The sequence below is a fragment of the Helianthus annuus genome, chromosome 9 (genome assembly GCF_002127325.2).
Source record: "Helianthus annuus cultivar XRQ/B chromosome 9, HanXRQr2.0-SUNRISE, whole genome shotgun sequence".
Lineage (NCBI taxonomy): Eukaryota > Viridiplantae > Streptophyta > Magnoliopsida > Asterales > Asteraceae > Helianthus > Helianthus annuus.
Window position 1 is genome coordinate 97,692,625 of NC_035441.2, and position 72,089 is coordinate 97,764,713.

Below are 72,089 nucleotides of genomic sequence, written 5' to 3' on the forward strand. Positions count from 1 at the left end.
AGCAACGAACAATTCTGGACAAAGCAGGGCGTCGCGCCACGCGACGGTAAAAGCAGGAGCCGTCGCGCGACGCGACGGGTTCCAAAAATTTGAAAAATGTTTATTTTATTATTATATGCATTGCGAACCCGTTTAAATACGTTTTAAGCTACGTATGACTAATCTAACTCATGTTTTATGAGTTGTAGGTAAATTTCTAGTACCGGAGGACGATCAAGCTCAATGAAGAACCGAACACGATCAAGAAACAAGCTTCCGCACGACGTCTCGTTGTTACTTTAAAATGACGAACTTATTTACATTATGTTGTAAACTTTTAAATTGTAAAAGGTTTTAATAAACCCGTATTTCCGATGTATATGTAAACTTAATTACATGATCCTTTTCGCAAACTATACGTTAAACCTTGATTTAATTTAAAGGGTGTTACAATAAAGCCCCAGAGCTGGCCCCTCCTCGTTGATGATGTCTAAGGCCTTAACAACCTCAGACGCGTTGCCGATAATCGTCCCATCATCCAAGTACCGAGCATGAAATGGGAGGTTACAGCGGTCCAGAACCCGGAAAATAAGGGGGTGTAAGGAAAGGGCAAAGAGAAGGGGCTCCAAGGGATCTCGTTGTTGCACTCCGGTAGTAGCCCAAATACATTCGTGTAAGACCCTAATACGTGTTTGACAAAAAGTCGCAGCGGAAATTCGTGCCACAAAATTTCTTTCATTACAAACATCTTGACATACTTTAAAAGTTCATTTTAATATGTATCTTTTACAAAAATAAAGTATAACCCTACTTACTAAAATACATACTCAACTATTCCCGTACAATCTATCTTGTGACTCGATCTTCGATCTCTACTCCTCGCGATAACCGCCCGTGATTCGTACAACCTGCACTCACCACATACATTCATCACATTAGTACACAATACATAAACAAGATTCAATCTCGTACACTTCCCATTGCGTTATTTTTCTAACTTTAAGCATTTCATCCGCGTATCCATGTTCTGGTGAGGCTTCAATAATGTACCTGCATTACTTTTTCATTCTCAAGGCACACTATTAATAACGTATTACTCGACGTATCTAAATCATGCACACGAACATTCTTACATGTATACATACACGTCTACATACGTACATACCTTCCTATATCTCTACATACCTACATATACTTATACGTACATTCATATATGCCAAATACATATCTACATACGCACATACATTACTACGTCTCTACATACGTTCATATACACATACGTATCTTCACACATACATAAATACACATCTACGTACATACATGCATTACTATGTCTCTACTTACTTGCATACACTCATACGTGCCTTCATATATACTTAAATACACTTCCAAGATCTTACATACCTCTTATATATCCATACATTAATTAAATGGTACTTAGACTTGGGTTTACAACTCATAAGCGTCAAGGGAACACCCGAAATCATGTTTAGAAGGCTCGCCATAAACCACAGATAATATACCGAAGCCTACAATGCATAAATAACATAAATAACCAAATTTCAGCTTTTTGGACATAGGGAGGGCGTCGGCGACAGCCCTAGGGGGCGTCGGCGATGGCCCTTGCATTTGCCCGTAGCCCAAAACCTCCGTAGGCAGCAAGATAACCCGTTAGCAAAAACTAGCTTTCCAGAGGGCGTCGGCGACAGCCTCTCAAATGTTGGTTTCTCCTGCTGTGTTGTTTCGTCGTTCGCGCGCACTAAAACTCGCATAACTTTCAACCCGTTTACCCGTTTAACCTCCCGTTTCTTCCTACATGCTTGTAAATTGGTCCTCTACTCTATGGACTCAAAATTCCACATCCGGATTAAGGAAATTCTTAACTTATACTCTATCGGCTTATTATTCATTTACGGTTATTCGACCCGTTCATGAATTCATCAAACAACACTTTCGTTTTAGCCCAAAACTTACATGGTTATTATAGCATAATACTTTCTACACTATCCGGAGTTTCGTACCCGGGTTTACGCGCCCAATACCCGTTGTGGGTTAATTCATTCATTTTAAACGATTATACTAAATTAATCTTCGCTAGCCCAAGTTCTATTCATGAAATCGTTTACCCATTAGTCATAAATCATAATCAAGTCCTTCGACTACTTATCCATACTCCCGCTTATCGTTAGCGTACTTATGCGCAATTCTACCCGTTACCCGGTTATCATACCGTAGCCCTTTCTTACTCTCCCTTCCGTTATAGCATCAAGACTACATTTGACCCGTTACATTTACTTAACGAAAATCATTAGTTTCATACAACACATCCTTATTGGTCCTCAATTATCATACTTAACTAACTAGCACATAACTTTACATAAACAACTAAGAAGCGATTAAGGAAATCACTTACCTTGTGCGTCCAAGTTTGTGCATGGCTTCCTCATTTCCTTTTGATCCGTTAGCCTTCCATACTTGAGTCCATGTCGATTTGGGGTTCCTATCCTTTCAAGTCATTATACCCATTTCATAGTTAGCATGCATGATCATTCATATCGCATCCATTTCCAACTCTTAGCTACATAGACTTTTAATAGTCAAACTTTATCATGCATAAAACATGAACTGACAATCACATTGTTCAACATTTACTTAGTCAAATTTATTATCATAGATACGTACACAGCATAACTTCGACATTATTACTTATCGATAAGCTATTCGTTTTACATTCGTACACGTTCACTTTTAATTACCATAAATCAAGCGCATCAAATACATGGTGAGCATCACACCATTTAAGCACAAGGTACAAGTCCCTAATGCATAATTTTACCAAACCATTCATTCAATCCGAATTTTCGTATGGACTCCACCTAAAGCATACTTCACATATTATTTTGCTAACGACTATACCACTAAAACTTTCTATACATACTTATCCATAACTTTCATACAATTTCACAATTTGTTCTCTTAGGCATTTCATCGAACGCTTGGCGGGTTTCGTATTCGTAAAACATTATGTACAAGCTTTTAAAGCGTGATTCCTACTAATTCTTCACATAACTTATTAACAATCATTCAAGTTCATAACAATATTTCATCCTAACTATGAACATATGGTTGTAACATCAATTATTCACAACAAGTTCACTAATCAACAACCAAATTAACTTGTAGAACTTCACAATTTCTAGCCATTCCTTGACATGCAAGTGGGTTTTGCCTAATCCATGCTTATATTAAAAAGATTAACATCTATTGATGTTTTAACAACCATAGTAACCATTATTCATACCAATTTTTGCATTACATACACGAATTATACTAAACCCACAAAATCAAACATCACCAAATCAAGAAATTTAACTTACTTGATGTTAGAACTGCTTTAGGGATATCATCCTTGGTTCATGCATTCGATTTCGTGTTCGATTTCATCATCAATTCTTTGAATTTCTTGTGAAGAGTTGAAGGAGTAGGGTTTCCCCTTCCTGCCCTCTAGTTCGCGACCCACACCCACAAAAGACTGGGTTTTTAATTTTAATCATACTTAGTAACATATTTTACATGTTCTACCCCTTAAAGTTGCTTATGTTGTCATTCTTGCATATTTTCTAACCCTTTTTAAACTTCCTTTATTTATTTACAACTTAACTAATTATTTGAAGCATTTAAGCATTAAGATAAACATTTATGAAATTTTGGGGTGTTACAAGTCTACCCTCCTTAAAGGAGGTTTCGTCCCCGAAACCTTTCTCATTCAAACTAGACCAATTCTACTCTTACCCCTTTCAAGTTGTTCATCCACAATACTTACTACAACCTAAACGCATTTGGGATCTTGGCAATGTTTTATTCATGCATGAACGTAATTGTACACATCATTCCTATGCCCTTATATTAAGTAAATTACTTTCATAATTATGCTTATGTTAGATTCTGCTCCAGAGCTCTTATTAGTGTCTTTTACTTTATAATACTAGCTCTTAACACATATTATCACTAACTTTTCATTCATCGAATTTATTCCAATTGTATACAATTACTATTCGTACAAACCTAAGTCTGCGGTTTGTTTCTAACATCCTATTTAAGCATATTACATTCATGTATGTACTAATCGAAATAAATCGATTTATTTCATACTACTCATACATCATATGCTATCTTTCATTTTGTTCACTATGAGTCATCCTAAACATCCAATTACTATCATTACTTCCGATTACCTTTAAGCTCATAGGAGGGGTCGATATGTTACCATACGCATACTATAATCATTCAAGGACTTATTATTCAGCTAAAATCACCCTTCCTAAACTTAATTATCCGTACTTAAATCACGAAGACTAAGCATTATTTCCATGGTTACTATTGTTATTTATGCCATGCGTATCTTTTCTACAATGTCTTGTTCAAATGAACATGGCCAACAAGCCGGGCATCAAAGTTAGCATTTCTTAACGATACTTTCCGTCTCTTACGTTCTATCAGAATTTCCACAGTTACGAGCATTCAAGTTCTATACCACTCGACAATCATTACGAACATTTTGAAATTCATTCTACATTTTTGCATTACGGTCTGTATATATATACATTCTATTCTGACACATCCATCTCTAGTCGAGTCGTACCCTCCTATTTAAGTTATAACTCTTTTTATACATACCTGACGGAAGTAAATTCCATTGATTCGTTATCCATACCTTACGATGATCATTCCTTTCCGATTAGTGACATTGCGCGTCCATTCTTCAAGCTCACCTACGAGTATAAAACTTAACAAATCAAATCATTAACTACCGAGTTCAAATGGCAATCACCATCTGACCCATATGCCCCATTTATCCTTTCTACCATTCTTGCATACAACGCATTCGCATAAATATATTCATATATATATATATATATATATATATATATATATATATATATATCAAAGCTTGAGCATAATTTGAATCACATCATTTAGGGAATACTTACTTATTTGGTCTGTAATTACTTACACATTCGAATACTTTCATTCTTATCATTCCTTTATTCATTTGCTTTACATTTACTTATATGACTTGTTTGACGCAAACATGGTCAAGCTATCGACTTCTTCTTATGTAGACTAGTTTCGTCTTTTATATCTTAAATTTGTTTCGCGGATTTGAACACATTATTCATACCTTCAGTACCTTCTATGTTTTGAATCCGTCTCGTGTATTCAAACATTGCATTCACATCTTTCATTCCTTGAACCCGTCCCGCGGATTCAAACATTTCATGCATGTCTTTCATTCCTTGAATCCGTCTCGCGGATTCAAGCATTGCATTCGTATCCTTCATCCTTTGAATCCGTCTCGCGGATTCAAACTTTGAATTCATACCTTTCATTCCTTGAATCCGTCTCGCGGATTCAAGCATTGCATTCATATCTTTCATTCTTTGAATCCGTCTCGCGGATTCAAACTTTGCATTCATCTCTTGTTGATCCGTACTTTCTTACGGATTCAACATTCTTCATCCTTATCACTTATACTTTTTACTCGTACGTAGTACTCTCAGTCTCCCGAGAGTCTTACTACCCATTTCACCCACACGCCTAGCTGCTACCAAACTCTATCGGACATACCTGCAACAATTATCACGGTCTCACGAACGTCATACGTTTCTTGTGTACTGGCCAGGTACACATTCCACGTACTAGTTTCGTGTCTTCGCGTAATCACCACCTTATGCCCGAAGAATTTAGTTTCGGCATGTATAACATTTCTAAAACTTCCTTACCATACCATTATTACCTTTCGTTTAAAATTTTCTTTCACTTGCTTAATTATATACCATTTCATGCACCCATAAGCTAAATCTACGTACCTTGGTCAATATGTCATATTACATACCTTGGTGCCGGCGCTAGACCGCATTTACAGATCATCCCTTCCAAGCAATCATGCTGACCTTACACATATCATACTGTTAGTTTTCTTCAAACATACATACTTAAGCACATACTTACCTTTATTTCTACCTTTAGATCATGATCGAGCCTCAGATTGTACGGGCTTTCTGGTCATAAGAGCACACGGGTTCGAGCTCAAGTACCTATCCTCTTGTACTTGATTCTCTCGAACCAAGGCTCTGATACCAACTTGTAAGACCCTAATACGTGTTTGACAAAAAGTCGCAGCGGAAATTCGTGCCACAAAATTTCTTTCATTACAAACATCTTGATATACTTTAAAAGTTCATTTTAATATGTATCTTTTACAAAAATAAAGTATAAATCCTACTTACTAAAATACATACTCAACTATTCCCATACAATCTATCTTGTGACTCGATCTTCGATCTCTACTCCTCGCGATAACCGCCCGTGATTCGTACAACCTGCACTCACCACATACATTCATCACATTAGTACACAATACATAAACAAGATTCAATCTCGTGCACTTCCCATTGCGTTATTTTTCTAACTTTAAGCATTTCATCCGCGTATCCATGTTCTGGTGAGGCTTCAATAATGTACCTGCATTACTTTTTCATTCTCAAGGCACACTATTAATAACGTATTACTCGACGTATCTAAATCATGCACACGAACATTCTTACATGTATACATACACGTCTACGTACGTACATACCTTCCTATATCTCTACGTACCTACATATACTTATACGTACATTCATATATGCCAAATACATATCTACATACGCACATACATTACTACGTCTCTACATACGTTCATATACACATACGTATCTTCACACATACATAAATACACATCTACGTACATACATGCATTACTATGTCTCTACTTACTTGCATACACTCATACGTGCCTTCATATATACTTAAATACACTTCCAAGATCTTACATACCTCTTATATATCCATACATTAATTACATGGTACTTAGACTTGGGTTTACAACTCATAAGCGTCAAGGGAACACCCGAAATCATGTTTAGAAGGCTCGCCATAGACCACAGATAATATACCGAAGCCTACAATGCATAAATAACATAAATAACCAAATTTCAGCTTTTTGGACATAGGGAGGGCGTCGGCGACGGCCCTTGCATTTGCCCGTAGCCCAAAACCTCCGTAGGCAGCAAGATAACCCGTCAGCAAAAACTAGCTTTCCAGAGGGCGTCGGCGACGGCCTCTCAAATGTTGGTTTTTCCTGCTGTGTTGTTTCGTCGTTTGCGCGCACTAAAACTCGCATAACTTTCAACCCGTTTACCCGTTTAACCTCCCGTTTCTTCCTACATGCTTGTAAATTGGTCCTTTACTCTATGGACTCAAAATTCCACATCCGGATAAAGGAAATTCTTAACTTATACTCTATCGGCTTATTATTCATTTACGGTTATTCGACCCGTTCATGAATTCATCAAACAACACTTTCGTTTTAGCCCAAAACTTACATGGTCATTATAGCATAATACTTTCTACACTATCCGGAGTTTCGTACCCGGGTTTACGCGCCCAATACCCGTTGTGTGTTAATTCATTCATTTTAAACGATTATACTAAATTAATCTTCGCTAGCCCAAGTTCTATTCATGAAATCGTTTACCCATTAGTCATAAATCATAATCAAGTCCTTCGACTACTTATCCATACTCCCGCTTATCGTTAGCGTACTTATGCGCAATTCTACCCGTTACCCGGTTATCATACCGTAGCCCTTTCTTACTCTCCCTTCCGTTATAGCATCAAGACTACATTTGACCCGTTACATTTACTTAACGAAAGTCATTAGTTTCATACAACACATCCTTATTGGTCCTCAATTATCATACTTAACCAACTAGCACATAACTTTACATAAACAACTAAGAAGCGATTAAGGAAATCACTTACCTTGTGCGTCCAAGTTTGTGCATGGCTTCCTCATTTCCTTTTGATCCGTTAGCCTTCCATACTTGAGTCCATGTCGATTTGGGGTTCCTATCCTTTCAAGTCATTATACCCATTTCATAGTTAGCATGCATGATCATTCATATCGCATCCATTTCCAACTCTTAGCTACATAGACTTTTAATAGTCAAACTTTATCACGCATAAAACATGAACTGACAATCACATTGTTCAACATTTACTTAGTCAAATTTATTATCATAGATACGTACACAGCATAACTTCGACATTATTACTTATCGATAAGCTATTCGTTTTACATTCGTACACGTTCACTTTTAATTACCATAAATCAAGCGCATCAAATACATGGTGAGCATCACACCATTTAAGCACAAGGTACAAGTCCCTAATGCATAATTTTACCAAACCATTCATTCAATCCGAATTTTCGTATGGACTCCACCTAAAGCATACTTCACATATTATTTTGCTAACGACTATACCACTAACACTTTCTATACATACTTATCCATAACTTTCATACAATTTCACAATTTGTTCTCTTAGGCATTTCATCGAACGCTTGGCGGGTTTCGTATTCGTAAAACATTATGTACAAGCTTTTAAAGCATGATTCCTACTAATTCTTCACATAACTTATTAACAATCATTCAAGTTCATAACAATATTTCATTCTAACTATGAACATATGGTTGTAACATCAATTATTCACAACAAGTTCACTAATCAACAACCAAATTAACTTGTAGAACTTCACAATTTCTAGCCATTCCTTGACATGCAAGTGGGTTTTGCCTAATCCATGCTTATATTAAAAAGATTAACATCTCTTGATGTTTTAACAACCATAGTAACCATTATTCATACCAATTTTTGCATTACATACACGAATTATACTAAACCCACAAAATCAAACATCACCAAATCAAGAAATTTAACTTACTTGATGTTAGAACTGCTTAAGGGATATCATCCTTGGTTCATGCATTCGATTTCGTGTTCGATTTCATCATCAATTCTTTGAATTTCTTGTGAAGAGTTGAAGGAGTAGGGTTTCCCCTTCCTGCCCTCTGGTTCGCGACCCACACCCACAAAGACTGGGTTTTTAATTTTAATCATACTTAGTAACATATTTTACATGTTCTACCCCTTAAAGTTGCTTATGTTGTCATTCTTGCATAGTTTCTAACCCTTTTTAAACTTCCTTTATTTATTTACAACTTAACTAATTATTTGAAGCATTTAAGCATTTAGATAAACATTTATGAAATTTTGGGGTGTTACAATTCGTTACCAACATACAACCTAGCAGGATGCGCATAAAGAAATTGGACCTACCGGTAGATTGACAGGCAACGCTGATGAACCTCTTGTAGGAAGGTTGTGCGGTCGACCGTGTTGAAAGCATTGGAGAAGTCCATAGTAAGCAAGGCCAAGGAACCATCTACATGAAAGAAGTTGAGAAAGTTGTCCGTACGATGAAGCACCGCCTCTGACCTATTTGGCATCCCCACCCCAAATTGAAAGTCCCCCAAGTACTGGGCCATGTCTTTCCCGACGTTCATCGCTACCTTGGAAACCAACCTTCGCCATATACCCCCACAGCAATAGGCCGAATTCCTTTATTGGGCTTCAATAAGGGGGTGAGGGGGTCTAGGCAACAAACTCAGCAAGCACCTTAGGGTAGGATCCCCCAAGCCATAAGTTAACAGCTTTAGTAATGCTCGTAAGCAAACCTGAGGAAGTCACCGAGCCCTCGCCACCAATAGCATCTAACGAGTGTTGGACCCGCATCCCGTCCTTACCACAAGATGTCTTTTTAGGAAAGGATCAGATACATTTAAGCACACACTCCCCATCAACAACAAGAGTGGGTTGTGCCATAGGGTTGGAAGGCAAGGACGGGGGCGACACCACTGAATGTTTATCAATAAGAGCTCTCAAGGTCGAATCACCTAGAGGGGCAACTCCACTAGAGAACAAGACCTTAACCGTAGCCATGAAATGTCCATCCCTGACTTTACGAAGATATTGCTTAATATTAGGGTTTGTTTCTTTGTCTTCCTGTCTCCTGCATTCTCCCCTAGGAGCCCCCGACTCCCCCACACTATTCAATATGGAAGAGACCAAATTATCAAACTCAGACCCATCTTTCCAAACAACAAGTGTGTGCAAGATGTTACTACACTGTAGAGATTTCCTGTTCCCTGATCTCCGCTCTTGTCTGGAGGATGGTCTGACTACCCGCATGGTGCAACGCGGTAGCAAAAGCAATTGGACGTAATTATCGACCGATCCTGGTGACGCCACCACTTTGCGCGAAGCACCTGTTAAAACTTGAGCAACCACAAGCCGACAACTGGGGGAAATGCTTTTAACAATCTTAATAGGGAGGGAAAAAACACGCTTGAGGAGGTTAACATCACCCCCGAGCCCTGCTGGGTGACGTGGGTTTGTGTCAACCACTACTTGACATGGTTTCCGGATCCCAACAATGAAATCTTCAACAATGAAATCTTCAACAATGAATGGCTTTTAGCTTTTATGTATATAAGCGTATTTAAAAAAAAAGCTTTCGGGTGACGTAGGAAAGTGAGATATATATGAATTCCAAGCGAAATATGTAGTTAAAATTGTTATGTTCCGTAATATTTTACACTAGTAAATTTTTCGCGCGTTCTGACGGGTCCAAATGTAAAGTAACTCAAATTTGTACCATGAAGACCCAAATCGTTTCTGAGCAAAAGTTACGTCAAAATGTAGATAAACTGAAGATATGCATAAAAATAAGCACAAAAACGTATTATACTTGACCCGATCTATTTGCGAAAGAAATTTCCGTCGAACATCAACTTGAACTTATACCGACACATACATATAAAAATAAGCAATAAAATATGTTTTTAAAGTTAAAAATGGTGCCACGCGTTGCAGTGGCATCGAAACGTAAACTAAGTCGAATTTATGCAATCTAACAAAAACGTATTATATTTGACCCGATTTATTTTAAAACAAAATTTATGTCAAAACATAAAACAACTGAAAAGGTACAAAAAACACAGACATATTATATTTGACCCTACCCATTTTCAAAGACGACACGTACATAAAAATAAGCATGTAAAAATGATTATGAAGTTTTAGAAAGTTGAAGGATTGTAAGTGCCTATACTAAATGTTGAAGGGTAAAGGTCAGAAAAAAATATATACAAAAACGAAGTTTTAGAAAGTTAAAGAGTTGTAAGTGTCTATACTAAATGTTGCGGCGGAGTCTAAATGTAAAGTAACTCGAACTTATACCGTTTAATGAAAATGTAGTATATTTGACCCGTCTTATCTCCAAACAAAGTTTACGTTAAAATGTAGACCAACTGAAAACGTATATAAAAATATGCATAAAACGTATTATACTTAACCTGAATTATATTTTGGAAGAAACTGACGTTGAAACATAAACCAACTTGAATTTATACTGACATGTACATAAAAATAAGCACATAAGAATATAATGTTTTATTAAATTAAAGAATGGTATGGCGCGTTGCGGCGGGGTTGGAACGTAAAATAACTTGAATTTGTATTAAATTTGACTTTCGTTTTAATTTATAATGTTTTATCAAGTTAAATAATGGTACGACACGAAAACGTATTATATTTGACCCGACAAATTTCCAAAAAAAAACTTACATCCAAACGTAAATCAGCTTAATTTATATCGATACACATATAAACATATGCACATAAAACTCGATTACAAAGTGTTTAAAAAGTTAAGGGATTATAAGCATTGATACTGAAAATTAAAAGGTAAATATAAAAAAGGATAAAGTCACAAAAAGAAAAAAAAAAGAAAAAAGATGTAGCTGCTTTCTACTGTAGTTGAATCTTACTATTGTAACTTGTAAGTATACAAGTAGATGCCTCGCCTGCGTTACGGGGTAATGGCAGAATAATTCTCAATAAATTAATAAAGACTATAATAATTTTGCTATGAAAAAAAACGATGATAAGACCGTAATTTTGGGCTCAGGGCAAAACTGTAATTTTTCAGGACTAATGAGACAGTGTTAGGCAGCTAGAGCTATGCGCCGCCCGCGTTGCGGGGCGCTAAACCGAGTATTTCTTAGGTTAATAATATGTACACCTTTATGTCGGTTAGTTATACATGCTACCTATAACACGATATCAAAAAAGATACATCAAGTTAACCAATTAAAGAAAAACAGTACCATAGTTATGATAAAAAAAATTAACTAAAACGATGACAAGCGTGTAATTTAGAGTTAAGGGCAAAACAATAATTTGTCAGGACCAATTAACGAGTGCTAGGCAGCTGTTTGGCATGAATAAAAACAAAATTAAGTCAACAAAGTAAAATAAAACACTACCATGGTTTTGCCAAAGAAAAAAAACGATGACAAGATTGCAATTTTTAGCGGAGGTAAAATCGTAATTTTAAAATGGAGGTAAAATAATATTTTGAACTGAGGGCAAAACCATTTTTTTATTTTGAAATAGGGGCAAAATCGTAATATTTTAGCTGCGGGCAAAATCGTAATTTTTAGCTGGGGGCAAAATCGTAATTTTAAACTGGGAACCACATCGTAATTTGGCAGGACTCTAGCTGAGGGCAAAACCATAATTTTATTTTGAACTGAGGGCAAAATTGTATTTTATAACTAAGGGCAAAATCGTAAATTTAAGCAAGGGGCAAAAGCAAAATTTTATTTTGAATCGAGAGCGAAATCGTAAATTTACACCTGGAATAAAATTGTAATTTGACATCACCTATAAATAACTATTATATGAAAAAGAAAAAAAAACAAAAGTCAAAAGTGGCCAACCACTTAACAAAACTATTCCTTGATGACGTCAGCAACTTGTAAATGTATATGTTGAAAATATAAATATGTGTAGGTGAATATATGACTTTACAAAGAACATTTTCACATGTATAAAGTTTTAGGATGCATGGTTATTGTGTATGAACAAAAAAAGTGTGGTTTAAACTCTTGATTTTGATGTGAGGTACTATAGCTATGAATTCAAATTGTTTAAAAAATTAAATGTAGCTTGGGTGAGTACGTTGCTTGCTGCAAGTGAAAGCATTATATATTGTTTATGAGGATCATGAGTGATTTAAAATTTAAAATAATATATGCCTTTTTAATATTTTAATATTTGTAATTATATTTTTTTTAGCTTTAACGTTATTTTTTTTTCTTTTCTAAAACCATATTTATTTATTTTTTTTATATTTTTTTTCAAAACATATTTTCTTTCTCAATTAATTTGACGTTTCTTAAATAACATATGTTGGTTATTTTTTTTTTCTTAAAATCTATGTACGTAACTAAATTGATTCTGACGGTTTGGCTTTCTAAACAAAAATGCTACATTTTCAAATAATGTGTGTTTTACAGTATCATTTGATGTTGGTTATTTTTTTTTCTAAAAAATTTAAGTACATAACTAAATCGATTCTAACGGTTTGGCTTTTTAAACAAAAATGCTACATTTTCAAATAACGTCTGTTTTACAGTATCATTTGCTCTATTTCGCTGCAAAGCGCGATATGAACAAAACTAGTTTGATTTAAAGATAAAGTCAAATTTACTTTTATGTGAGAAGTGTGAGCATATGAGCTAAAGAATGAATTGCACGCTTAATTTTACACTTAAACCTGTTTCTTATATTTGGATGAGATTGTTTTTGAGCCATTTAGCTTTATTACACTTGTTGCTTATATTTTCTTGGATTGAGCATGTCCGATGTTTCATGCAATTTATAACTTGTTTGGGTATTCATTTTTAGACCATAAAGTGAAATAGTGTACAAAAATAGTGAGACATTAGGATACCCACTTTTGTTAATATCTTCGTTTATTTCTTTACCCGGAACATATCCATTAGTTAGCCTCATTGAGTCTTTTTCTCGTGTTTTCCCATTTTACACCCATTTAGTCAAATTTAGCCTTTTTATTATCATGTCATATGTTAAAAATCCGATTTGGCTAATGTTTAACTTTCATTTCCATTTTTTAATTTCATGATTAAGAGTTTACAGCTAAGAGGAAATAAAATATTTACATGAGGGATGAACATTTTAAGATACCCAAAAAATAAGAATTTTTCTCTCTTAATTTATAAATACACCCATAAAATGAGGGTAAATTAGTCTTTTAAACAATAATTTGTTTTAGCCCATCATCTTATTACACTTAAATCCATAAGTTTTAACATAATTATGGGTAATTAGTTATAGTTTTCCCCTCCACAACAAATTTATAATTCTTTTACGTATTCTTGCCATATCTTATAAACTATAATGTTTAAAAAAACCAAAAGTACCGTAACAACTTACTCATTTTTTGTCGACATTCGATATTTGTCTTGGTCAGTATTGACGTATGGATTAAAATGTACAAGTAGATGATGTGACGACTCGCATTTTCAGTTTACTGCCGTCAACCTTCTTAGTTAAATCTTTATGATTTTTGCGGCACTTTCGTACTTACATTCACATTACACATGTAGGTTATAACACACGGAAATAGTGGGACTAGTTTCATATAAAAACTTAAAGTAAAATTGCTAACTTCTTACTCATGTTTTAAGGTTTTAAAACTTGAGAAGCTTAATGTGAGTATAACAAAATAAAGGTCTTTAAACTCAGAACATGAAAACACACATAGTGTATGTGCTGAGTTCGGCCAAAGAAAGGAAGAAGGAAGGTGAAACCATTCTTCACACCTAAATCAACAAATTGAAAGCTAATTGGGGTATAAATTTCCTGCATGAGTTGAGATTATCAGTCATCCATACGTAACTAACCTAAGTTAAGTTGAAATTTTCGTTTTGGATGGAAATTGATATGTGAAGGAATTTGGATTAATGGGTTTTTGAGAAATTACCACTAGTCAGTCCTAAGAAGGGTGTTATGTATACCTAGGGCTTGAATCCTAACTGAAATTTTACATAATTTAGCAAGAATCAAGTGTTATGGGTGTTATGCACATATATGTATAAGTGGGTTTTGATGAATAGATTGAATCCATGAAATCTAGGAGGTTAATGTTGGGTGTGTGAACTCATAATAAACTAAATTTTGATGCTAAGGCGTTTATAGTGAACATGTCTACTTGTTAAGTAGGGATTTCATGGTTAGAGATTTTCATAATTTGAGTGACATAGCTAGTTAAAAGTTATGCACACAAGGTGTTCGATAAAACGCTTAAATGAGATATCAATTTGAGTATTAATTGAGTAACGTGGATAAGAACTTATGGTTGAAAGTTGGCAAGTGTACATGCCACGAATATGGACAATGAGGTTTTAATAATATTTGGGTTGCACTTTATAGGCAACTCGGGTGAAGCTTTGGGAAGTCAAGCCGGGGCAAACGCACGACTAAAGGAAAAACTTTAAGGTACGTGGCTTAATTGCTTCGTAGTATTTCGTTAGATAATTTTGGTCATTGATACATGTTGGATGAGGAAATAACGAATTACGATAAGTGTGGTTTGTTTATAAGTGATGGATTTCACACAAACAACCAAACGTGTCAAAATAAAGAAATATGATAAGTTGGTTCATTCATAAGTGATGGATTTCACACGAACAAACTGATCGAGTTGAAAGCGTAAATCAAGTAATGGGAATGCGGATTTGTAATTGATGAAACCAAGAATTAAGTTAAAACTTAGAGGATGTGAATTCCTTAAAGTATACAAAAGAAAAGTTTATGTTTGGTTAAAATTAACAAAGCGTGTCAAATAGTGCGTTTGCAAACCATGTAATCGGGAGCTTAAAATGCAAGCTTAGCAAGCCCGAGGAAGGGGTAAAATTCTAAGGAATAAATCCTTACTTTAAGATGTGATAATGTAACTTAAATGTAAAATGGGTCGAATAATTGAACGTATAAATTTGTGAACCGATAGTGTAAGCATAAGAATTATGAATCCGGGTCAAGGATTTATGAGTTAGAAATGTGTGTAATTGTTTTATGATCATTTAGAAACGAGTTTCAAATAAAACGGATAAGTATCGAAGAAGTTTCGGAGTTTTTACTAAATATAACAAAAGTGAAAGAATTTGCAGCATCAAGGAGCCGTAACATACGGCTGTATGCCGTAGGTTACGGCAGCAACAAACTGTCCGCTGCAGCAAGGAGCCGTAATCTACGGTTGTGTTCCATAAGCTACAACAACGACTAACTGTTTTCATTTTGTAGTGTTGGTCGTAAGCTACGGTTGCCAGCCGTAGCTTACAGCGGGCTTCTTAACAAAAATTTTATTTTGTTATTTTTGAGAACTCGGGCTATCTAGTTACGTTTTATACATGATATATCTAACGTTTATAATAATTTTGTAATTTAGGTAATAGCTAACAAGTTATGGATGAAGATCAAGCTCAACGACAAACCGAACACAAACTAGAAATCAAGCTTCCGTTTTTGTTTAGTCTTTTAAGAAACCAAACATCATTAGTATATTGTAATGTTTTCAAATACTTATGAAGTGTTTAACTAACTTTAAATTTTTGATCAGTATGTATATGCATTATGCTTTATTAATGCAAATCTTCTATAAAAGTTATGTTTAAAAAAAGAATTTATAATATGGGTCTAACAGAACACAAACTCGGAAGGGTCTCTAAAACCGGAACCTAAACTCGGAAGTGTCTCTAAACCCAAAACCTAAACCCGGAACCCTCCTAAACTCGGACACCCCATACATCTAAACCATAAACTCGGAAATCCCATCCCCTATCTTTTATGCAAACTTGGAATCCCTCTATCTCTTATAACAAACTCGGAACAACTTTAATAACCCCCATCAACTCAAGTTTCGTATATACATAAACATGCAAACCCTAATCGTAACTCAGTTTCTGTGATCTCAATTCTTTTTCTCTGAATGACGAAACATCACACAAGGCTTTCAACTCTTTTGTTCTTCAAGCTTTTTCTTGATCTCAATTGCTTCCGGTAATCTATCTTTATCTTGTTTATGGCTTCTGTTTATACGTAAGTCTTGGCTGCTTTTTGATGTTGCTTGATAATTGAAACCTAGGGTTATTATAACAAGAATCTTTATATTTATAAAGTTGTTAAATTATGTGTTACGTATCCATGTAAAGGGATAGGTTTCGATGTATAACATGATCTTAATGATTAAACTTATCCACATATTGTTATACATGTATTAGTAGTCGAGAAGTATGATTAAAAGTTCATAAACACGTTTTTAAAAAGATTGAAACGCAAACAGTTGAACTTACCGACATGTTCCAACCTCCTACTGCACCAACACTTGTGAAAACTCTCATATGATCATCTGGATCAGCCAAACCATTGAACTTACTGATTGTTGGTGGTAACTTTGCCTTCTTTAAAGGCGCCAGAGCAATCTCATGGATAAACTTGGATTGCTCTGCTGCTACAGATGGCCTATAAACCAAGTTGTAATCGTACTCAGCCGAGGTGTTGTACACGGTGCACGCCCGTGGCCTATACGCCTGATGATTTTTGGAAAGACGGCTAAATACTCAAGAATTGTTGCCCTCTTGATACGTTGAGGTCTGACTCAACAGTGTGAGTGTCCCACTCTTCATTCATATTGTGTGGCTCTAGCCGGCTACTTATCGGAGTTAGCTGATGTGACTGAGTGTGTTGGCTTTCATAATAACTCCCAGTGTCCCTGTGTAATACCCCGTGTTTCGAAAGTCAAAGTCAAAGTCAAGATTGAAGTCAAAGGAAGAAAATATTGCTAATTGCGATATGTCACTCCTTGCTCAACTACTGTTTTGACTTCTTTGACTTGTAGATAATCTATTTATTTTATCGCATTAGTTGTATTATGTGAAGTACTTGTTAACAATCGAGATTTATCGCTTGTTTTATCGCTTTATCGCTTATCGCATCGCAGTCGCATTCGCAACCCGAATTATGCGTTCTGGATATTGTTTTACGTGTGTGTGCTCTTTATGTGTTACTTGTGCATGTTTATTATGTTTATGTTGTGGTGATCAATCGAAACGCAATCGCAACGCTATCGCAATCGAATCGCAGACGCTAAACGCAAGTTAATTAGGATGATTGTATGTTAGATATAGTAGTTGGGATTAATGGGAAACTCTATCGCATTGCAAAACTCAACGCACGAAACGAAACGCCGGAACTCAAATCATCGGAGCCACTAGATCGAGTGACAACTCGATCGGATGGCCATCGGATCAGATTGCCACCCGATCAGACAGTCATCCGATCGGTGACCCACCCTATCCATTCACACTTTCCTTTTTGGGAAACCCTATAAATACCCTTCTGTCACATCATTAGTGATGTGACAGCTCCTCTGTTCGACCAGCTCGCTTCAGCCCACATTTCTTCCGATTTCTCGCGATTCTTATAAGTTTTCAACCTAAATCTTGTACTTTCTTGATCTACACGCACTCCTTCACCTTTCTATCTTTTGAATCTTAACTTTTAACCGTGAAATCACTAGATTTAAGGTGTTCTAGAATGATGTCATCATGTGGTTCTTATGAACTTCATGTTTTGGCTTAAATCCACCAAGAACAACTTAGATCTGAACGATTTCCACATGAATAAACAAAGATCTTGCATAGATCTGAACATATTCAAGGTGAAAAAGGATTGAAATATGGTTTCTAACTTTCTTTAAACTCTTTTACACTCAATGCACTCAAAACCGATAGAATCGGAGCTCGTTCTGCTCTTCTACACCTTCTTGTTGATGTGTTGGTTCAAGATCTGAATTCTATCCAAGAGACTACCGATTTCGGGTTAAACTTGAAACACCGTCCCGGACAAGGCCACTGGTCGGACTAGGGTGATTCCTGTCCGATCGGGTTACTTGAGCCATGACGAGGTTCTGTTGTTTAGCACGTTATCACAGTGCCTCGAACAAAACGCAAACTATCAAAACAACCAAGTGTAAAGACGATCAGGTCGACTGGGACGGATTGTCGTCCGATCGGACAGCCATCCGATCGGATTGCCACCCGATCGGCTTTCACCTTGGTCCCACACTTAACTTCTATTTCCAACTTTTGAGGTTTTGAACATCGAACGGAACAACATCCGATCAGATTACCATCCGACGATGTGATGTTTGGACTTCAACACTTAAACAATTTTCAACATGTTCAATGCATTAACAGCTCCAACAGATTGCCACCCGATCGGTAGACCATCCGATCGTGTGACAACACTGTTGTGAAATTGTTCTATGAGAAATGTCTCGCCGAACGGATCGCCGTCCGATCGATCCGCCGCCCGATCGACCGACCTGAAAGGTAGAGATACTTCTTTGTTTTCAAAATGCTACAACGAAAACTTCAAAAGGCAAACCATCATACACAAACACATCCTTCCCAAACGAGGTAACAATCCAATCGAATGGTCACCTGATCGGATGACCATCCGAACGGATTGCCATCCGATCGACTGGCCATCCGATCGGATTGCCATCCGATCGGATTGCCATCCGATCGGATTGCCATCCGATCGGATTGCCATCCGATCGGATTGCCATCCGACACTTATCATTTTGCACCGTTTTACATGCCGCTTATCGTTTATGCTATCGTTAACTGTTCAGGCTAATTTCTCTCAGCGCTCCCTTCAATCCAAGAGCGTGTTTACTTGTTAGACACAATCTTTGTGTATACTCGATCCCTTTTTGCTTTATGCACTTTTGGGTGTTACATACGTTATCTGTATTTAAATCACAATCTACACACAACGCAAACACTATTTATACGCTAACCGGTATTGCATGTTATACGTGACTCGATGAATGCCTGTTTGTTATGTTTACACATTGATTGCTGTCTACCTGCCTTAGCAACGATAGTACTATAGTTTGGACTCAGCACCTGTCGCGGACAGGGGTTGTTAAGGATATTACTTCACGTGTTCGCAGTGGTGAACATGTGTTGCGCACTCGTTACTCGCGGTCAAATTGCAGTCATTGGTATCGATAGAATCTTTATCGATAACTTACATGCTTCACATTATACGTTGTACATGCTGGTTACGCGTAAACGATTTCGAACTCTATTATGCTATTATCAAATTTGTATGCACACCTTTACACTATGTGTATTGACCTTTACTTTAACGTATGTGACAGGTGTTTGAGATGCTTAGGATGTCGTGCTTTTGCTTGCTTTTCATGGAATCCAGTAGGATTGAGAGTCTAGAAACAAAGACAATTTATCTTATTTCTATCTAAAATCTGAGTTGTCGGAACATGTTTATTGTTTTTGAGATATCGCTGTCTGTAATAACTTTAATTGCTTGATGGGTTATGGTATGGGACGTAATATTTAAACTATCCGGTAATGTAGTTGTTATGGAATTTCTCTTGAACAATTTGTTTCGCTCAGTGCCATGCCCCGAAGTTTCCGCCTTCGGTTGGGGTGTGATAGATTGGTATTAGAGCCATAACTATAGGGAATTAGGCGAGACTCGACCTAGTCCTGGTCGATGTCTTAGAAACGACCTAGTCTATAGTTAAGTACTAACAGACCGACTTGTGCCTACCCTTAGGGGTTTTGTACGAGCTTACTTGCTATATCTCGCTATTCTCGCTTACACAACACTATCACTGCACTATCTTCGAAAATGAACAAGTGGATTGGTCGAGATTAGGTGTGAAAACCGCAAACTCTCGACTGGAATCGCTTGTTCGACCCGCATTTTTATCTATAAACACGAGAATTTGCGTTGAATCAGCAGTGAAATCCGTACTTTATCGCAGATCTTCTTCTCTATTTTATAAAACAGGAATGAAGTTATTAAGTTAGGGGTGAAACCCGAATCTTGACGACTTATTTCGATCCCTATTTTGGTCTTACAAAATTCTCACCAAAGTCTCGACGGACTCCAACGACTTGAAGTCACGCTGTAACTGGAAGGATGCGTGCCATTCGCCCAAATTCGAGGCGAGAGCACAGTCCCGAAGGCCAAAGTGTGTACCCAAAGTCCTTGTGAATAGTCGAACCACTTTGGGTAGTCGATGTCTATCAACCGCAGACAATCTATTCTCGATTTTATGTGTTTCGATTCTAAGCTCGCAACTGCCGACTCTGATAACTCGTCGCTTTTATGTGGATTTTGCGTGTTTATGTGATTTTATCTGTTTATATGTTCGATTTTTGGTGATTTATTCACTTTCCGCCTTCGCTTTGATCGACACACACGAATCACGCTGCACATCTACCTCAATACGCTAACAAATCGCCACTACTTGAGGAATCACTGTACGCTATGTTGCTCGCTAATCGCAATCGCTAATCTCGAACGTGCGCGGACCTTGAATGATAGGTTTCCGTATTCTGACTGCTTCTATGTGCCTTACGTGCTTATGTGTTCTGTGATTATGTGCTTATGTGCCTATGTGTTTATGTGTTACGTGATGGTGTTCCTGAGCTTTAGTAGTATTAGGCGTGTGAGGTGAGATTCGATTATACTGTGTTTGAGTCCTGTGGTGATGTCTGTTGTAGACAATGTCATCATCTGGATCCCTTCACTCTCGAACTGCTTGCCAAAATCAGAAAGACAAACGCCTTGCTGCTCTCGTCGCTAAACAGATAGCGAAAGTTATACCTCAAATCGTTAGCGACCTGCAAGAGAATACCAGCAAGTCTTTTGAAGAGTCCAGGATGGATTCGCCAAAGTCTGTTTTTAGCTTTAAGCAGTTCAAAGCTTGCGGTCCGAAAGAATTTACTGGCGAAGATGGCCCTACGGCCCTATTCCAATGGTTTGATTTGATCGAGGTCACCCTGCGCCAGAGTGGCTGTCCTGATAATCTCCGTACTCTGAATGCTACTGGCGTCTTCTGTCTTTGACATGGGATGAGTTTAAGAAGATCATGTTGGAAGAGTTCTGCCCTCCCCATGAGCGCCAGAAGTTGGAGGACGAATTCTGGCATATCAAGCAGAAGGATGGTGACAATGCTGCCTGGACTGCTCGCTTCAAGCAGCTAAGCATTATCTGTCCTGATCAAGTCAAGACTCCTGATGTGACAATCAAGAAGTACATCCGAGCTCTGCCGGATTGTGTTACAGACTTTTTTCAAGCTGCAAAACCAGCAACAATCGAGGAAACTTATCTGCTCGCCGTTGAAATAAATGATAAGCGAGTCAAGGCTGGTGTCTGGGACAAAGCCTCGAAGAACCTTCATCAAGCTACCACCGCCGCAACCGCGGAAACCGCCACCGCCGCTCCGCAATCGTCAAAGTCCTCTCGTCGCAAGAGGAAGAACAACAACAGCAACTCCAGCAACAAGAACTGTGTTGTTACTACCGCTGCCCCGCTCAAAGCTGTACCAGCTCAGCAGCAATATCAACACCGACCAGCTGCAGCACCAGTTACCTATGCGCCGCCGACAAAGCGTGCGTATACTGGTCCTCACCCAGCTTGCCCAACATGTACTTACCATCATCCGGTGGGAATCTCCTGTCGATATTGTGTGCACTGCAACATGTACAGCCACTTCACCGCTAATTGCCGTACTGGTCCTCGACAAGCCGCAGCTCCAGCTCCTGCACAACAAGCTCTTCTTACTGCCCCTCAGGGTCAACAACAACAAGCTCCTGCAATCGCTGCTCATGCTAGAGCCTGTTTTGCGTGTGGTGATCCCAACCACTTCGCAAATATGTGTCCCAACAGGGTGGTTAAACAAGAGCCCCAGCAGCAGCAGCAGTAGCAAGCAGCACGCGCCCGAACTTTTAATATCAATGCGCGCCAGGCCCAGGCTGATAACAATGTGGTTAATGGTACATTCCTTGTGAATGGTATTTATGCATCGTGTTTTTTTGACACTGGAGCCAATAACTGTTTTGTGTCGTTTGAATTCGAGAAGCTCCTTAATCGTAAGCGCGCCCATCTCCCCTCGTCGTTCAATGTCGAAGTTGCCACCGGAAGAACCGTCACCGTCAATTCTGTTCTTCGTGATTGTACCCTCGAGCTCAACAATCACATCTTTCCAATCGACCTTATTTCGATGCAGCTCGGTAGTTTTGACGTCATAATAGGCATGGACTTTCTACGCAAAAACCATGCTGAAGTTGTTTGCTTCGACAAGATGATTCGATTCTCGCTTGCTAATGGTGATCAACTTTGTGTGTATGGCAAAACTCCTTCGAAAGGTCTCAAACTTATGTCATATGTCCAAGCTAGCAAGTATCTCCGCAAGGAATACAGAGCTTTCTTGGTCAACATTGTAGTAGCGGAGAAGGAAAAGAAAGGAAGTCCTGGAGTGAACGATGTTCCCGTGGTTTGTGAATTTCCTCATGTATTTCCCAATGAATTTCTAGGTTTACCTCCAAGTCGTGATATCGACTTTCGCATTGACCTCGTTCCTGGAGCAAATCCTGTTGCCAGAGCTCCTTATCGACTCGCTCCGTCCGAAATGTATGAACTCTCGAGTCAACTCCAGGAATTGCTTGATAAACACTTTATTCGCCCTAGCACCTCGCCATGGGGCGCACCAGTCCTTTTTGTTAAAAAGCAGGATGGGTCGTTCCGGATGTGCATCGACTATAGGGAATTGAATAGGCTTACCATCAGGAATCGCTATCCCCTGCCACGAATCGATGATTTGTTTGATCAGTTACAAGGTGCGTCGTGTTTCTCGAAGATCAATCTACGCTCAGGCTATCACCAATTACGCATTCAAGAGGAGGATATACCCAAGACCGCTTTTCGCACTCGATACGGCCACTATGAGTTCGTTGTTACGCCTTTTGGTTTAACCAACGCACCCGCAGTTTTCATGGATCTGATGAATCGCGTGTGTAAACCATTTCTTGACCGCTTCGTCATCGTGTTCATCGATGATATCCTGATTTATTCCAAGTCGAAAACCGAACACGCGCAGCATCTACGTTTGGTTCTCGAGCTACTCCAAGGGAATCGACTCTATGCCAAGTTCTCCAAGTGTGAATTTTGGCTGGAGGAGGTTCAGTTCCTCGGTCATATTGTCAATAGTCAAGGTATTCATGTCGATCCCACGAAGATTGAAGCTGCTAAGAGTTGGGTTATGCCTAAGAACCCGTCTGAAGTCCGTTCTTTTCTCGGACTAGCGGGCTATTATCGCCGATTTATCGAAGGATTCTCTAAGATCGCCGTGACGCTTACTTCTCTCACGCATAAAGACAGACATTTTGTTTGGGGAACTGAACAGGAGTCTGCCTTCCAAATTCTCAAACACATGCTTTGCAATGCTCCCGTCCTTGCGTTACCTGACGGGAACGATGACTTCGTAGTCTATTGCGATGCCTCGAACCTTGGGCTTGGTTGCGTTCTCATGCAACGGGACAAGGTTATCGCTTACGCATCTCGTCAGCTCAAGATCCACAAGAAGAACTATACGACCCACGACCTCGAGCTAGGCGCAGTTATTTCTGCGTTGAATATTTGGCGACACTACCTTTATGGTACAAAGTGTACGGTCTTCACCGACCATAGGAGCCTACAACACATCTTCATCCAGAAAGAACTTAATATGCGTTAACGCCGATGGGTGGAACTTCTCAATGATTACGACTGTGAGATTCGTTATCATCCTGGCAAAGCAAATGTCGTTGCCGACACCCTCAGCAGACGAAGCTATTTGCATAGCGTTCATAATGTTCAAGCCCAGCATCATCTCGAAACTCTCATCCGCGAAGCCGAACATGCTTGCTTTACCGAGCGTACTTTGAAGAAGGAAAGGATTCTCAACGATGGAGCCCAGCTTGTGAATAAGTCGAATGGGATATTCCATTATCTGGACCGAATTTGGATCCCTAAGTGGACCGATTTACGACAGATTCTGATGGACGAAGCCCACAAATCTCGGTATTCCATTCATCCCGGTGCCGATAGAATGTACCAGGACCTTCGCTACAAGTACTGGTGGCCGGGCATGAAGAGAGATATCTCCCTCTATGTTTTGAAGTGCCTGACTTGCTCGAAAGTCAAGGCCGAGCATCAAAGACCCTCTGGCTTGCTCGTCCAACCCGAGATCCCTATGTGGAAATGGGAGAGTATTGTCATGGACTTCATCAAGAAACTTCCGCGCATGCCATCAGGTCACGACAGCATCTGGGTTGTCGTTGACCGTTTGACCAAATCTGCTCATTTTCTGCCGATACGAGAAGACTACAGGGTAGACAGATTAGCCCGAATCTACACCAATGAGATCATTTGTCGACATGGGATGCCTCGCGACATCATCTCTGACCGCGATGGTCGGTTTACCTCGCGTCTGTGGGAAACGTTTCAATCCGCTCTCGGTACTACTCTAAATCTAAGTACCTCATTCCATCCCCAAACCGACGGTCAGACTGAAAGAACGATTCGTACCCTTGAAGACATGCTCCATTCGTGTGTCATAGACTTCGGTGGTAATTGGGACGCATACTTACCTTTAGTCGAATTCTCGTACAATAACAGTTATCATTCCAGCATTCAAATGGCAATGTTTGAGGAATTATACGGAAGAAGATGTCGATCACCTATTGTGTGGCACGAGATCGGACAGTCACAATTAACTGGTCCCGAGCTATTGCAAGAAACGACTGACAAAATCCTCCAAATAAGAGACAATCTGCTGAAAGCTCGGAGTCGTCAGAAAAGTTACGCCGATAGACGACGCAAGCCCCTTGAATTTGACGTTGGCGACCACGTACTCCTAAAGGTATCCCCTTGGAAGGGTGTGGTCAGATTCGGCAAGAGAGGGAAACTCGCGCCTCGATATGTTGGACCCTTTAAGATTCTAGAAAGGATCGGAAAAGTGGCCTACAGACTCGAACTACCGGAGGAACTTAGCAACGTTCACCCGACTTTCCACGTGTCTAACCTCAGAAAGTGCCTGGCTGAGCATGATTTGTATGTACCTCTGGAAGATCTTCAAGTGAACGAAACACTACACTTTGTGGAGAAGCCTGTCGAAATCATGGACCGCAAAACCAAGCAGCTCAGGCGCTCGCGTATTCCCATTGTGAAGGTTCGATGGGAAGGCAAACGAGGCGCAGAGTTCACTTGGGAACTCGAAAGCGACATGAAGGCGAAGTACCCGCAGTTGTTTTTTACGGCTTAAGCCTAATTTCGGGACGAAATTACCTTAAGTAGGGGAGGCTGTAACACCCCGTGTAATCGTACTCAGCTGAGGTGTTGTACACGGTGCATGCCCATGACCTATACACCTGATGATTTTTGGGAAGACGGCTAAACACTCAAGAATTGTCGCCCTCTTGATACGTTGAGGTCTGACTCAACAGTGTGAGTGTCCCACTTTTCATTCATATTGTGTGGCTCTAGCCGGCTACTTATCAGAGTTAGCTGATGTGACTGAGTGTGTTGGCTTTCATAATAACTCCCAGTGTCCCTGTGTAACACCCCGTGTTTCGAAAGTCAAAGTCAAGATTGAAGTTAAAGGAAGAAAAGATTGCTAATTGCGATCTGTCACTCCTTGCTCAACTACTGTTTTGACTTCTTTGACTTGTAGATAATCTATTTATTTTATCGCATTAGTTGTATTATGTGGAGTACTTGTTAATAATCGAGATTTATCGCTTGTTTTATCGCTTTATCGCTTATTGCATCGCAATCGCATTCGCAACCGGAATTATGCGTTCTGGATATTGTTTTACGTTTGTGTGCTCTTTATGTGTTACTTGTGCATGTTTTTTATGTTTGTGTTGCGGTGATCAATCGAAACGCAATCGCAACGCTATCGCAAGCGAATCGCAGACGCTAAACGCAAGTTAATTAGGATGATTGTATGTTAGATATAGTAGTTGGGATTAATGGGAAACTCTATCGCATCGCAAAACTCAACGCACGAAACGAAACGCCGGAACTCAAATCATCGGAGCCACTCGATCGAGTGACAACTCGATCGGATGGCCATCCGATCGGATTGCCACCCGATCGGATTGCCACCCGATCGGATTGCCACCCGATCGGACAGTCATCCGATCGGTGACCCGCCCTATCCATTCACACTTTCCTTTTTGGGAAACCCTATAAATACCCTTCTGTCACATCATTAGTGATGTGACAGCTCCTTTGTTCGACCAGCTCGCTTCAGCCCACATTTCTTCCGATTTCTCACGATTCTTGTAAGTTTTCAACCTAAATCTTGTACTTTCTTGATCTACACGCACTCCTTCATCTTTCTATCTTTTGAATCTTAACTTTTAACCGTGAAATCACTAGATCTAAGGTGTCCTAGGACAATGTCATCATTTGGTTCTTATGAACTTCATGTTTTGGCTTCAATCCACCAAGAACAACTTAGATCTGAACGATTTCCACATGAATAAACAAAGATCTTGCATAGATCTGAACATATTCAAGGTGAAAAAGGATTGAAAGATGGTTTCTAACTTTCTTTCAACTCTTTTACACTCAATGCACTCAAAACCGATAGAATCGGAGCTAGTTCTGATCTTCTACACCTTCTTGTTGATGTGTTGGATCAAGATCTGAATTCTATCCAAGAGACTACCGATTTCAAGTTAAACATGAAACACCGCCCCGGACAAGTCCACTGGTCGGACTAGGGTGATTCCTGTCCGATCGGGTTACTTGAGCCATGACGAGGTTCTGTTGTTTAGCACGTTATCACATTGCCTCGAATAAAACACAAACTATCAAAACAACCAATTGTAAAGACGATCAGGTCGACTGGGACGGATTGCCATCCGATCGGACAGCCATCCGATCGGATTGCCACCCGATCGGACAGCCACCCGATCGGCTTGCACCTTGGTCCCACACTTAACTTCTATTTCCAACTAAAAGGTTTTGAACATCGAATGGAACGTCGTCCGATCGGATTGCGATCCGATCGGATTACCATCCGACCATGTGATGTTCGGACTTCAACACTTAAACAATTTTCAACATGTTCAATGCATTTACAGTTCCAACGGATTGCCACTCGATCGGTAGACCATCAGATCGTGTGACAACACTGCTATGAACTTGTTCTCTGAGAAATGTCTCGCCGAATGGATCGCCGTCCGATCGAGCCGCCGCCCGATCGACCGACCTGAAAGGTAGAGATAGTTCTCTGTTTTCAAAATGCTACAACGAAAACTTCAAAAGGCAAACCATCATACACAAACACATCCTTCCCAAACGAGGTAACAATCCAATCGAATGGTCACCCGATCGGATGACCATCTGAACGGATTGCCAACCGATCGACTGGCCATCCGATCGGATTGCCTTTCGATCGGATTACCATTCGACACTTATCGCTTTGCATCGTTTTACGTGCCGCTTATCGTTTATGCTATCGTTCACTGTTCAGGCTAATTTCTCTCGGCGCTCCCTTCAATCCAAGAGCGTGTTGACTTGTTAAACACAATCTGTGAGTATACTCGATCCCTTTTTGCTTTATGCACTTTTGGGTGTTACATATGTTATCTATATTCAAATCACAATCTACACACAACACAAACACTATTTATACGCTAACAGCTATTGCATGTTATACGTGACTCGATGAATTCCTGTTTGTTATGTTTACACATTGATTGCTGTCTACCTGCCTTAGCAACGATAGTACTATACTTTGGACTCAGCACCGGTCGCGGACAGGGGTTGTTAAGGATATTACTTCACGTGTTCACAGTGGTGAACATGTGTTGCGCACTCGTTACTCGCAGTCAAATCGCAGTCATTGGTATCGATAGAATCTTTGTCGATAACTTACATGCTTCACCTTATACGTTGTACATGCTGGTTACGCGTAAACGATTTCGAACTCTATTATGCTATTATCAAACTTGTATGCTCACCTTTACACTATGTGTATTGACCTTTACTTAAACGTATGTGACAGGTGTTTGAGATGCTTAGGATGCCGTGCTTTTGCTTGCTTTTCATGGAATCCAGGAGGATTGAGAGTCTAGAAACAAAGACAATTTATCTTATTTCTATTTAAAATCTGAGCTGTCGGAACATGTTTATTGTTTTTGAGATATCGCTGTCTTTAATAACTTTAATTGCTTGATGGGTTATGGTTTGGGTCATAATATTTAAACTATCCGGTAATGTAGTTGTTATGGAATTTCTCTTGAACAATCTGTAGGATCGTTTGGTGACCCGAACGAGTCGTTCAGAGGCTTTCTCCTTGGTTTCAGGTGCGGAATTACAAGAAACTAAGGTAGAAATAGCAGGCAATTCACTTTAACTACTTGTTTATTGATTTCAAACGTTTACAGCTCAAATCTCGCACCGGCAGAGCTTCGGCACGATTTCTACGCTCTCTTCCAAATGGGATCGCTCATCATGTATATATAGGGCTTTGGGACCGCTTATTGGACAGGCCCAATAAGCGGCCCATACATGATGTCATATGAGCGGTCCATAAGGTGTCATTGGAGCGGTTCACATAAGTTGCCACTCGAGCGATCCAACATGATCACTCGAGCGGTCCGCTAACCTAATGGTCCTAAGAGCGATCCAACCTCTAATTCTATACATTTTCTCCAATTTCTCATATTACATTCCCAGATCTAACGTTCTAAGACATATGACTCGATACAAGACGTAATCAGCAGATGTAGTGCACCAACAGACTCCCCCTCAGATGTTGATGGAGTCGACTATCGAGTCACAACAATGTTGTCTTCAGTTCTACAGTCTTGATCAGTCTTCGGGCTTCTCTCTCTTTATCATTCTATCATTCTAAGACACGAACGAAGATATAGTCGACAGACAACTGCACCAACAGATGACTCCCCCTTGAATGTTGACGGAATCTTCAGTGAGAGTCTTCAAACATTCACAACTCTTCAATCTTGTTCGGCCTTCTTCAGGAACTCAGCCTGGAATAATATCTTCTTCAGGAATTCCTTCCTGGAATCACATGCCTGGATCATTCTCTGGCTCTAACTTTCATCAGACTCCCCCTATCATAATGCTGGGATCTCTGTCTGGAAATCGTTATCACCATTGAAATCAACTCCTGGCTTTCTCTGTTTAAGCTCTCCTCTGGTTCTGATGTGTCTCCTGGCTATTCGTAGCAACAGGATCAGAAACCTGCAAAACTCAACCATACTATTACAAACTAATACAATTTGCAATTCAACTTAATGAATCAGCAAATCATATAAGAAAAATTATGAAGATCAAACTGTAGGTTACCATTCAACTTATTCATCAAGTTAATGAACCAAATTTGCATTTCAAATCTTCACAATTTAACACACTCTCCCAAACCACAAGTTCAACATGTTTAGTACTTGAAATGTCAAATATCAGTTCTTCACACTCTGTTGTCGAAAATCTTTTTGTAGTTTTCAAATATCAAACAAAAATACAATATTTTTGGATTTTTGAATTTAGAGAAATACAGAAATGAACACTATTTTTGAGAGATTGTGCAAGAGGATCATATCGATTTTTGAGACATATCACAAACATCGTTGGTCTTGATTAATCAGCAAATGTTAAAAAACAAATTTACTTCTGATTGTCAGTATTGTTGTGCACTTAAACCTCTACACAAATTTTCAATTGATTCAAGATACGTATTTAATGTATTAGCACTTAAACTTATTTGAGTGTCCCACCTCTTGAATATACTCCCGTATCCAGATTCCAATATTCTGATTTACAGGTAAGTATACTACAAATGTTATTTGTATATAAATTAGGGGAAAAAATGCGAGAACTGAGGGATCTCAGGTCAGAACTTCCGTTCAGCAGAGAGATATCAGCTTCGACTTAGCAGTGGGTCCCCTTTAGAGGATCTTTTCAGCTACAACAACTGATCATCAATTTTATTGTCTAATCAGCTGAGGGCTTTATGCTATGTTTCAAGCATATGAAGAAAGTATTAGCCAGGGACTAGGTCAGAACTACCGTTCAGCAGAAGTCCCGGAATAATACCCCAGACATCATTTGAGTACAAGAACCTAGTATTTCAGAATAAGAAACCTTTCAAACGAGATTTCAGGGGTTACCTATATATCCAAGTAGTGTTCCTCACAAAATAAGTAAGTTTGATTTTATGTTTATATCTCGAATACAATTTACTAACTGTGTGAAGCCTACTGACACATCATTAGTAAGACTCGTTTAAAAACAATTTTGACTTTACAAATCTCTAGCATGCTGTGATAGTCCACCGATGTACTATCATCTCCTCTTTTTGCAACAAAACTCATTTTCATTTTTCAATTTTTTTTAAATTTTTCAAAATTTTATTACTCCCCCTAAAATCAAAATATGTTTCAATTTTGATTTTCTGAGAAAAGAAATTGAAAACAAACTATACAAGAAACTTGACAACATAATGTGAATTACCTCAATTCACCATTCTCGTGCAAAACAAACAGAACTCCCCCTCACAACAAACTATTTTCCCATTGTGATTTCAAAACACTTAAGTTTGTTTCAATCAAAATGGTTTTTCCGGAAAAAATTAGTTTGTGTTCAAACCATTTGTAGGTTCGGGGTTATCTCTTCATCTTGTTTTCTTCAAACATTTTAAAGATTTATCATTTCCAGTTTTAACATAAACCATCTGTAGAAAATCAAGTACAAATTAATGTCCCTGATTTACCACATGTAAATCGAAAAATCACCAAAGTGAAATTTCTCAAGAAATGTGCCGATTCATGATCCATGATACCATCTTGGGATCTCCGGCAAGTCAGGTTTTTCTATTTAAACAATTTCACCCAAGCCTGACTGTCCTTGGGTGATTTTGAATTCTTGCTCAACAATGGTGGAAAGTTTTTCTCATCCATTGTTAAACTAGAATTCTCAACTTTTACCTCAACCAATGGCTCCTCTGGTTTTACCATACCAGAATCATTGCCTGCAGGTGGCTTGTCCGAATTTGATCTGTCAGATTTATCGCCGACCTTTTCTTTCTTCTTCTCCTCTTTTGTCCTCAGATTTGTATCTGATGAATTCTTTTTGCTCAACTTTGTAGATGAAGGAGTAGATTCATCAGAACTATTATTCTGTTTGTCCCGTGAACCCGAGGACAAAATCTTCTCAAGATACTCTCTTGCCTTCTTCCTCTTTTTCCTCAGTCTGTCTTTCTGCCCCTGTGAAAGTTTCACTTTCTTTTCCTGAGTTGACTGTTCTTGAACTTTAGGTTTCAGAACCTTCTGTTCCTGGGGCTTGACTTTGACTGGAATCTTTGCCGATTTCTGAGAATTAGCCCTCAATCTTTCATGCGATCTCCTTGGGCAATCTCTGGCAATGTGACCTTTGATGTTGCAGTTAAAGCACTTCCTGGTCTCATAACTCCAATACTGGCAGTTAAAAGCAATATGCCCCTGATAGCCGTAGCTGTAGCACACCCTGTTATCATACCAGTTACCACCGTTGTACCAAACATTTAAGTCGTAACATTGTTTGGCCTGGTGATATTCCTTCCTCAAATTTGTTGAATTTGGCTTTGAAGCACTGTGGTCCGACCTGCACCACTTATTACCAACAATTTTTGAGTTTTCATTTTTTAAATTTTTTGATTTTTGATTGCTATTGGATGATTGAACTGATGAGCTTTTATTTTCTTTTTGAACACTTTTCTCATTTTTAAATTTTTGTTTCTGTTCTACTTTCTTCTTCAAAGGTTTTTGCTTAGAGCATTCTCCCTTTTCAGTCGATTGCAAAACAGTTTTCTGTAATTTTTCTTTTAATTTCAAAAATTTTTTCTTTTTCTTAATTTCAGCATCAGATTCTGTCTCAGATTCATCTGCTGAATAAAATTCCTCATTTTCATCATCAGTTTTCTCATCACAATCTTCAACTTTGACAGAGTCAAAGTTTGTGACATTGTCACTTATTGGCACTGAATTGATTGGTTTTGGGCAGGGAAACTTCAAATTGTCTGATGAAGCCCCAAAACCTATCAATTTCTTTTCAAGTTCATCAATCTTAATTCTTGAATTCTCAGCTTCTTTTTCAAGCTGAGAAATTCGTTCAAGATGAGACTTGATTGAATTTTCATTCACAATCTTCAAATTTTCAAGAACAGATGTTTTGTTTTCCAGAACTTTTATCTGTTCTTGAAATTTCGATTCATTCGCTTTCAAGTTCTTGTTTTCCAACTTGATCCAGAAATCTTCATCTTCTGATGATTTCTGTTTGCTTTCAAGCTCTTTTTCCAACTTTTTGATTTTCACCTGAGCGTACTCACCTTCTTTTTCAAGTTTGATAATTTTCTGAAGATGGGAATTTATCATTTTCTGTTTTTCAATGTTGTTTTTACTAAACACATTTCTCCCATCTTCAAGAATTTTCATTTGATTTTGAAAATCTTTCTCAATTTTTGATTTTTCAATTTCACAATTTTTAACCTTTTCTTCAAACTTCTGACTTTTCAACATCAAACTGTTAAAATTACTTAACAGTTTGTTGTTTTCAAATTTCAGTTTCTCACAAATACCCTGAACCATAAGAATCTGCTTTTCAGCAGTATGCTTCTCGTCTTTCAACCTTTTGACTTCAGATGCCAAACTTTCTGTGTCTTTCATGAGTATGTCATTGTTTGTCTTCAAGTTGTCACATTTAGAGCATACTAACGTAGAACTTAAAGATCCAGACTCTACAGATTCTCTGATTTCTGAAGCTTCATCTTTCTTTTCATCGTTAATTTTCATCTGTTCTTCAATTTTTCCAATGAGTTGACTAATTGTTAGACTAGAAAATTCTCCAGAACTTTTTAATTTTAAGATGTAATTTTCCCATTCCTTTTGAGGTAAAGCACTGGCAAATTTTTCGACCCATTCCTCTGATGCTTTGGTTAAACCAAATATGGACATTGAATGAACAAGATACTTGTATCTCTCAATGACACATCTTGTGCTTTCTCCTGGAAAACCTGAAAATGAATCAAACTCTTTCGTTAATACTTTTCTTCTATCAACTGTTTCTTGAGTCATGTTAAAGATATTGAACTCCATTATTCGGTCAAACACTTTGACTAATCAATGAAAATGTAAGATGTACACTTGAACTAGACTTTGACTGAAAAGCAAACCAGAAAATGACCAAACACGTGGATCGTTCAAATGAGCGAATCAAATGATGATCAAATAAGCGGTCCAGATGAAGTGTTCAAATAAGCGGTCCAACAACGTTCGAATAAGCGATCTACAATCGTTCGGACGAGCGATCTACAAATGTTCGAATAAGCGATCCAAATAAGCGGTTCACGTGATGTTCGGTCGAGCGATTCAAGGGTTGTTGTCCGGATGAGCGGTCCAAATTAGTCCAAATAAGCGATTCAGACTTGGTCCGAATAAGCGGTTCACAAAAGTGAATTTGGAGCGGTCCAAGATCAATCCGACCGAATGAGCGGTTCAAGATCCGTCCGGATGAGCGGTTCAAGAGTCCAATTTACGAGCGGTCCACAATTTCAAATCCAAATTTCACCCACTTAAACTTCGAATTTTGATTTGAAACTTTCTAGGGTTTTTTCACGGTACTATTGCGCACAATCCCTGAGATTTTGAGCGAATTCCGACCGTGAAATCTTCCCGAATCAGAAAAAGAAGGTGTAGAAGTAAGAAAAAGTGACGAAATCCGGCTAATTTCTGTAGAGAACCTCCTCCTGTGCTCTGATACCAATTGCAGGATCGTTTGGTGACCCGAACGAGTCGTTCAGAGGCTTTCTCCTTGGTTTCAGGTGCGGAATTACAAGAAACTAAGGTAGAAATAGCAGGCAATTCACTTTAACTACTTGTTTATTGATTTCAAACGTTTACAGCTCAAATCTCGCACCGGCAGAGCTTCGGCACGATTTCTACGCTCTCTTCCAAATGGGATCGCTCATCATGTATATATAGGGCTTTGGGACCGCTTATTGGACAGGCCCAATAAGCGGCCCATACATGATGTCATATGAGCGGTCCATAAGGTGTCATTGGAGCGGTTCACATAAGTTGCCACTCGAGCGATCCAACATGATCACTCGAGCGGTCCACTAACCTAATGGTCCTAAGAGCGATCCAACCTCTAATTCTATACATTTTCTCCAATTTCTCATATTACATTCCCAGATCTAACGTTCTAAGACATATGACTCGATACAAGACGTAATCAGCAGATGTAGTGCACCAACACAATCTGTTTCGCTCAGTGCCATGCCCCAAAGTTTCCACCTTCGGTTGGGGTGTGACACCCTGCGCTATCGCGTGTGGTATGGACATTTTGTCATCTTGACGATGGTGACCTTTGGTGTTGGTGTCTTCCTGTACGCTCGGAAGGTGTGTGTGCTCGTGTTGATGAGAATTGTAATCCAGCTGCCTTGGCATCAGTGTTGTTGTTGGATTCTGTTGCGTTTGGAACTTAGTCGGGCCTTGTTGTGCACACAACTGCGTGTACATAGCATTCAAATGGCATGACTTTTGATAAATCAAGAGGCGGGAGTTTCCCCCTCTAGTCATATTGAAGTTAGAGTTGTCGATGTCCCCGCGCCATGGCTTCCTGGGGTCGTGCTTGGAGTGATGCGAACACCACTCGCGTGAACTCCCCCAGTCTCAGTGTATTCCCCATCAGCATGCTCATCAGTTGGGTGGCTTTGGACATGCGTGTTATCCGCCACCTTGCCCGATTGAGAGTGAAAACCAAGTGAGGATGCTCTGATCTGCCATGAGATCAATAAATCAAAGCTCAAAAAGAAGACGAAAAAGTAATTGTAAAAAATCGGTGGGTGCCAATGAAGAAACATCAAGTTAATCCAGAGATTAGCTTGTGATTTGTGACTCGTCCATAGAAGGTTAATCTTCTTTCGTTCACAACAAATAGTTGTGACGATCCTTTAAAACAATCAACACACTGTGAAGCTCATTACAATGAGGGGAATAGGGGGGGTCTCCCTGTAACTACCCTCCGACGTGAGAATAATAACTTGCTTTGAGGATAAAAGTGTGCGTATTAAGTGAGAGGCAAGAGAGCGATCAATAAACCTGTAGCCGAAGTTCTCTATTTTTATAGCTGAAGTGAGTAGTGAAGGAGATGGGCTGATAGGCCTTAGGCCTGAGGGCGAAAACAAGGAATATCCGTTTTGTCTCCCCTGTCACGACCGTTAGTGTTGACAGGTGAGGACGTATTTGGCGCACGTTGAATGGATCCACGTGGCCTGACGATTGTCCTTGTTGTCTGGTCTGGCATCAGTAGTTAAATGGAGATCATGGAGCAGTGGTAGGCGCTGATTGGTGCCACGTATGTGTCCTTGTATACTTCCTATCTCTTGAGCGATTGCTCATCGTGCAGCATTACGGAGTACAACCTGTCGTGCGCTCATTGGTCTACTGCTCTGCCAATCGTACCGGTTGTACTGTCCAACACTGCGCTTCTTAGTCTACTGCTCAGCCAAGTGTTGGATTTGATTTATTTTGAGTATGACCTCGCGACCTGAGGTTAACTCGTGTAGTCGGCGCAAGATTAGGGACCATACCCCTTCAGGTGTTGGATTTGGTATATTCTGAGTATGGTCTCGCGCGCGATCTGATGTTAACCCGTGTGGTCGGCGCAAGATTAAGGATCATACCCCATCATTATATATATTAGTTATTTTAAAAAATAAATATTTAAGTAGATAGGTAAAGATTAAAAATGATTAAGGCGAAGTGAAAACTAGTGAAACCAGAATAGGGTAGAGTGAAAGTGATGTGTTGTTGTGTCAATGAGGTGGCAATAGCTTTATGACATGACAGTTAAAAAAATGAAACTATAACACTTGCTGTTTGGTAGCCTCTGAATGGTCATTAAGAGGCTATCTCTTAATGGAACCATTAAAAATTTTACCAATGAGAAGGTAGAAGAATGTGACATGTGATGATTTACCATTCAAAGGTTACCTCTTAACCATTCAGACTTGAGGTTACCTCTTATTCATTCAGAGGTTTTAAGCCATTAAGAGGTAGCATCTGAATGGTCATTAAGAGACTACCAAACGTCTTATAATAGAGGAGGAGAGTTATGCTAATTCTTTTACAAAAGACCCAAAATAAAAATGGCATCAAATTCAATCTACGAATCCAAAAAACTAGACAAGAATGATTGATAGGTAAACCATATATATTTGATCATATATATTATACAGTTCGAATCCGTGATACAATAGGAATTTGGGTATACACACTTTCGAGACTTCTATTGTGTTCTCTATGAATCAAACATAAATATATAGTCTACATGTTTGCATACCATATATGATGCACTGAATTCAAAAGCAATCAATTTACATTTAGTTATAGAAATCCCAACATAAAATAGTGATAATCAACAAAGGCTACATCCATATATACCTTATTTCCATAAACTCCATTCATCATAGAACCCTTCATAACCATGTGCCAATGTAATTCATTTGTATTCAAGCACATCCTCCTGAAGCAAACCCGATCTTTCTAGCACCCACATCATACACAATAACCTGTGTCTTTTGCTGAGTATTCCCCCATATACCAATATTAGAATCATCGCCATTCGACGTGAATGCTAAGCACACTTGACTAATACCATTTACATAAAATGTTCCTGAAGCTGGAACATCCACATATGTGTTACCACCCCAAAGCACACCAATCTTTGGAAAACGAATTGTCTGAAAATTGCTTAGATCATAACATGTATCAAATATGTCTAATGGGTTAGTCAACGGGTATTCCGACATTCCTTCCCTAAATTTGTCCCTTAGAGCCGAGTAGGCGGTAGGAGGGAGCCTAGTGATCACGGTTCCTGAGTCTATGATCATACCTGATGTCTTAAACACCGTTGGACTTATTGTTAGCTTGGTTCCTGCAACATACATGGCTAAAAGTTCTAGACCATATAAAGAGTTCCCTACTGTGGAGAATGGTGTGTACTTAGCATTGCTAGCAGTTCCATCATTTCCAAGCGTTAAGTAACCGACAGAGCTAGACTGTGAGGGGAGACAATACGAAAAAACTTTCCCATGTTTGCTAGCTGCCTGTGACAGAAGAGAAAGCTTGTCTTGACCGAGTCCTAGTAGCCCAGCCACACCACGAAAGAGTCCTTCGTTGTCTTGGCCACATCCGAAATAAAAATCATTAATCGTATCTTCCGAAGTAATTGTAAGTTTGTCTTTTCCAAAGTAGCCAAGCGAGAATGATCGATCCCCATATTGGATGGCGTAGGCGCATGTAGATGAGACGCAACTAGGCAGATAACCCGTTGCAGAAGTGAGCCATGAGCACTCAGTTGAGGTGCATGAAATGTTGGTATAGGTGGTTGACATTGAGGGTGCAAATATGGGTTCTTGTTGACTATAGCAAGACACCTCACATGGCTCGCACTGGGTCCAAGTTAGGTCGCTCCCAGTGTCGAAAACGAGTGAAAGGTCTTTTTTCGGGGTGCCTAATCCAACTGTTACAAAATAGTTACCGCTTCCAATAGTTATACCGGATTTTGCAGGGAGGGTGGTCTTGGAGTCTAGTGTGTTGTGTTTACCTGTGTTGATTGTTAACCTAGCCCTCAGTGAGTCAACTCTTGATTGATCTTGGGTTTGGATTTCTTCCACAGTCAACATGTCTTTACTAAACTTAGAACATGGTCCATGTTTGTGAACTACTTCCAGTGATCCCCTTTTCTTGTCACCTGTTCATAGATTTTGTTTTTATTTAAAAAAAAGTTTGAAAATAATTTGAAATTATATTGCATACTTAATAAGTTCAACCTAAAATTGTATATTAGCTCAAAGAAAATGTATGTTTCTAGATCAGAATCTAAATTTGTAGAAGTAGAGTACACTTAGACTCATCAATATCAGCATATTTATTTTGCTTTTTTTTTATTACAGCTTAGATTATAATTTGTGTACTTGTATTAAATATGTTATTTTAATAAAAGATAGAAATATGACATCATAATGTTCATGAGTAAATTTAAAACCATTTTTGATATGTTACTTACGTATAAGCACCAAAATAACCAGCCAACCAGGTTGTTAGAATTCACCATTTGGTATAATATACTGCAAGTATCTGAACTTGTAATTTTTTATCAGTCTAGAATAAATGAAAATATATTACCATTTTAGTCCCTGAGGTTTGTCCAGATTTAACATTTTAGTCCAAATAGTTTTTTTCCTATGGGTCCCTGACTTTTCTCTTTTGTTGCTATTTTGATCACATACCCTAACTCCATCTAAAAACCCCATTTTTAACCAGGGGTATTTTGAGGATTTTTATTTTAAATCTTTTCAATTGTCATTTTGATCCAATTCTAAAAAATTAAAAAAAATCTAAAAAATCAAAAAAATCTAAAAAATCTAAAAATAAAAAAAATTCTGAAAAATCAAAAAAATGCTAAAAAAAATCTAAAAAATCAAAAAATCATAAAAATTCTAAAAAATACAAAAAATCTAAAAAATAAATAAGTTCTAAAAAATCTAAAAAATAAAAAAAATCTAAAAACTCAAACAAACATATTTTAAAGTTTCAAATTCAAAAAATGACGATATATTCCTCGTCCAGACGAATATATTTTCAAGTTTTATCTATTTTCTTGAGTGAATGAGTGGTCATGATGAGATAGAACCACTATAACCAAAGAAAATACAAATCAAAGTCCAACAAGATGCTGACTGAAAATAAAACTTTATAACAACCATGTTTCACCATCTTACCACTTCTCCAAAGTGAGCGAGTTTAATAATTACATTATATTACATAATTTACTTTAGTGATAATTCACTTTATCATAAAGATGACACGTCCTCACTTAATCAAAATATGAAGAAAAAAATAGCCATTATATAATAGATATATTGATAGAAAAATTACTAAAGCAAACATTCACTCAATAAAATAGATAAAACTTGAAAATATATTCGTCTGGACGAGGAATATATCCTCATTTTTTTAATTTGAAACTTTAAAATATGTTTGTTTGATTTTTTAGATTTTTTTATATTTTAGAACTTTTTAAGATTTTTTAGAGTTTTTTTGATTTTTTAGATTTTTTTATTTTTTAGAATTTTTCTGATTTTTTAGAATTTTTCTGATTTATTAAATTTTTTTTGATTTTTTAGAATTCTTTTGATTTTTTAGAATTTTTTGGATTTTTAGAAATTTTTAATTTTTTAGAAATTTTAATTTTTTAATTTCTTAGAATTCTTTTTATTTTTATGATTTTTTTATTTTTTAGAATTTTTTGGATTTTTTAGAATTTTTTTTTTATTTTTTAGAATTGGATCAAAATGGCAATCGAAAAGATTTAAAATGAAAATCCCTAAAATACCCCTGGTTAAAAATAGGGTTTTTAGATGGAGTTAGTGTATGTGATCAAAATGGCAACAAAAGTGAAAAGTTAGGGAGCCAAAGGCGAAAAAAAAACTATTTGAACTAAAATGACAAATTTAGACAAAACTCAGGGACTAAAATGTAAATTAACTCTATATTTAATTTATATACTTAGGGCATGTTTGGCTAAGCTTATTAGAGTTAAAAAGGACTTTTGGGAAAATGACTTTTTGAAAAGGAGTTTTTAAAAAAAGTGTTTGAATTAGCTTATGGGGTGAGGAAAGCCAATAAGTCAATAAGTTGTTTTTTAAAAAGTGTTTGGCTTAGCTTATATGAGATAAGGGGGTAAATAAGGGGTATATTGGTAATTTGAAGCTTGAAAAGTTATAAGCTGGCCAAGAAGTCACAATATTATGACTTCTTAAAAACTTCTTTTCATTCATCTCAAAAAGCCATTTTCAAAAGCACTTTTCAATTTCCAAACACTAAAATGACTTATTGGCTTTTTAATTAAGCCAATAAGTCAATAAGTTACTTTGAAAAGCTTAGCCAAACATACCCTTATATTAAGACGGTGTTATTTTATAACGAAATAAATAATAGTAGGTTGTTCTCGTTTGGCTCTAGGGCAATTATGATTTGATGTTGATTTTCATGAAACTAAAACAAAGGCACAAAACAAAAAATAGTTTTGTCAATTAGGGATGAGTACGGGTACCCGTTTGGTATTGAACTGGTACTGAGATCGAAAGTATCGATACCGAAAATCGAGAAAAGTGGTTACCAGTACTATTATCGAATATATCGGTTCGTTACCGGTATTTACCGGTGTTTTACCCGTAAATACCGATATCGGTGTCGAAAAACAGGGAAAGTGGATACCGGTAACGGTGTCGAATATACCCAGTATGGTACCGATTCCAAATGTTCACCCATATCTATACTATGTAATAAAAGAAACCAATAGGAGTACACATGTCATTTATTGAAGCCGTCTATTTTTTATAGATAATTAATATCAATTAAAATATAATTATAAAATTAAATTTAATATAAATTTAAACAGTTCGTATAGAAGATAATATAATATTTTAAAATATTATGCAAATGGTTTATTTATTTTATTAAACTAAAGTAATTAAGGGTAAAACCTATTTCAAAAATGCTTATAAGGGGTAAACAAAATATTAATCAATATTTATTTGTTCTATACTTTGATTTTCGTGTTCAACTCTCAACTCAAATAGGATAATCACTATGTTTACGTGACATTTATAAAAACCATCACCGCAATCACATCATTCATCGTATATCGAGTATATCCGTTAGTTTTTTTTTAAGATATAAATGTTTATTAGATTCATTCAACCCGTGTAATAAACGAGGTTTTTTTATAGATATAACATTTTTATTTTTTACTACACAAAATTACATTTATGCATCTCGTGTAATACACTGAGTTTTTAAAAATATAACTTTTTATTATATAGTATATAAAATTAGATTTATTCAATTCATATAATACATAGGGTTTATAAAGGTATAACTTTTTATTATTTGGTATATAAAATTACATGTGCTCAATCCGTATAACACATAAGGTTCTTAAAAATGTAACTTTTTTCATTGTTTAATATATAAAATTAAATTTACTTAACCCGTACAATACATGAGTTTCTTAAAAATACAATTTTTTAGAAAGTGGATAAGCACGCTAAAGCTTGCGCAGAGAACCAACATGTCTTTATCCCTTTTGCCTTTGATACTTTTGGCTCCCTAGCGCCAGAAGCCATCAACTTCTTGACGAGGGTTCAACGGGTTATCCACAACAATTGTTCGACCTCAAGGGGGCAGGGGTTTGTGTTCGGGAGGTTGGGGTTTGCAATTCAGAAAGGGTTGGCGGCGTAGCTTGTTGCCCGTCTACCTTCTGTTTTGATGTAACTTAACAAGTTTTCTGGTTATATCTAATTAGTATTGATTATAAAAAAAAAATTATTCAACCCATGTAATAAACAAGATTTTTAAATATATATTATTTTATTATTTGGTATATAAAATTACATTTATTCAACCCACCTAATAAACAAGATTTTTAAAGATATATTTTTTATTATTTACTATATGAAATTAAATTTATTTAAACCATGTAATACACGGGATTGTAGCGTAGTTGTCGATAATAAAACAAACTAAGGCACAAAACAAAAAACAGTTTTGTCAATAAATTTAAGCCACAAGACAAAAAGGCAATATTGTCGTATTCTACTAGTGACAATATACTCTAATCCCGTATGTTTATGATATTTTTATATGATGTAGTTATGTTATAAATTTGATAGTTTTAATGAAGTAAATGCAATATCAGTATCTTTATAGTTTCTGTGCTTGAAATGTTATAGCTAGTTATTAGTGAATATTCTTATTCTTATTTTATTCTTATTCTTATTCTTATTCTTCTTCTTATTATTATTATTATTATTATTATTATTATTTTAGAAAAGAATGCGTAAATAAAATAATAATAGTATATAATAAAAAATATAAAAATATTAAATAAATAAAAAGAATGACACGAATACATCTCATTTAACATTGAATTTCAATAGTGTTAGAGATTTGGATGCATTTGACAACAATTTTTAAATCTCAATGGTCCAGGTGAGAAATTAAAAATAAAAAAAAAACTTTTTTGGATGTATCTAGAAAAATTGTCTAAACCTTTAGGACGATTTTAACGGTTTACTCTAAATATTATGTATAAGGTTTACTTGATAAAAAATATATATCTCTCTAAATTTTAAGTCTTAATTCACATCTATAAAATCAGTTGGTAAAAATATAAAAACTATAAAGACCTTTTACGAATTACAAACATAAATAACCTGGTAAGCTTGATAATGATAGAAAATGTCATAGGTTTATAAAGAAATTATGACTGAGTGTATATATATCATCCATTCTCATGTAAAAGGTACAAAAAAGTTAGTTTTTCCTATTTATTTCAAGACAAATGTTAAAGGCTGACAAAAATATAAAGTGTAACATTTTTCTCTCTCATTTCTCATCTAACATAAAAAAAAATTTGATAGTTGCATTGTTACATAAAAAACTTGTAAAAAAATGTAACATTGTTTTATGCGCATTACAAAATAAAAACTACGTAAATTATAAGTTTTAAAATCCATACATTTCATATAATCTATAAAACTACTGTCAAAAAACAATAAAAAGGTGTAACATGTGAGTTACAAAAAATGTGAACAACTGAAAAATGTAACATATTTTCTTTCCTCTCTCCACCTTTACAAAAAGTGTATCTGTATCCGAAAAATGTTACAGTGAAAAAGTGTACCAAAACATGATGTCCATCCATTTAGTTTAGAGGTTTTGTAACTCACTTGAGATTTCTCACTATAATTCACCTCTATATATATATATATATGTGTGTGTGTGTGAGAGAGAGAGAGGGAGAGTTTATTATTGGGAAACCCAAAAAAAAGGGAACCAATATATATATATATATATATATATATATATATATATATATATATATATGTGTGTGTGTGTGTGAGAGAGAGAGAGAGAGAGTTTATTATTAGAAAACCCAAAAAAAGGGAACCTATATATATATATATGTGTGTGTGTGAGAGAGAGGGAGAGTTTATTATTGGGAAACCTCAAAAAAGGGAACCAGTGAACGATAGGTAAGAACATGTAAAAAAATTCATGAAAAAATCATTTTTACATGGTAAAAACTAATTAAAATTTCTTGTTTCAGAGTTTTTCCTTAACAAAAATTTAACAATGAAAAAAATAAAGAAAAAATGTTCGAAAGCATTTTAAAAAGAAGTGAAAATTTTTACATTTTTTAAATGTCTTCTAGACGTGTCTATATGAAAAATTTTCAAAAAAATATGTTAAAATGATTTTTTTATGTGTTTTTTACATGTAAAACTAATGGTTTTTCGATTCCTCATTTTTTTAGCTCCCCTAACCTCTCCGTATATATATAAAGTTTTTACTTTTTAGGCATATCTTTAATTTCCCTCCCTATTTAAAAGCTCTGTTTTTGAAGTGATGCAACTACCTATTTTTCTAAAATAAAACTAAAGTTTTTGATGTTTTATTATCATATCAGCAAAAAAAAATGGCTAAATGTCGTGTGAACATCAATTTTTCTAACAGGCTACATACGTAAAAAAATGTAAAAAAATGTATAAAAATGTAAGATAAATAAACATGATAATAAGTGTATTGATATTATATTCATTTTAATATTATTAATAAACATAATAATAACATTGAAATAAATGAGATCTTTCTTGAAATCCTGATATCACATGATAACCATATAAAAAAGGTCTCATTATCTTATAGTCATTATAATAACTGTTATGTATTATTAAAAGGATAAATATAAAAAAAAAATTTGCTAATATTGGTTAATGGACGTGTGTGGACTAAGGATTTCGTAAACATTGTGTGGACCATGGTCTCAAGGTACCAGGAATATCCTACTCTTCTAGTGGTGGTTGGTGACCCATCTAGGGTCCAATACTCCAATTTCACTCGTGGCATGAAAATGATTTTGAAGAAGACTAGCGTTTCAACAAAAGTATCTTAATACAATTTGATTTTACCCTAACCTTATTTAAGAAACTTAGGCTATGGGTATGGGGCTTGGGTTGAGACGTGGGTTGGCTGAAAACGTCCAAACCACCACCCTGGGGGCTTGGGTTGGGGCGTAAGTTTGAGGCGTGGCCCCATTGGCGTGGGTTTGAAGCCGGGTGTGGGGTAGTAAATGACATGGCAGGCTCTCAATGGCCAAACCAAAATCATGCCCCTAAACCCAAGCCCCACCATACCCTATGGGCGTGGGTTTGAGTGGTGGGGGGCTCCCATTCCACGTGTCAACAAGTGCCCCAACCCAAGCCCTACCATACCCCATAGTCTTAAAAAGTATTATGGATTACACATTTTTCAAGAAAAAAAAGTTTTTTTTTTCTTTTTACTTTTAATCACTTATTTTTAAGAGGTTTTCTTTTGCATATATATACATATATGTATATTATCAATCTTGAATTAGGATAGGGTTAATGCGAGAACCACCTTTATTGGGAGAACCGTGAGAATCAATGTGAACACAACAAAATAAACCCACTATACCACCACCCAAAACTTAAAAAAAAACCTACCCCCCCCCCTCCCACCCCACCCCTCAAAAACCTAAACCTCCAAAAACCTAAAAAAAACTAAAAAACACACAAAAAAAAATTAACTATTTTTTATAAAAAAAAAATCACTACTTTTCGTCATCGAAAAAATTTTGTTTTTTTTTAGATTTTTTAAGCTATTTTTTGTTGTGTTTATATTGGTTCTCACGGTTCTTGTAATAAAGAGTGGTTTCTAACGGATCATTCTCCTCTTAAATTATACACATATATATTTAGGTAATTTTTAAACAATACATATGTATATATTATGAAAAATATATACCCTTAACCTAAGAAGTGTAGAAAACCAGATCAAACGAATACTGATCGCATTGATCGATGGGACTTTGTCGCTAGTTTCATGTTTTTTCTTTATTTTATTAGATTAGATTTAAGTTAATTGGGCTCATACAATTTAATTTAACATGGGCTTAATATTTTTATTTGTTTAGTTGTGGGCTTAGTTATTTAAATTAGATGTTTATATGTGTTTAAATGGGCTTAATTCTTTGGACTTAATACTTTATTATCTATATATTATAAACTTAATAGTAACTTTAATATTATATATATATTTTTTATACTTTTATTATCCTAATGTTATAATAATAATAATTATTATTATTTCCTTCATTTTTAAGTTTATTATTATTCTAATGTTATAATAATAATTATTTTCTTTACTTTTTAAGTTTAATAGATTTTTAAATTTTTTTCTTAACTTAAATGATTTATTTTTAGTATCACGGGCTGAGATAGGCTTAATTTCAACCAGTATTGAATAAGTTCTAGTTAAATTGAATACATTTTCATACTTTTATTATCCTAATGTTATAATAATAATAATTATTATTTCCTTTATTTTTTAAATTATTCTAATATTATAATAATAATTATTTCTTTTACTTTTTAGCTTTAATAGATTTTCATATTTTTTTAACTTAAATGATTTATTTTTAGTATCACGGGCTGGGATAGGCTTGGTTTTAACCGGTATTGAATCGGTACTGGCTAAATTGAATACATTTTTATATTTTTCTTAACTTTAATGATTTTTTTATCACGGGATGGGATAAGTTTGGTGTCAACCAGTATCGCACCGGTATTGGTATCGAAAATACCCATACGATCCTGTTCGGTATCGGTAGATGAAGGTAAAAACCGGCACCAGCCTGGTACAAAAAAGGCAAAAGTCGGAACCGAATTAACATTGAAAATCTTTTAGTTCGAGAAATTCAGTACTGCTACCTGGTACTATTTGCTCATCCCTAATCATGGATACTGTACGAACAACGACGGTATCATACAATTTTTTTTGTTAATTTTCTTCAACTTTTAATGATTTCTTTTTTTTTTTTAGTTTTAGGGGTAGGATGAGCTCTGTGCCAACCGATACCGAATCGGTACTGGTACCAAAGATACCGGTTACGGTACCGGTATATGACGGTAAAAACCGGTAGTGAACCGGTACCAGTAACACCAAAAGTCGGTACCGAATTGGTACTTAAGATCTTTCGGTTCAGGAAATTCGATACCGGTACCCAGTACCATTTGCTCATCGTTGACCACGGGTTTCATACGAACAATATCATTACCATACAACTTTTTGGTTGATTTTCTTTTCGTGTTTTTTTTCTACATTTTCTTTTTATTCTTGTCAGTGGTATCATGCGCAACGCGTTCGTAATTATTTTAAAACACATGTAAACACAGAGTAAATAATAAAAGAAGTTCGCCGTAACGCGGCGACGTTATAAAGCTAGTTTGTTTGGTTATAGGCTTAATTATTTAGATTAGATGTATAGGGTTAGGTTATGGTATAAAAGAGGCTTAACATATAAATTGACTTAACGTAAGTAGTGAAGAAGATATTTTTTATTTTGAATTTTTTTTTCCATTTTATTAAACATGTATTTTAGTCCTAGAACCTAAAAAAATCGTGTTTTTACACTAATAAAGTAGAGTAATTATAATTACTCTAAAGTAATTACATAATTACTCTACTGGTGTACAGACGCGATTTGTTTTTTACATTTTGCAATTATAAATCGTCCCTAAATAGATGGAAAAAAATTCAAAAAAAAAAAAAAATTCTTTCACTTTTCATATAAGTCCATTTTGCATGTTAAAAAACCGTATTTGATCTTTATACTAAAAAAACACACCGCTAAGTGTGTGCACTAGATAGCAAGGGGAAAACCAACCTTTAGTAGAGGGGTTGCACATAGAAGATGGTAAGAAAGAGCTTAGTTTGAGGGTATGATAATGTTGTGGTTCTTCATCACTTGACTCTACAACAAACTCTTTTCTTGCAACAGCCAAAAGAAAGAAAAGAGAGAAAGAATATAGAATCAAGACCAGAGAGTTCAATGGCGACATTTCTCCTTTCTCAATAAATGCTTCTCTTCCACCTTTAAACCCCGTTATTTATAGCCAATAAAACCTCGTATTTTCAAACAATTTGTTAGGAAATATAATATACAATCGTTTTCGCTAGAAAAAACTACACCGTTGTTGCTTGTGGTTTCTGCCAAATTTCAATGTCGGGAGCTAATAGTTTTTGTTGCAAAATCAGGTACTAATGTTCTAATTTATTACAATGTTGAGTACTAAAGCCAAATCATGTCACAATTTTGAATACTAAGGCCAAACCTTGTTAACTTTTTTGTTAAGTCTTAATAAAATGACTAAAATGCCCTTTAATATCTAGAGAGTCTATTTTTTAATTAATTATATTTGACTAAAATAATGTAAAGTTTTATTTATATTTATATTTTTATATTTTTCTGTTTTATTTATATTTTTTATAAAATTAAATGGATTTGAAGTTTATTATTTATAAACTTTGAGTTTATATATAATAATATGCTAGTAAAATAAACTTTTTAACTTAATCTAAATAATATTATATATAAACTCAAAGTTTATAAATAATAAACTTCAAATCCATATAATTTTATAAAAAATATAAAAAAATATAAATATAAACAAAACCTTTAAATTATTTTAGTCAAATATAATTAATTAAAAATAGACTCTCTATTTATTAAACGACATTTTAGTCATTTTATTAAAACCTAACAAAAAAGTTAACAAGGTTTGGCCTTATTACTCAACATTGTGACAAATTAGAAAGTTCATACCTGATTTTGCAACAAAAAACTAGTAGTACATTGAAGCGGGTGCAACAATTTAGATGTTATGGAAAGAGCGCTTCAGGGTTATCTAGAAAAACACAAACAAGCTTTCAAGCACATTTGGTCATGGAAGGTTTGTAAAGAATTCGCAAAATGGAGTTAAGCCGATTTGTTGAACGAAGATTCTAGTGGAAGTTAAAACAAGAGAAAATCATCAGATTCGGCTAACTTTGGTGCATCCGATAAGTCGGTACCGGACTTGAACGAGGAAGTTAGCCCAACACAACCCAAGAGGAGGGCACATGTCAAGACACCCGGTTCATCAAGCCAAACTGGAGCAGTAGGCGATAAAATAAAATATTACACACAAATGAAGGAAGCGGAGATGCAAGACAACAAAATCTCGTCCCAGCTACAACCTTGATTCAGAACAACGCGAAAGTGTCGCCAAAGTGTCAAGGGGCGGAGATTTTGAGACGTATATTAAATCACATGACAATTTCGACCACGACGTACAAAAAATATTTATAGCCTGCAAACAAGAAATTACGAAAAAATATGGTTGGCCGACGAGCCGTTTGCCGGATTTCTAGTTTTTTTTTTCAAAAGTTGTCGTTTTTTATTTTGGTTCTTTGATTAGTTTGAATTATGTATTTTTTTTTATTTTTATTTTAATGAAGATTAAATGTTAGTTACATTTGACTTTATTTAAATGAAAAAAATAGTTTAAGGGTTCTTTATAAGTGTCACACCCCAACCGATGGCGGAAACATCAGGGGGCGGCACTAAGCGTTCAGATTGCTCAAGAGTTTCCATAACACTAATAGTATAGTAATTAATCAAGTTTCATAACATTGTCTAAGCATCAACCAAGTTTCACAACCACAAAATATCAATTACATAACATCTCAAATATTGTTCAAAAGTTTCTAAATTAACTAAGATGTGTTTCTAAGTAGCATCCTAGCATGTTTCTTGGTTTTCTCAGCTATTATCAACCTGCAACATGTATTAAAATACTATCAACAATAATGTTGGCGAGTATACAAGTTTGAGTACGTAATAGCATAATAGTTTAAAACATTCCAAAAACTCATATCCGCCATGAAAATATATAACAGGTTTCACCATGCTAAGCTAACGCAGTCCCTATGTAACACGCATTTCCAACGCAATTAACATAGCAATCCCAAGAGTCTAGTGGGAGTTATAAACGTTCATTGTCTTTCCCAAAGTCTAACGAGAGGTTTGACCTTAACAATACCCAAGAGAATAGCAGGCTGGGCGTTACAACCTATAGCATATGCATAGTACCATAATTGTTAAGACATGTCACATATAAGGATTAAACGTCACATAGCATATAAGTCTCAAGTTTCACAAGTACCCTGTTTTCATGTTTACTACGGATTAAGTAAGTTTCCAATTAAGTTTCGAGTGTCAAGTGTCAAGTTCATAGAATACATGTTGCATCCCAAAAGTGTTTAAAAAGGGATCGAGTATACTCACACTGGGTGCTAAGTATCAACACCAACTAATTGGATCGAAGGGAGCGCTGGAGTTAGCCTGATTATAGCATAACAGTATAAGCGTTGAACAGAAAGTCGAATCGTGCAAGGTGTCGAACAAGTTTCCTGATCGGATGGTCATCCGGACGGATGGTTATTCGGTCGGATGACCATTCGACCTAGATGGAGCCCATTCTATCGGACGGTCGTTCGATGAGTAGTGTGTTTTGCGAAATGTTTCAACTTTTGAAGTTTTCGTTGTAGTATAAGATCAAGTCATTCGATCGGATGGTCATCCGATCGGATGGTCATCCGGTTGGATGACCGTTCAATCAGATGACTGTTCGAGTGAAAGTTTAATAGTTTGAAGTTCTGATTCAAATAGTTTAAGTGTTGAGAGTTACAGAGAACAATCACTTGGTCGGATGGTCATTCGATCGGATGGTCGTCCGATCAGATGATCATTCGACTATGCGACCTTGTCAACTTGAAAACTGTTGTAAAAATGTTTACGTTCGAGCTTAACGGAGATGACGTGGTAACGTATCAAGACAACAGAAAAACCCACCAAGGTTCAGCTTGTCTGATCGGATGGGAATCACCCTGTTCGATCAGGGTAACTGTTCTTGACGGAGTTTCATGTCTGACCCGTGGATCGGTCATCTCTCAAGTGGAAATTCGTTATCGAGCTGACTCCAGACTAAGGAACAAGTCCTAGGCCTGTTTTGGGTCCAGATTCCACCAAGTTGACTAGAAAATTAAGAAAGTTTAAAGAAAAGTTGAAAAGTATGAATTTATTTTGAGAAAACGTTAAGGTTTTGCAAAGATTCGTGTTTAAATGTGTAGAATATAGGTGGGTCTGCACCATTCCCGATGAGATGACGTCACTCACCGATTACATAAGCAATCCGTGATGATGTCACCTTCAAGAGCCCCAAATCGAGTGATTTCGTGAAGGAAAACAGTGATTTTGATGGAAGGAATGGTGGGGAATTGTGTAATGATGATAGAAGTACAAGATTCATGGAGATAACTTACAAGAATCGTTTGAAATCGAAGGAAAAGTGCCTTAGAACGAGAGAGTGTGTCTAGTCGGATAAGCCTGTCACATCAAGTGATGTGACAGGATGTATTTATAGTGCAAGAGAGGATAAGGCGGTGGGATGGCCTGGATCGGATGACTGTTCGATCGAATGGCTATCCGATCAGATGGTCATCCGATCGGATGTCCATCCGGACAGCCAATCCTTGTTCGCTAGATTTCTGATTTCGGTTCGTTTTGCGAGCTAGATTAAGTGTGGCGTTGCGTATTATTGTGTGATACCGTCACATGATAAGATTGTATAACTAACACAAAAGTTTATGTGTTTCAAGTCTACGTATAAGCTAGCTAGTAAGTGTCAAGTTTCTAGTTTCTTGTTTAACCAGGTTTCAAAGTTTCTCATTCCATAAGTATCAAGAGTCTCGTCCAATAAGTATCAAGAGTCAAGTATCAAGTATCTAATATCAAGTTTCAAATTTCCCGTTAGTTAAGTATGAAGTCTCACCAAGAATCAAGATTCGTAGCGTTTAATAAATATCAAGCATCAAGATTCAAGCTTCAAAGTATCACAAATGTTTCACATAGTTTAACATAGTTAAGTCTCAAATAGTATAGGGACTAGACTTGCCAAAAGATAAAAGTTTGGGGACGCAGGGCGTTACAGTCTCCCCTCCTTTAGGAGATTTCGTCCCCAAAATCTAAGAGGAAGACTGCTCAAAGAGCTGGGGATACTTGGCTTTCATCTCACTCTCGAGTTCACAAGTGAATTTGGCGACACGCTTTCCTTCCCATCGAACCTTGACTATGGAAATTTTGCTGCGCCTCAGCCGCTTGGTTCCTAAGTCCATGATTTCGACCGGTTTCTCCACAAAATGTAATGGTTCGTTTACTTGCAAGTCTTCAAGGGGAACCTAAAGTTCCTCGTCGGCTAAGCATTTCCTGAGATTAGATACGTGGAATAACAGATGTACATTGCTAAGCTCTTGAGGCAAATCGAGTCGGTAAGCCACCTTGCCGATCCTTTCGAGAATCTTGAAAGGACCTACATAGCGAGGGGCAAGCTTTCCCTTTTTACCAAAGCGAGCCACTCCCTTCCAGGGAGATACCTTGAGCAGCACTCGATCTCCAAGATCAAATTCCAGAGGCTTACGCCTCTTATCAGCATAGCTCTTTTGTCTGCTCCTAGCCTTGATCAAGTTATCGCCGATCTGAAGAATCTTATCCGTCGTTTCTTGAATGATCTCAGGGCTAGTAAGTTGCTTGTCACCAATCTCATGCCAACTGAGAGAATATCGGCACTTGCGACTGTATAAAGCTTCGAAAGGAGCCATCTGAATACTGTAATGATAGCTGTTGTTGTACGAGAACTCGATCAATGGTAAATGTACATCCCAATTACCACCAAAGTTGATGACACAAGAATGGAGCATATCCTTTAGGGTCTGGATAGTACGTTCGGTCTGTCCATCCGTTTGAGGATGAAAAGTCGTACTAAGATTCAAATAAGAACCCATAACGGTTTGAAACGTTTGCCAAAGACGGGAAGTGAAACGACCATCACGGTCAGAGATTATATCGAGTGGTATGCCATGACGGCATATAATTTCATCGATATAGATTTGAGCAATTTTCTCCACTTTGAAATCCACATGGATAGGAAGAAAGTGGGCTGATTTAGTCAAACGATCAATGATTACCCATATACTATCATGACCGGTAGGTGTACGAGGTAGTTTAGTTATAAAGTCCATAGCAATGCAATCCCATCTCCACACAGGGATTTCGGATTGTTCAAGAAGACCTGAAGCGCGTTGATGTTCAACTTTAACCTTCGAACAAGTAAGACACTTGGAGACGTACGCAGCAATGTCTTTCTTCATACCAGGCCACCAATAAGTCATACGCAGACCATGGTACATCTTATCGGCACCAGGATGTATAGAGTATCGAGATTTGTGAGCCTCATTCATAATGAGTTCACGAAGATTGTCGCGATCTGGCACCCAGATACGATTGAGATAGTATTGAAGTCCATCAGACCTTGTTTCAAGTTGGTCAACAGAAGCACCTCGTACTTCAACGATTAGACTACCTTAATTAGCTGACGAATACTGAGCTTCACAGATTGACGTGACCGTGTCGTCCCGATCAGTCAAAAACCCAATTAAACCTAGGTAGCTAGGGTAAGTCGGGTATCGAATCCACGAAGAGCAGGTGGTCAGTATTGCACGACCCGTTCGATTAGTTAGACTATTTACAAATAATGTACAAGATGATTATGAAGATTGCTATTTTTATTTATTTGTTTGGTTTTTAAAATAAATCGGAATGAACCGACAAATTGATGTTATCGAAAACAATGATTTATTAACTAAACTTGTAAACTAAACTACTTAATTGAAAACAGGAATTAAGAATACAGATCACACCCGGTTTCGGTAATTGTAAGTCCTGGGGTTCCTACATGTTTTTAGATTCAACTCAATTGTATAAGATTAGCGGATTTAGTGTACCGTGACTTAGGTGCCAATAACTATCAACGTCCTGAAGAATAGACAAGAATGCACTTTGTAATCAACACAAGTAAATCCTAACCACGACAACGCATAACTACACATAACCATTTCGCAAAGTCATAACTTTTAACATCGTTCGACAATTTACGAATACGAAACAAATGTAAACTATTGTCAATGGTTTCAAAAATCAATACAAGTTGTCACAAAGTCGAATCAAAGAACAAATGCATAAACCCTAGAAAATACAACTACCTACACCGGGGTGAAACCGAAGAGACTAGCCGCTCATGATTGGGTGGACGCGATCACCGGCCAACGAACACGAACACGGAGCCATGACCTTGAGTGTTCAAGAGTGGTGGAGGTTAGGGTTGAAGGTGATGATGGAAGGTTGAAGATGGTGGTGATGGTGGAATGATTGAAGGTTAGGGATTATGGAGAATTGGTTAGGGTTTTGATGTTAGAGGTGAAAGAAAGATGTTAGGTGTGTATTAGAGAGGTAGGTGTATCTCTTAGATGATGATTAGATGATGTTTTTAACCCCCATGACTCGTAACTCTCGAATAATGGCCCCCGGAACCGTTTCAACTCGTCAAAATATCAAGAAAACACAAGTTTCGCGATTGAACAAACGGGAGCCCGTCGCCGACGGTCCAGACCCCGTCGGCGACGCCCTCTAGATTTGCTGATTTTCTGCGACGGCTTGTTTGACTGGTTACGGGCAAAGTTGGCTGACGGGAGTTTCTAGAGCCCGTCCTGGACGGCCTAGAGCCCGTCGGCGACAGCCTCTTCAACTTTAAATCTCCAATTTTCCATTTTGCACTCCCATTTGATCTGTAATGCGTCCCGATTGTCCGTTTTTCATCCCGATGGCTCATAAAGCTCCCGAAAAGCACCTTAAACTTCGTTAAACCTGCAAAACACAAATCTAATTAAAAGTAGGTTTTTCAAGATTAAAAGTCGAGTAAAAACCCAAACTTAAACATATACAGGCACCGTTATTCGACCACGTATCACATCCCCACACTTGTCTTTTGCTTGCCCTCAAGCAAATCTGTTTTTCACTTTCATGTGGGTCAAACAATGAATACACTCCCCATTCCCGAGACGAAGATTAAGGTCTATTGTCATACAAAAGTTCACTCTTTACAATTTTCACATATTTACCGGTCAAGTGAATAATCACATATAATAATGGTTATCCAAGATTAACTCGCCCGTAAAAATAACAAGTCATCCACATCCCTCACAATGTTCTCTCCACTCGGCTTATAAATTGGCTTATATGTATAATGTAATAGCACTTTAATCAATTAATCGCTCACAACCGATTAGAACACGTACCCGCATAGGCTTGCAACTCAATCATTCTCCACCACCGATCACGAATATCAAGCACAAGTCATAAGGTCTTTGAACGGGTTGTAACAGGGCTAGGCTAAGGGTAGGAAATAGGATATTTTAAAGTGGCTAAGGTGATGTAAATTCGATTTTTATTACAAAACAACTAATCTACGCACAACTAACTACCAATATCAAACTAGAAGGCAACAAACTTTCGCCTTTTATTTCTCAACTAAGAACACATATATTTTTTTTTCTTTTCTCAAAAATTTTCTCGTCTTTTTCATAACATTTTCTGAATTATATATATATATATATATATATATATATATATATATATGCAAACAAGTAAATACAACTATACAAACTTTACTTCTATAATCGAATTTCCATCACACGGGTTTAAAAGAAAAAGGTTTTAAGGTTATGGCTAAAGGGTAGTCAAACGAAAGGATTAGGCTCAAAATTGGCTACTAGGGGATAACTTTCGGGTAAGGATATAAAAATGGTGTAAAAGGAAAAGGTTTACCTAATGCCTTAATCATTCTCGTGCTTGTATTCGATCTATGGTCTCGAACGTATCAAAAGTTGCAAGTTCTACAATATGCGACTAATGGTCCACTCAAACAAAGAAACATGTATATGTAGATCTATGGTATAAGGGTGGCTCAAAATCTCACATATAAGGGTATGGTATGTGATATGCATAGAATGCTAGTTCCTTGGGCGAATTATTCTCAAATAACCACCCGCTAAATACCCGTCATGCTATTAATTTGAACTTGACCATGACAAAAGACCAAATGGGTTGTGCCATCCCTCGTTGACTTAGTTACTTGTGCTTTTAAGATCTCTTTTGAAACAAGAATTTTTTGAACAATTTTTGAAATTTTCCCCCATCCCCACACTTGAGGTAAACATTGTCCTCAATGTGTAGTGTTTAAATGAATGGGTCAAAATCGAAAACTTTTACTACTCCCCCATCCCCACACTTGAAGTAAACATTGTCCTCAATGTGTAAGAACTAGAGTTTTAAAACGCACAAGGGATGTGACACGGCTAACCTTCCCAAAATTTCACCCCGGAAGAATAAAATACACGATACAATCCACTTATTACTAAACTAAGAATCAAGGTAAAAAGGAAACACATGCACCTGATTTTTGTCGCTTGATGCCCATATCTTCTTCTTCTCTTCAAGAAAGCGGTCGTTCCACGAACATAATGTACCTACAAATCTTAACCCTTGTGTAAAAGCATGCTTCTCACAACCATTAAAATTTATTAGCTACCTAGTTCTACCACTTTTATGAAGATATTACCAAATCATACGTTAGTTTACCTTGATGTATGTGGAAAATTAATTTACAATAACAACAAACCTAACTCACTTTCGTAGGAATCACGGTTGCATTTAGCTTATGCAACAAGCCCTTTTAAACCTCCCGATAGCTCGGGAGGACGAGAGGTCTCGTTAGGGTTATATAGGGAACACACCCACAAAGTTCATTTAACTAAGAAAAGAAAAAAAAAATAAAAAAACGAATAATAGTACAAACTCTACAACAATTATACCTGATTTGCCTCTCATGGTGGTCGAAGTGCACATTTTCCTACCGAGTTGCCTACATACGCTCGGTATTTGGCATGCCGGATCCATTCTCTTTTTATTTTGCTCGGCATGCATATTGTACAACTTTGGGGTCGCTTCTTACTAAACTGGCCTATGTCTTGCAATGCCACCCTTTGAATCCTTATACCCGAACCCGCATCCCCAACTTTGTTGGTTGGAGTGATAAGTATGGGAGAAGGATGGATATGAACGTGGGCATCTTTCGGATCCGACTCGTCTCGCGGTGTGATGTCTTTTGCTCGGTTCAAACATTCATTTTCTTGCTCGGGAAGATCGATAACCTCTTCCACCACATCACCATCTACTATTGTACCATTGGCCCAAACCTCTTGGTCTTGTTTAAGTTGGGCTAATTCCTCCGCTAATTGACCCACTTGCACCACCAATGCTTCATGGGCTTTATCTCTCACTTCATTCGCTTTCTTCATATCTTTGATATCTTGGTGAGATTCTTTCACCATGTTCATGAGAGCATCAAGCTTGGAATGCATCGAATCTTGTGGTTTCTCGTATACCGGTTGAGGGTATTCATTATAATAATCATCATACTCCTCCTCCCGGTAACTTGAGAAATATGGTGATTTGGGTTCATAGTAATAGTCTTGATAATGTGGTGGTGGTGGATTATCATATGGATAATATGAGGATGGACCACTGAAATCTTCATAATCCGCCCTCCTATACTCATATAATCCGCTGAGGTAGTCTTCCCGATCCTTGTTGGCTTGAACTTTTTCGTGGAAAATAGAGCAATCTTCTAAATAATGCTCTCCGCTTCTGCAATACTCACACGGATCATCATCTACCCAATTCATATTGAAAGATGGTACCTGCAAAACATGTACCTGCACAAACAAGCTCGACCACCCGAAGTAAAATCACAAATGTACAAGAAAAAGGAAAGAAAGTAAACTAAACTAAAATCGAACAAGCAATGAAATACTAAGCGCACTAGCTCCCCGGAAACGGTGCCATTTTGACGTGACCGTGTCGTCCCGGTCAGTCAAAAACCCAATCAAACCTAGGTAGCTAGGGTAAGTCAGGTATCGAATCCACGAAGACCAGGTGGTCAGTATTGCACGACCCGTTCGATTAGTTAGACTATCTACAAATAATGTACAAGATGATTATGAAGATTGCTATTTTTATTTATTTGTTTGGTTTTTAAAATAAATCGGAATGAACCGACAAATTGATGTTATCGAAAACAATGATTTATTAACTAAACTTGTAAACTAAACTACTTAATTGAAAACAGGAATTAAGAATACGGATCATACTCGGTTTCGGTAATTGTAAGTCCTAGGGTTCCTACATGCTTTTAGATTCAACTCAATTGTATAAGATTAGCGGATTTAGTGTACCGTGACTTAGGTGCCAATAACTATCAACGTCACGAAGAACGGACAAGAATGCACTTTATAATCAACACAAGTAAATCCTAACCACGACAACGCATAACTACACATAACCATTTCGCAAAGTCATAACTTTTAACATCGTTCGAAAATTTACGAATACGAAACAAATGTAAACTATTGTCAATGGTTTCAAAAATCAATACAAGTTGTCACAAAGTCGAATCAAAGAACAAATGCATAAACCCTAGAAAATACAACTACCTACACTGGGGTGAAACCGAAGAGACTAGCCGCTCATGATTGGGTGGACGCGATCACCGGCCAACGAACACGAACACAGAGCCATGACCTTGAGTCTTCAAGAGTGGTGGAGGTTAGGGTTGAAGGTGATGATGGAAGGTTGAAGATGGTGGTGATGGTGGAATGATTGAAGGTTAGGGATTATGGAGAATTGGTTAGGGTTTTGATGTTAGAGGTGAAAGAAAGATGTTAGGTGTGTATTAGAGAGGTAGGTGGGTCTCTTAGATGATGATTAAATGATGTTTTTAACCCCCATGACTTGTAACTCTCGAATAATGGCCCCCGGAACCGTTTCAACTCGTCAAAATATCAAGAAAACACAAGTTTCACGATTGAACAAACGGGAGCCCGTCGTCGACGGCCCAGACCACGTCGGTGACGCCCTCTAGATTTGCTGATTTTCAGCGACGGCTTGTTTGACTGGTTACGGGCAAAGTTGGCTGACGAGAGTTTCTAGAGCCTATCCCGGACGGCCTAGAGCCCGTCGGCGACGACCTCTCCAACTTCAAATCTCCAATTTTCCATTTTGCACTCCCATTTGATCCGTAACGCGTCCCGATTGTCCCTTTTTCATCCCGATGGCTCGTAAAGCTCCCAAAAAGCACCTTAAACCTCGTTAAACCTGCAAAACACAAATCTAATTAAAAGTAGGTTTTTCAAGATTAAAAGTCGAGTAAAAACCCAAACTTAAACATATACAAGCATCGTTATTCGACCACGTATCACGGATACAAGTATGAAGATCGCTAGAGATGTGAAAACAATGGATAGTATTAACATGAGTCTTACGACTAAGAGCTTCGGCCACGACATTCGTTTTGCCAGGATGATAGCGAATCTCGCAGTCGTAGTCGTTAAGCAATTCCACCCATCGTCGCTGACGCATATTCAGTTCCTTTTGGTTAAAGATGTGCTGCATGCTCTTATGGTCAGTGAAAAACCACACACTTAGAACCATATAGGTAGTGTCACCAAATCTTTAACGCAAAAACAACTGCGCCAAGCTCAAGGTCGTGGGTAATATAGTTTTTCTCACGTATTTTGAGTTGGCGGGAGGCATAAGCGATGACCTTGTCCCGTTGCATGAGCACACAGCCCAAGCCACGGTTCGAGGCATCACAATATACCACGAAATCGTCATTCCCATCAGGGAGGGCGAGTACATGAGCATTACAGAGAAAATTCTTCAGAGTCTAAAAATATTCCTCTTGCTCGGGACCCTAAGCAAAATGTTTCTCTTTCTGAGTCAACGAAGTGAGAGGAACGGTGATCTTGGAAAAGTCCGAGATGAATCGACGGTAATAACCCGCTAATCCTAAGAAGGAACGAATCTCAGATGCAGATTTAGGTGTACTCCAATTCTTCGCAGCTTCGATTTTAGAAGGGTCAACATGGATTCCTTGTTTACTAACAACGTGCCCGAGAAATTGTACTTCATCAATCCAAAACTCACACTTATAAAACTTTGCGTACAAGCATTCACCACGTAAAAGTTCTAACATAAGGCGTAGATGGCGTTCATGATCAGCTCGACTTTTTGAATAAATAAGAAAATCATTAATAAAGACTATCACAAAACGATCCAAATAGGGTTTACAAACACGATTCATAAGATCCATGAACACGGCTGGTGCATTGGTCAAACCAAAAGGCATAACCACGAGCTCGTAGTGCCCATAACGAGTGCGAAACGCGGTTTTGGGGATATCATCTTCGAGAACACGGAGCTGATGATAACCAGATCGGAGGTCGATTTTCGAGAAACAGGACGCGCCTTGTAGTTGGTCAAATAGATCATCAATACGAGGGAAAGGATAACGATTCTTTGACGGTGAGTTTATTCAGTTCACGATAGTCGATACACATACGAAACGAACTATCCTTCTTCTTAACGAATAATACAGGAGCACCCCAAGGAGAGGTACTTGGACGTATAAAGTCTTTGTTGAGCAGTTCCTGTAGTTGACTAGATAGCTCTTGCATCTCAGAGGGTGCAAGTTGGTACGGGGCCTTGGCGACAGGAGTCGAACCAGGGATGAGATCAATACGAAAGTCGACAGATCTAGGAGGAGGAAGACCAGGAAGATCTTCAGGAAGACATCGGGGAAATCACACACTACTGGAACATAGCTTACACTCTTTCCCTTGTCCTTTTGTTCCACCACGTGGGCCAAGAAGGCAAAGTACTGTTTACGTAAACACTTGTTCGCTTGAGTGCATGACATCAACTTCAGTCCTTTAGAAGGTCGGTCTCCATAGACATGCAAAGTTTCACCAGACGGGAGAGGTAAATGAACGTACTTCTTGTGGCAAGCGATTTCGGCATGGTTCTTACGCAACCAATCCATGCCGATTATGATATCAAAAACTACCCAATTTCATGGGTATGAGGTCAATAGCAAAGACGTGGTCGTTAAGAGTTAAGGAAAAACCATTGAGAATAGAATCAACTAGAACAGACTTACCATCGGCAATCTCAACAGAGAACGACTGAGGTAGTTTAGAGCGTGCACAATTTAACAAAGATTCAAATTCTACGGACACAAAGCTTCTGTCGGCACCAGTATCAAATGGTATCGAAGCGTAAAGGTTATTGACGAGAAACGTACCATTAATGACATCATTGTCTTTACGAGCCTGGTTTGCATTGATGTTGAACGCTCATCCTCGAGCGGCTGGCTGTTGCTCCTGGTTCAGCTGGGGACACTTGTTACGGAGATGAGTAGTGTCTCCACACTTATAGCATGCACGAACATTGTTGACTGGTCTGGGATTCTACGGGGCTGGTAGGGCTAGTTGGGCTGGCTAAACTGGCGGTGCTTGCTGGACCTGGTTGGCTTGACGGCAGTAGGGGGTTGTGTGACCATAGCGATTGCAATTGGTACACAAACGACAAGCAGAGTTAGCCGGGTGGTGAAAATTACAAGTCGCACACTTGGGATGGACTCCAGTGTACGGCTTCTTGTTGTCCGGAGCCGGAGGATTAGTAGCAGCAGCAGCAGGCACAATAGTATTGCCTGCAGGGTTTGCGTTCGTAGCAGGGACAATGGCATTGCAACCAGAACACTGAGACTTTCGTTTCTTGTTTCTGTTGCCACCGGGCTGCAAGGTAACTTGATTCGCTGATTTCGAAGGAGCAGGGGTAGCGAACTGTTTGTCACAGACACGGTTGTTGTTCAAACTTGCTGCAAGACGGTAAACTTCTTCAATAGTGTCGAGCTGAGCTGCTTCAATCGAGTCACGCATGGCAGGAGGTAACCCATTAATGTACTTGGTTATCATGCGTGTCGGAGTAGAAACCAAGTGAGGCACGATTATTCTGAGTTGCTTAAAATGGGTAGTGTAAGCCAAATTGTCATCTCCAACCTGCTTGAGGTGCCAGAACTCTTCCTCAAGCTTTAGCTGTTCATGGGGAGGGCATAATTCGAGCATCATAAATTCTCGCACCTCAGCCCATGGAAGAGCATAAGCTTCTTCGTTGGAGCGGATGTTTCTCTCGTTTGCCCACCACTCTAGAGCTCTACCTTGAAACATGCCAGTTGCACTCCTAGTCTTTAAGTGTTCTGGGCACTCACTGTTGATGAAAGTAACCTCGATGCTGTCGAACCACTCCAGCATTGCGGTCACCCCATCACTGCCCGTGAAAGGCTTAGGGTTGCAAGAGACAAAGTACTTATAGTTGAAGCTCACAGGCTTTGACTTCTCTGTTTTAGAGTCCACAGAGGAGGGAGAGTGTTCGAACCATGGATCTCAGAGACGATCTTTCACATAATGCGAGCAATCTGATCGGTCATGAAAGACATCATTTTCTTCCGAGAGTTGGCCCTGTATCTCTTGAGAGAATCGGATAATTTACAGGAAGACATCTAAAGATCCAAGAAAAAGGATCGTATAAGTCTAGATCATAAAGTCTCGCTCAGTAGTATAGCTTCATGAATACGTAACATAGCATAAGTTTCACCAAATGATCGCACAAAGACTCAAGTTACAAAATGTTCAACAAGTTTCACATAGCATAATACGTTTAACATTCTCACTACAAGTCCTCAAAACACCGAATTTCGCATGGCATGTGGCACGAAAGTTTGGTAACACGTTGGAAACACTTATATATAGGAAGTATCAGCGGCGTATCCACCATGTTTCATCCATGTTATGCCCGTCTCGTCATTCAGTGTCATGTTACATATCTTGTTTTGCCAGCCATAACAGTACACTCCATCGTTTTCATGCGCTTCAACCGGTTATGTACACATAGATCAAGCAAGTAGTTTCACATAGCATAACGTTCAACTTCCTCACCACAGGTCTGCAAAACACCAAATTTCGCATGACACGTGGTACGAAAGTTTGGTAACATGTTAGAAACACTTATATATAGGAAGTACTAGCGGCGTATCCACCATGTTTCATCCATGTTACGTCCGTCTCGTCATTCGGTGTCATGTTACGTATAGTGGGTTTTGCTACCCACAACAGTACATTCCATGACTTTCACGCGCTTTTACTAGTTACGTATGCATTTAAGGTACTCATAGACTAAACAAGTAGTTTCACATAGCATAATGTTCAATCATGTTTCCCATAGTTTAATCAAGACCCCCATGTAGTATAACACGGTGAATAAAGCTTCATAAATTTAGTTCGATCCTGAGAGATTACGATTATTAATGTTTTAGATTGCGGAGATACGTGCGATTCGTGTAGAAGTCTTGATACGAACAAAAAATCAAGTTTAAAAGCAGATGTAAAATCGAGAAAACATAAAAGATAGGCTGATAAAACATAGGATTGTTCCGGGTAGAGGAACGCTGACTAACCAAAGTAAATCGAACCCCTTTTGAATTGAGGCAACGTGCCTTGACTTACTTAGATAAATACGTCATCGATGTTAGGTCTACAATATTTGTCCTATTGGTCATTACACGCCCCTAACTGATTGGGAGTTTCGAGACTTTGGTGAGACTGAAAATCACAGAGTGGGACTAGTTATCAAGATGTGAGTTTCACCTCTAACTTGACAACGTCGTACCCTAATAGTGTCGGTACTTATCAAAAGACAAGACCTACTAGAATATGATATGGACATTTCCTGTCAAGGTTTGGATGTCCCTCCTGACTTGAGGGTAAATCTCGTGCAAAATACAAACACTGCTCAATAGTCTTTTCGAAACGTTCTAGTGTGTATTGTGACAGCCTTAGGAAAGGCATGTAAGTTTAACAGGAAATGTGTTGCTAGGAATCAAGTACGGTAGAATGCATAAGTCTTAAACAACAGATAAGAGTCAAGTTTCCTAGAACTACAGACTAGGCAAAGCATTCCTACTATTCCTAATTCCCTATAGTTATGGCTCTAATACCAATGTATCACACCTCAACCGATGGCGGAAATATCAGGGCACGACACAAAGCGTTCAGATTGCTCAAGAGTTTCCATGACACTAATAGTTTCAATAGTAATTAATCAAGTTTCATAACATTGTTTAAGCATCAACCAAGTATCACAACCACAAAATATCAATTACATAACATTTCAAATATTGTTCAAAAGTTTCTAAATTAACTAAGATATGTTTCTAAGCAGCATCCTAGCATGTTTCTTGGTTTCCTCAGCTACTATCAACCTGCACCATGTATTAAAATACTATCAACAATAATGTTGGCGAGTATACAAGTTTGAGTACGTAATAGCATAATAGTTTAAAACGTTCCAAACACTCATATCCGCCATGAAAACATATAACAAGTTTCACCATGCTAAGCTAACGCAGTCCCTATGTAACACGCATTTCCAACGCAATTAACATAGCAATCCCAAGAGTCTAGTGGGAGCTATAAACGTTCATTGCCTTTCCCAAAGTCTAACGGGAGGTTTGATCTTAACAATACCCAAGAGAATAGTAGGCGGGGCATTACAACCTATAGCATATGCATAGTACCATAATTATTAAGACATGTCACATACAAGGATTAAACGTCACCTAGCATATAAGTCTCAAGTTTCACAAGTATCCTGTTTCCATGTTTACTACGGATAGAGTAAGTTTCCAATTAAGTTTCGAGTGTCAACTATCAAGTTTATAGAATACATGTTGCATCCCAAAAGTGTTTAAAAAGGGATCGAGTATACTCACAGTGGGTGCTAAGTATCAACACCAACTAATTGGATTGAAGGGAGTGCTGGAGTTAGCCTGATAATAGCATAACAGTATAAGCGTTGAACAGAAAGTCGAATCGTGCAAGGTGTCGAACAGGTTTCCTGATTGGATGGTCATCCAGACGAATGGTCATCCGGTCAGATGACCATTCGACCCAGATGGAGCCCATTCAATCGAACGTTCGTTCAATCGGTAGTGTGTTTTGCGAAATGTTTCAACTTTTGAAGTTTTCGTTGTAGTATAAGATCAAGTCATTCAATCGGATGGTCATCCGGTCGGATGACCGTTCAATCGGATGACTATTCGAGTGAAAGTTTAATAGTTTGAATTTCTGATTCAAATAATTTAAGTGTTGAGAGTTACAGAGAACAGTCACTTGGTCGGATGGTCATTCGATCGGATGGTCGTCCGATCGGATGATTGATGTGTGTCGGTGTGTATATATTTTTATGTATATTTTTAGCCCTTTTTAACACTTTAGTCAAGTTTTAAATTTATAAAACACGATATTCTACTAACACTAAACACACATATGGGCAAGTGCACCCATCGTGAGCGTAATATAGCGTTGGTAAGATACCGTGGTCGTCCAAGGACACAAGAGCTTTTAGTACCGGTTTATCCTCAACGTCTAATCAAATCAAAAGTCAGAAAAAGGTTTAAACATGAAAATAAAAACTAAAAATGCTGAAAATAAAAATAAAATAAAAACAGATAGACAAGATGAATCACTTGGATCCGACGCGCCTTTAGTGTATCCTTTGATTATTTCCGCACTTTTGCACTTTTTAAGAGATTATCTTAGCTATTGTAGTAGGCCCCTCTTTTGAAGGTGACGTTACCCTCAACCCAGTAGTTTGAGTCAGCAAGGATACAATCCTAAAGGAGGCTGATGGCCCCGTGTGTAGAAGCGTATATGTACTATCAAGATTTTCTTGGATTTTGCGAATCTTTGCGTTGACCATGGCCCCGTGTCTGGTGGACACGCCCCCGTGTTGGGTGATAGAAGCTTCTACAACTGTCTTTTCTGTAGACACTTGGGCACGCCCCGTGCTCATTGAGCACGGGGCGTGTTCAGCCTCCTGTTCTCTTGTTTTTGCTTGGGAAGATACTGTCGAGGGGTCGGTCATGCCACGTTTATTCCTTTTCTTGTATTATTGTTAGATTTGGCTGCATTTTTGCTTCTTTTGTTCATTTGAGCTCATTTAATCCTAAAAATACAAAAGGAAGACAAAAACACACTTTTTCCAACATTAGTACTAAAAAGGGTTAGTTTTATGCCTCATTTGATGTAATTTATATGTTGCATTTTACACACATCAAATACCCCCACACTTGAATCTTTGCTTGTCCTCAAGCAAAACTCTTTACAATGTGGCTTACACTCCCAAATGGAATGGGTAGAAGAGAAGGTTTTTGGGCTTGTCTTTGAGTGTCGGGATTCCAAGATCTTTATTAGGCTTTATTTTTATGTTATTTACAATCCTATTCGTTGTGATTTATTTAGAACAATTACATAAGAGAAATTATTTAGTTGGGCATAACGTGCCTCTTTAAAATTACATTTATATACAAGTTCACATACCTCACGGGAGATCACTCAACACTCGGCCGAAGATGTATTTGTGAAACACTCGAGACCGGCATGGAACTTACTTTTACCATATGCTTTCCAAACAATCAATCCTCCTCCTTTTTAAATACAAACCTTTGTAGATATTAAGAGGACTTTTGGATGAGAAATAATACTTTTTAATTACTTTTAATCTCATCCATTGATCTTGAAATAATACGATCCCGACAATGCAAGTTGTCGTTATAATTTTCAAAATTCAATACACAATAAACGAAATAATATAATCATATGATTCTACCACGTACGTTTATAAATACAAGTTATTCAAAGTTCGGTTCCGGGATAAAATATTAATTAATACAAAACAATAAAACTTATATTTTTCGCCACTGTTAATCGAGTCTCATGTTTAACCCGCTGACCCGAACCCAAAGCAAGACTGAACCGTGACTGAACCGGCTGACCATCTTTGACCGAGTTGACCCGACAGTTGACCGAGTTGTCTGTTTAACCGAGCTAACCCGTGCCATGAAACCCGAACCAACTGAAATAACAAAAACAACTAGACTTGAATCGACACTTAACCGATATAATACTTGAAACCTGAATAACCTGAACTGAACCGAGAACAGTAGACCCGAGAACCAAAACTGAATCGGAACTAGCTGAAACCAAAACCTGAATTGAAGTAACCCGAGATAACACCACCACTGCTGCCGTGACGCCGGACGGCCTGAAGCCGTCGTCGGCATTGCTCCATCACCATCTTCATCATTGACTTTGCGACACTTCGTCGCCAAACAGACTTGAAAAGAGGAGAAAGGGAGTAACCGGGAGAAGGAATTGGAGATGTGTGGTCGGGGTTCCGGTGTGTCTGCCAAATAGAATTAGGAGAGGAGGAGGGGGTCTCGCCCGTCGGAGAGGACCACCGGCAACCGCCGACTCCACCGTTTTGCCGGTCACCGGTCCGATGTGGGTGGGTGGTTGAGGGAGACAGTGGGTGAGGGTTATGGTTGTGTGGATGATTTTCTTGTGTTGCAGGTTGGATTGAGAGAGGTACAGGAGATGTAAGTGGTGTGTCTGATGTATAGCTCGAGAGAGAGACAGAGTTCTTGGTGAAGGCTAGGGTTTGAGAGATGGATTTGAGAGATGAAGATGAAGATTAGAGATGAGAGAGGAGAGAGGAGAGAGGATTATAAAAGTCAGTGACTTAAAATGAAGAGAGAGGAAGATTTGACATTTGGGGTAAATGACCAAAATACCCCTTTTTCTGATTGGTTGAGAGTGGTTCTCGCGGTTCTTACAACTGGAGGTGGTTTTCATTTTAGCGCTCCCCTATATAGAATTGCGCTAAAATAAGAACCACCTCGAGTTGTAAGAACCGTGAGAAATTTTTGATCCGGGGTGAGGTGGACTAATTTTTTTTCATAAACGTAGATGCGTGTATTATAAACACATTTGTAAAAAAATTCAAAAAAAAATGTCGTGTGTGTAGTTTTGAGCACCACAAGTTTGTGTTTACGAGTACCGTAAATTTTCCGGTTAGATTTACGGTACCTGTAAACACAAACTTGTGGTGCTCAAAACTACATACACGACATTTTTTTTTTGAATTTTTTTTACGAATGTGTTTATAATACACGCATCTACGTTTATGAAAAAAATTGGTCCACCTCGCCCCGTACGGTGTAGTTCTCACGGTTCTTACAACTCCAGGTGGTTCTCATTTTAGTGTTCCCCTATATATATATATTTGATAAGGAATGTCACAAGAAAACCGAGCTTGTTACTAAAATAAAGGGTTAAAAATAAAAAAGGTTTTGGTGGTTAAAGGGTGTTTGTTTTGTGGGTTTTGAAATGAAAATGTTTAGACTCAAAGGGGTTAACTAGTGGGATTTTGGGTAGGTGGTAAAAAAAAGAAAAATAATGGTGTTGAAAGAAAAAGGGTTAGTCCTAATGCCTCCATCATTTACTTACTTGGGTTTAAGTTGGCAAGGACCAAGAATGTATCGTCATGGCAAGTTCTAGAGTCGTAAGAAACCAAGTGGCTATTCACACAAGAAACGAAAAATGAGCATTTAGTTTAAAGATGTATATTTGTATGCTCAATAAAGGCTCAAAACTCACTTTTTGTGGGAATGGTTTTTTTATGTGATCTAGTATATATAATCAAATTTTAACTAGATTTGTTATGTCGTTTCATAATTTTCTTATGTTGGTTCTTTTTATCACGACGTTATCGGTTGTAAATTTGTAAAAATATAGCCTTTTTAGAACTTGTAATTCCCAAATTAAACCAAGACAAGTAAAAAAAATGAAAGATTTTTTAAAAAAATTTGGGGTGTTTAGCAATTCCAATAGAGTTTTGTGTAAGGCTTGTAATTAGGACTTGCAAAATTCAAGGTTTTAGCATCCCCCCACACTTAAATTACACATTGTCCTCAATGTGTCCCAAAAATAAGTTTTTAGGTTGATTGAATGTGTAAAAAGGTGTGAAAAAGCAAAAATTTATGTTACTGGGCGTCTGGACACGGCCCCATGCTCGCTGAGCACGACCCCATGTTCAGAGAGCTAGTAACGAAAACTTACAGAAGGTGGACACGGGGGCGTGTCTGGTGAACACGACCCTGTGTCTGGCGAAAATCTGCATAAATTAAACAAACAGCAGGTTTGGGAGATGGGCACGGGGGCGTGTCGGCTGACCACGACCTCGTGTGGACAAACTGCAAAAGTGAAAAACAAGTTTCTGGCTTCGGTTTTTGTTGTCCCGGCTTTAGTGGCACTAATGTTTAGTGCTCTAAGCCTCGTATGTACCTGCTTAACTAATAAATACCACACCAAACAATAGCCAACATCCTAAATTACCATTGTTTCAACCATCCATACCACAAGTTAAAATAAAAATGCAAGAAATAAAAAACGTTAAAGGAAGTAAATTGTTCAACACTTGGCACGCAGGCCAGAAATTGTTCATGAGACAAGGGGGGTTAACCTGTGAGACCTCCAACCGACTGATCCTACCTCTACTCCTCCCGCTCAATCCATATCCTCGTCTCCTCCGTGCCCGCCTTGTACTCCCGGATGTTCCTAATGTCATCCTGTATGTCGGAGATGTTTCTCTCTATTGCTCCGACCCGGGCGTACGTGTTGCTGGCCAGGTTGTAGGCGTTCCTGATGCACATGAGGTTTTCGTGCAATAAATCATGTAAACTTTGGAGGTTAGGAAAACCGCCTCCTTGAGAGGAGGATTGTCCCGGATCACCCTGGGGCTGGTACTGATACTGAGGAGGAGGACGGATGTGTGGTGCGTGTAAGACGAGTGCCTCTTGTGGGTTCCATGCATGCCCTTGAACTCTTTGAAAGCTGACCATCCCGTCATCCGCTTCATAAATCAAGTTCATGGAGCGGCATATGACCATGTCCACTCTCCCCGACCATGGGCTCTTTTGGAAAGACCTTGGCATCCTATCAACAAAGTGTTTGAATAGGCGGTAAATCCACCCTCCAAAGAAGATAGGAGTTGGGGGTAGCAAGTTGGTTCAAGTGCATGTTTCGGAGGAGTAGGAATGGAACATCAAGGTTGGTGCGGGTATGAATGCAATGGAGGACCACCAGATCTCGTAACCCTACAACGTCGCTGCTGTCGTGCCTCTGGCTAAGAGAGTAGGTGAGGACCCTATGGATGTAGCGGTAAAGAGGGTCTCTCAGCTGTGTTCTCTTAGTTCGGCTTGGATTGTAGTTGCCTTCTCCTATTTGAGCCCATGCAGCCTGGCGTTGATTTTCTGGAATTTCACGGAGACCCCCAGTGTTTTCTTCATCCCCATCATCTTCCTCTGCATACAACCTAACTATTGCCCCAAACTGTGCTATCGAGATCGAGTACACAGTCCCCCCACAACGGAATTCCACCCCATCATTATCAAATGGATCGACTCTCGTCTTGAAAGCGAATGTACTGTAGAATTCCATGTTGTATTCATGAACTGAACGAAGCCGAGTGCACAGTGCGGGTCTTTGTGGGCCGGTGACAATATTGTTAAACCGGTCTAGCTGGTTCACTGTTCCTAGAAGATCCATGCATACTTGTCGTGGGTATTCCTCCGGCCTAGTCCTAAGCACATCGTATCTTGCCTTAGCATCCAACTCATTTGCATTGAATCGAGTGAATTTCTTGGCCATCTGAAAGAAAATACCAAACAATTAGCAAGAAATAGTGAAATTTCCGGAGAAAACTGAAAACAGTCAGCTGAACACGGCCCCGTGTTCAGCGGACACGCCTCGAGTTGGCCTGAAATTGGCTAGACAGGCCTCTGTGCTCAGCGAGCACGACCCCGTGTTTAGACATCTGTTTCCCAAAAATCCCCAAAATTTTTGGTCTAGTAGGGGCGGTTTTCCCCGAAAATGAAACCCCAAATGTCGTTTTCCCCAATACAAACTGTTTACCCCTTTAATTTTATCTTTTTCGGTTAAAAAACAAGGGTTTGGGGTTTTTGTGAGAAATTGGGCGAATCTACAAACAATACAAGTTGATTTACTTCCTATAACATGTATCTACACTATTGCTAACAGATCTAAGCAAAAATTTGAAGTTTGATCCGCTTCAAGTTCAAGAACCCTCGATTTTTCCCCAAATTTTTGATGTTAAACTACATTCAAATGCTTAATCTAACTACTAATGATGATAGAATCATACCTTGATGTTGTTAGAAATAAAGGAGACGTCGAAATCTTGCAAAATAATTGCCTGAGCCAGAGAGTTTTCGGGTAAACGGGGCGTGTGGAATGAAGAAACTGTTTTGAAAAGGGGGTTTTATCTCGACAGTTGCGCGGACACGGCCCCGTGTCCAGCGGACACGACCCCGTGGGCGGGCAAAAGTAAATTTTTTTAGTGCTCGTGTGAGTGCCCTGTTTCCTAAAAACTTGGTTAGAAGACTTACCGATTTAGATGTCAATCAGCTTGTTCGTAACTTACCAGGTATGATGTTGATGCTTTCATTCTTCGACCGTTTGAAGCGAGATTTCTTCCCCCTCATCCTCAAAGAACCCTTGATAGAGCTTCAGCCGTTAGCCATTGACCTTGAATGGAATTCCATTCCGAGATTTAATTTCGACTGCACCGTGTGGGAAAATATGGGTGATGGAAAAAGGTCCTGACCACCTAGACTTTAATTTACCAGGAAACAATCGAAGTCGTGAATTAAACAATAGAACTTGATCTCCTACCTGAAATTCATTAGGTTTAATGTGTTTATCATGCAAATTTTTCATTCTTTCCTTATAAATTTCGGAGTTAGAGTAGGCATAATTCCTTAATTCATCTAATTTATTTAATTGACACAATCGATTCTTACCGGCAAATTCTACTTCCAAGTTTACATTTTTAATTGCCCAGTAGGCCTTGTGTGCTATTTCTACTGGCAAATGACAACTTTTTCCATAGACGAGCTTATATGGGGTTGTACCTATTGTTGTTTTATTAGCAGTTAGAAAGGCCCATAAAGCATCATCTAGTTTGTCGGCCCATTCTTTTTTATTTAACCCTATGGTTTTTTCGAGTATTCTTTTTAAACCTCTATTAGTCACTTCGGCTTGTCCATTTGTTTCAGGGTGATATGCCGTTGAGACCCGGTGATAGACCCCATACCTTGTTAAGATTTTTTCAAGTTGATGGTTGCAAAAATGGGTACCTCTATCACTTATTAATGCTTTTGGTGTCCCAAAACGAGAGAATAAACGTTTCAGAAATCTTACCACGACTCTTCCATCGTTTGTTGGAAGTGCATCGGCCTCGGCCCATTTAGACAGGTAATCTACCGCCACAAGTATATATTTGTTTCCTTTCGATGGTGGAAAAGGTCCCATAAAGTCGAGTCCCCACACATCAAAAATTTCACAAACAAGAATGCCATTTTGTGGCATTTCATTTTTGGAAGAAATATTATCTGATCTTTGGCAAGCGTCACATGTCTTTATAAGACTTTGTGCGTCTTTGTAAATGGTTTGCCAATAGAATCCTGAATCAAATACCTTTCGTGCAGTACTAGCAGCACCATGATGTCCTCCGTATGGACCTTCATGACAATGGCGGAGAATTCTTCTTGCTTCACTACCATGTACGCACCGGCGGATGAGTTGATCGACACACATTTTGAAAAGATA

General features: G+C 38.0%; 1 protein-coding gene and 1 long non-coding RNA gene across 2 annotated transcripts; one reads left to right on the forward strand and one right to left on the reverse strand.

Moving 5' to 3' along the window:
- The first annotated feature begins 14,550 nt into the window (after positions 1–14,550).
- LOC118481671 lies at positions 14,551–16,403 on the forward strand. Its single transcript, XR_004865936.1, has 3 exons — positions 14,551–14,647; positions 15,229–15,294; positions 16,244–16,403. It is a non-coding gene; the product is annotated as an uncharacterized LOC118481671 (long non-coding RNA).
- Positions 16,404–36,937: 20,534 nt separating this feature from the next.
- Positions 36,938–47,962, reverse strand: LOC110877805 (aspartyl protease family protein At5g10770). Its single transcript, XM_022126013.2, has 2 exons — positions 47,557–47,962; positions 36,938–38,493 (listed from the first exon to the last, which is right to left on the reverse strand). The coding sequence occupies exons 1-2, from the start codon at positions 47,729–47,731 to the stop codon at positions 37,250–37,252; spliced, it is 1,419 nt and encodes a 472-aa protein (XP_021981705.1). The 5' UTR covers positions 47,732–47,962; the 3' UTR covers positions 36,938–37,249.
- Between the last annotated feature and the right edge of the window lie 24,127 nt (positions 47,963–72,089).

Excerpts from the sequence above, each read along its gene's own strand:
- LOC110877805 (XM_022126013.2), bottom strand. The coding sequence starts at position 47,731 with ATGTCGCCATTGAACTCTCTGGTCTTGATTCTATATTCTTTCTCTCTT. Across the intron at positions 38,494-47,556 it reads GTGCAACCCCTCTACTAAAG|GTGACAAGAAAAGGGGATCA; the intron begins GTTGGTTTTCCC and ends ATCTATGAACAG.